General features: G+C 36.9%; 3 protein-coding genes across 6 annotated transcripts; 1 reads left to right on the top strand and 2 right to left on the bottom strand.

The window, feature by feature from the left end:
• Positions 1–13,550: 13,550 nt before the first annotated feature.
• Positions 13,551–22,269, bottom strand: rab40b (RAB40B, member RAS oncogene family). Its single transcript, XM_079476294.1, has 6 exons — positions 21,667–22,269; positions 17,963–18,023; positions 17,304–17,364; positions 16,672–16,749; positions 16,019–16,241; positions 13,551–15,034 (listed from the first exon to the last, which is right to left on the bottom strand). Exons 1-6 carry the CDS (start codon positions 21,830–21,832, stop codon positions 14,763–14,765), a joined length of 861 nt encoding a protein of 286 aa, XP_079332420.1. The 5' UTR covers positions 21,833–22,269; the 3' UTR covers positions 13,551–14,762.
• Positions 22,270–23,205: 936 nt separating this feature from the next.
• cox11 (cytochrome c oxidase assembly homolog 11 (yeast)) lies at positions 23,206–25,715 on the bottom strand. 4 transcript variants are annotated; one of them, XM_079477317.1, is made up of 6 exons: positions 25,620–25,715; positions 25,164–25,252; positions 24,890–25,070; positions 24,648–24,803; positions 24,328–24,453; positions 23,363–24,169 (listed from the first exon to the last, which is right to left on the bottom strand). In XM_079477317.1, the coding sequence occupies exons 2-6, from the start codon at positions 25,202–25,204 to the stop codon at positions 23,987–23,989; spliced, it is 687 nt and encodes a 228-aa protein (XP_079333443.1). In that variant the 5' UTR covers positions 25,205–25,252; positions 25,620–25,715; the 3' UTR covers positions 23,363–23,986. The 4 variants fall into 4 exon arrangements, with proteins under 4 accessions (XP_079333441.1, XP_079333443.1, XP_079333442.1 ...); XM_079477316.1 differs by having other exon boundaries at positions 24,890–25,085; positions 25,620–25,696; XM_079477318.1 differs by having other exon boundaries at positions 25,154–25,252; positions 25,620–25,695.
• Positions 25,716–26,404: 689 nt separating this feature from the next.
• On the top strand, positions 26,405–47,604 carry stxbp4 (syntaxin binding protein 4). The gene is made up of 20 exons (XM_079477059.1): positions 26,405–26,646; positions 28,322–28,395; positions 28,518–28,613; positions 28,699–28,768; positions 28,872–28,946; positions 30,934–31,025; positions 31,253–31,379; positions 31,670–31,802; positions 31,886–31,992; positions 32,220–32,442; positions 33,269–33,347; positions 35,058–35,155; positions 35,889–35,985; positions 36,101–36,213; positions 36,301–36,390; positions 36,547–36,612; positions 40,792–40,962; positions 42,031–42,147; positions 42,517–42,566; positions 45,833–47,604. The coding sequence occupies exons 1-20, from the start codon at positions 26,591–26,593 to the stop codon at positions 45,981–45,983; spliced, it is 2,085 nt and encodes a 694-aa protein (XP_079333185.1). The 5' UTR covers positions 26,405–26,590; the 3' UTR covers positions 45,984–47,604.
• The last annotated feature ends 5,122 nt before the right edge of the window (positions 47,605–52,726 follow it).

Raw genomic sequence — 52,726 nt, 5'->3', positions numbered from 1 at the left:
TTTCTCATGTAACAGATAAAACCAAAAGTTCAATGTAAAGTAATCCCGTGTTTACAACATTCACATGGTCCGAATGTCTATTTCTGTCACTCATAATCTCGGATTGGATTGCATGTATTCTGGTGCGCGTCTGTGTGACACAACAGGCCATTAGCAGACTCGGCGGGAGATATACATCGAATACAGGGATTCACAGCAAACTAAGCTCTAGACACTTCACAGGGGCCGGCCCCTGATCTTCTAACCCACAGATGGTCTGGGTCATTGACAAACTCAGCTTTTTGGTGCTCATTTTATGTTTTATTTCACACCACAAGTCACTGCTTTCTCGCAGGTTCTCAGATCCACACAGACGATCTTTAGTCGAACCCATTCTCTGGCATTGACATAATTTTCTGTCATTTTTGACACAGCGTTTCACGGAAAAGTTTTCTGTCAAATGTGAGAAGACCTGAGTCCAGCATTTTTTTCCAGCATTCCATGTTTCACTGTTATACATACATACTGTTATAAATACAATATAATTATCTTTCATATTCCAATCTGAGTAATTTTCATATGTTATATGTTAGGTAACATACACACATATGATAAGACAACAAATGAAGATAGATTTTTTTTGTTTTACAGCAGAGGTGTTTTTTATTTGATATACAGTATTTTATGTTTATATATTCGTACATTTTCTTAAAGTTTCGTTAAAAATTTAAAAAAAGCTTTATGACAAATGCTGGCATGCTTAAAGGGACAGTTCACCCAAAAATGAAAATTTAACCAAACAGTTCTAGTAGACAAAATTACAATGGTAGTCAAAAGAGCCCCAGAACTGTTGCTTTGCTACAATCTGCAAAATATCTCTTTTTGTGTTAAACAGAACAAAGAAATGTATAAATAATTTTACCTACTATGGCAGTCAATGCTGGCCAAGGACTGTTTGGTTACAGGCATTCTTCCAAATATCTTTCTCTGTGTTTATCAGAACAAAGACATTTGTCAATACGAAAAAAATACAGATTTGGAACAACTTGAGGTGTTGGCTGTGTTTTGTGTTAGCCGACAGACCTTTACCAACAGGCTCCCACCCCACCTCCAGCTTTCCTGTAGCTCAGTGGTTAGACCATGGTGCTAGCAACGCCAAGGTCATTCGTTCGACCACAGGGATTGCACATACTCAAATACAGATGTATAGTGTCATCCAATGTAAGTCGCTTTGGATAAAAGCGTCTGCCAAATGCATAAATGTAAGTATGTTACGGTCTCTACAAATAAATCAGGCTCAAAGGACGCAGCAAAGACTTGCTTTTCAACGGCAATCTAAATCAGAATCTGATGAGATGCACTTGAATTAGAATCTTAAAGGTTAGGCCCATCCATCCATGCCAGCAGTTTACAACTGTGACACCACAGCCTATTAAACTATCACAGCTAGCTGCTGGACCATGCTCTGTAATTACTACCAATGATAAATGTAACGCTCACATTGCGATTGCTTATCATGTTCCATAAAACGCTCCCATGAATACATCTGGCCACTGACAGACCTAATTGGTATGTTGCAGGTATAAACACCACGCATGAGGATCTTCTGTATTGTTTCGCCACTGACTTCTTCATTAGTAGCACTCCTAAGCAAATGTGGGATCGCGCGTACTTTCTGCTCTAGTGGAAGACAGATGGTGAGGTAAGAAAGTAGATATGCATTCCCATCGCAAAAGTGACAAAACATAACACTTGCCAGGAGAAACCACAGACACTCTGAGAGTTAAAGCCGTCATGCTCACGGTTTTCATTCTTTCTTTATCTCCCTCTCAAGATGGGTTTCGTTTTTTTAATCCTCATTAAAAGGAAAACCGTTCAAACTCCAGTCAATTCTGGCAAAGCATCAATGAACATATTTGTATGCTCGTAACTCAGTGAAATCCGCACACTTCACGAAGCTGTTGGGTTAACATAGCAACAGATACAAGTTTCAAGGGAACACAACAGAGGGGGATAAAGAGGGAGAGAGAAAGTTATAAAAGAAAAAGCTTTCATGTAAAAAATACACGTTTCTTAGGTGTTTGTGGCCCGGTGGACTCTTGTAAGACACTTCTTACCCCCTCACTAACATTTCATGTTTACACTAACAAATATTACATAGTTCATACATACAATCACATGAGAATTTGTCATTTGTGTATATGCATGTATGATATTTTGATAACACTTTACAATAATGTTCCATTTGTTATCTGCATGAACAAACAATCCACAATACTTTTACAGCATTTATAAATCTTTCACTTTCAGTTTTATCTTATACAATTAATGCATACTGGCCTAACATTAGTCAACATTGATTAATAAAGGTTCATGATATTTACACATGCTGTCTATCAAGATAATCAAATTAACACACATTTAATACTTTTGAAGCCAAAATACAATCGGCAGAAGTAAAAAGCAAACATGAGGCTATAAGCAGACTACTTGTGGTCGCTCAATATCAACGCCACCACCACCAAGCTTCCGACAACTCTTTCAAACTTTATTACAACCTTGTTGCCTGATAAGTAATTACTCCGTGAATCAATCCCCATTCACGTTTTTACAGATTATGTTGCCTTATTTGTAAAACCGGCGTTTTTTAAGACAATAAAGCTTTTAAATATCACAAGCGATTAAAACGTGAAAATATTTAGAGGTTTTGTCACAGATCTTATTTCAGGCAATTGACCAAAAGTCCATTGACAAAACGTATTGTATTGAACTTCTTATTTGTAATCACTCTTTCTTTGGATTATTATGATTATATAATGATTATATATATTATGTAATGATTTCAATATTTTAAGAATTTTTCAAATTTGTTTAGTTCCATTTTTTGTGTATTTGTTTCCACTACACATGACATTCTGAACAGCAATGAGACACCTGCAGCTTTGCTTTGATGACAGCAAATGGAGCACACACACAGTCTAGTGGAGCCGCTGCTTGCTAATATATTCACTCTATATTCAGTCTGTTAGATCTGCTGTTGATGTGGATCTTCACATGTGTTTTTCAAGTCCTCAGATCTCTTTTAAACAAGACACTTTGATAGATGTTTAACCATAGATCACATGGACAATCACATCACAGCTAGTGCATGCGTTCTTATTAAACTTAAACAAAACACCAAAGGAAAGAAAATTGAATGCAGTTCATCAATGTCTGATGAATAACAAGATCCATACAATTCGTCTCCGTTACTTGAATTAATCGAAATATATATGAAAAATATACTGTATATTACTAATGATGGTTATTAAAATGGTCTGTCTGGCTGAATGACACTTGCCTGTACTCACAGCATTACAAATAAACACGAATCATCACAAAATTTAATCTGCACCTTCCATGTAGATAATCGCAGATAGAAATATTTTCTAAGTGAAACACCAGCTGTGGGTGCCAGCTGTTCATGCGGTGTCTGATGGGTGAAGCTGATTAAAGCACAATGGCTTTTAATACATTTTGCATCTGTAACTACAACCTTCACATCAGCCATTCAGTTCGGGGCTGAAACCAAAATGTAATTTTAATTACGCTTACATGATTTAATGACAACGAAACTTAAAAATAAAACTCTCTCAAGAGGATTTATGAAATTTTAAAATTAACATAATCATATTTGCAAACTTTAAATGCGTCAAAACTATTTTGAAGTCAAAATAAAAAATATATAAATCTTACTTTTTCAATGTTTTTTTTAATGTGAAGCATTGCATAAAATGATGTTAAAAGTATTCAGGTAGTAAAGAAAAATGTAATCTGCACAAAATTAGTATCAAAATATTGCCTTCTTCTATACAAGGCTTAAAATGGTTTTAGATTGGGAGGAAAATAAAAACAACAATCAAGGATCTTACAATGTGCCTGGAATTTCTTACACAGCAGCCAGATGGTGGAAAAAGCGAGAGAGCTGATGTGTTATATTAGCATGAATTAACATCTTGTGTGTTCTAAGTTAAAATGCCACCACAAATAAAAGTGTTAGCGAGCTTTAAGGCTGAATTAAATTTACGTTTGGAGTTACACTATCGCTGCTATTTACAGCAACAATCCCTATCACTTTCTTACATGAGTGACATTAATTCACGCATAGCTAATCTGCAGAAATCTTTCTGTAATGTGGCACATGAGCTGCCTGGGATGGTATTGGTCTTCAATCTCGTAGGATAGGAGTGGGATCATGGTAAGTCTCACTTTAAAGCTTGAGGTCACAAAGGTTATGACACAATCCCTCCCTTCCAGATGTTACTGGATGTTTTAACCACCGTGTGAGCAACCGAATGCTGGCTGACAATATATCCATTGAACCATAGGAACCAACTTTGTCCTAAAGATGAGTATAAAATACACACACAAATAAAATTATTATTTATATATGGTAGGACTTGATCTTGGAAGACTTGGAGAAACATTTGAGTTAATATTTAAATCTTTGACTGTACCTGTGTGTACCTGTAGGCTTTTTTCCTCAATTCGACTTCATTTAATATCAGTCTAGGAGAAATAATTCAGATATTAAGAAGGATCTTAAGAAGGATTAAAGATCTCATATCTCTTTGATTAATAGAAAGCTTAGAAATGGCATAAATACATTAAAAGTGCATCATATTATTTGTTAAAAGCATAGACTTATTTCCACTACAGACATAGCGTAACTCTTAAACACACATAACGCGCCCAGATCCATTCGGTATTCCATAACTGTGTACCTTAAAACATTTTTAAGAGCGATCCAAGGTGAGAGGGCTGTGCAATGTCATGGTCAGATGCCACATTACTGACTCTCAATAAATGTACATTACATGCTATCACATCACATCACCTCTTCTCTCCATTATCTACTCTTAAGAAAACCAAGAGCCCTAAAGAATCAATCTATAGTCTATACAATATAGAGTCCCATAAGATTACAACATAATGTAATCGACTCACATTATAGAAATATAGAACAGCATCTCAAGCATAACAGTTCCCGCATTTGTAACCTGTGTGGCGGTGCAGACGGAATCAGACGTTAATTGTGATGTATTAGTCACAGTCCAAACAGTTGTGATTGGACATTTACTGATGATCTTTTTGGAAATAATCAGAGTCTTATGTCTCATGAATGCTAAAAGGGTCTGTCAGAAATAAATCACCATAACATGTTAAATCTGTGTGTTGTGCTCTCATTATCTCTAACGCAGGAATACAAACCAATACATACACAGCATTACATCACATGTATGTAGACTGACTCTCTTCACTTAATCTATTTTGGGTAAATAAATATAATGAAACGAGATAGAAAGGCACATGTCCAACATATATATAACAATATTTTATAGCACAATGTCATTTGTATGTGGACATAAATCATGAGGAAAAACAAACAGACAATTTGCAACAGACAGAAACTCAAATCCTCCCCTGTGACCTTGTGCAATATTCGGTCTACAATGTGTGGATATCAATTGCAGGATCTGACCATCAACTCAATGGGTTTCATTTTTCTTTGCCACCTTTACAATCATGTACAGATTAGACCAAAAAGTTATCACCTTTACACTATAAACTGTTGCATTATATCTCTCTTGCCATAAATAACTCCCCCGGATTTTCCCTTTCACCCATTTGCAATCGTATGGAAACACCACCGGTGTCTCAGTAAGACCGAGACAGACAGTGAACTGATAAATGCACGCCACTGACATTCCCAATGACAAAAAGTCCCAGTGCAGGTATGTGTCTGGACCGCATATGTCAGAAAGCATTAAGAACCTTCGAAACGCTGTTTGCCACGAGAGAGAGTGGTGCTCCACCTGTTAACCACGGTGGCTTTAGACCTATAGGCATATTTCCCCTGTCACAGACTAAACCTACAGACAGAATTACGCTCTCTGTGGACACGTGTCCCTGAAACGTAGCGCAAAGGTCCAGCATTTTTCTACAGAGTGGCTGTACATTTCCCCAGAGTTAACAATCAACACAGACAGATTCAATGAAATGGAGTTTCCTTACCTGTGCCGTCTGAATGCATCCGAGCCAGACCCCAAGCTGTACATTCTTGTGCTGCGTGTCTCCGTCTTCTCTCCTTCCCTCCTTTTGGCCTCTTCTATCTTTCGCACCGTCTCTCTCACCTTCTCGCGACACTTGTGCGAGTCTACTTGTGTGGCAGCTGAAGACCCCGCTGTGTTGATGGCATTTCTCTCTCTCTTCCTGGCAAAGAGGGTCAAACTGAAGATGGTGTCAGTGACAGTAAAAAAAGCTATAGGGGAATTGGTGAGAAACAGAGAGACAAGTGTCCAAAAAAAGAGGACGAAGCAGCTGTTAGCAGCTCGAGACGGTGATGAGAGGCAGCTGGAGAGTCGCAGTTGTGATCTCTGACTGAGGAAAGGTGCGAGAGCAGGTGGGGAGCTGCGCTCAAGAGCGTGCGGTGACTCCCTTGCGCGTCTGTGCGTGTGAATGTGTAAAGATGTGTCTTACTCTATAAACCTTGTATCTCACGTGGATCTTGTTTACCTGTGCGGTAAAGTAAAATATTTGTAATGTAGTTCCCTTACAGAAAACCTGAAGCAAAGTTTCTTTTTTAATCAAGTCTGGGTTTCTGAGCTGAAAAAACAGATGCTGTTTATGTGAGAGTTCTGGGGTGGACTAACCCTCCACCCTCAATCAGACCGCTCATCCATAGCCTCCGCCCGCTCCGTCACAACCAACCCAGTTCTCCAACCTTGGGGAATAATCATGATGGAATGATGATGCTGAGAAGAGAGTACAGCTGATTAAAATAGATTCACATGAAAGACTGGAGCTGACCTTTGGATTTGTTGGTGGGGTATGAATTGAGGAAGAAGTCCATACAGATGCTTTTCAATTAGTTGCAATTCATTTCCTTCGCTTGTTTTCTTCCGAATTGCTTAATATCCGCAGGTGCCACTCCAGCGAAATCCGAAAAGTTTGAGTTGAGCTGTGGACTGAGATGATCATGAAAGCAATCCAAAACAAATACCCAAATCAAAATTCAGAAATGATGTTTGTCCAGTTTGTAGAGCAGATGCGCACCTCATCTGTTCGATGTGATCTGCCTTCTGCTCTCCAGACCACAGAACAAGCTCCTGATACCTAATCATGATGCTGTACAGATTTACCCTGCCTCCACCCCCCTCCTCGTTTACTCGTGCTTTTATTCTCTCTCTTTCTCTCCCTCTCTCCATCCTGATCCCCTTCTCACTGCATTTATCCAATCGTTTATTTCTTCTTTGGAAACTGTTGGTTCTCTCTACCTCCTATGATTTTCTGCCTGTCCTTCCCATATTGTTTTTATTTGGTACATCTGCAATTTAAACCCAGTCTTTTCATTTCAAGTCTTTCCGCCTCATGTCATTCTTATAGAGATGAGCAGGTCTGACTTACAAGATGCTTTAAGCCGTCTGTTGATTCTTTCTCTGTCTCTGTCTCAGTGTTTTTCTTTTTTTGTCTCTCTCTCTCTCTCTCTGCTGTCTCTGACACTTGTAGTCATCCCTCAACATACTTCAACCTTGTCTGTCCTTCAGGTCTGAGGTTGATCCGAATGCAGTTTTGTTCTCTTTAGCTGGAGGGTTATTACCAAATCTCTCCACGTTCTCAACACAAACAAAAACAGACCTTCATTTTCATTCGAGGTTAATGATATTTTCTATCCCCTAACCTCTCCCCTAAGCTTACCCTTCACACAAACCTGTTGACATTTTTAGATTTAAGGTAAAAATGTAATTCGGCTAATATTGGAATCATTTTGCTAGTGAGAGCCACCAAAATGCCAAGGAAAAGTTTGAATGGAATGGTTTATTATGTTCATCAGGATTTTTTTTCCAATTATAGTCAAACATGTACACACACACACACACCTTTTCTACTGCCATGGTGATGACATTACATTAACTTCTATTTACGATCCAAAGCTAGCACACAACAAGCACCAAATAGGAGTGAAACGTTAGGTTCTACAAGATAATATATGGATTTTATCAAATGTTATTCGACAGTTCATATTTTTGTGACTTGTGACGGCAATTCATATTTGATAAGCAATACAGAAAGCTTAAAACGTTAATGTCGTTTTAATTTAAAAGATAAAAAGGATGAAAGTGATGTTCATTTTATGATTAATTTCAGTAGCAAATTGAAAAAGTGTTGTACAGCTGACAATGCAAATTAAACTTTCACCTGCGAGAAAGATATTTGATGTGACATCACTAGTGTAGCTCTTACTACAGTGACCAGAATAAAAAACATCCAGTTGGTTTTGTCGAAAATGACAGCATTGAATTCCAGAAGCCTAGTGTTTCAGTTAAAGCAGACTCAAACAATTCAGGAATGAAATGCCCATTGACTTCCAGGTTGACTGTTGACATCTAAATATAAATCTTTTGCACAAGGTGAGCACGTGAAAAACTAAAAATATACTTCACTATTAAAAAACCCAAAGCTGATATTTTAGCTCTCCCTGTCTCAGTTCATCTTCAGTCTTCTCAAAAGTAGCTCTTTAAATTGTCTCAATCACTTTGTGCACATGGCAGCTTTTAAGAAACTAAAAATATCATGGTGCTATTTTAGAAGAGGCCAGGTGAAAAGACAAACTGACAGCAAGAGAAGCGGATGTGAGTCTGCTTTAAACATGCTCAAGCTAAACTGTGCACAAATTTGACACGTCGGATTTGCTTACAACACATGAGCTCTTCGAAACCTAGTGAACTGTCTATATAGGCAGTATTCTAACCTCAGGACAGCTTACTGTGTTTTGAAAAATGCAAGGGTGTTTTAGGGGGATTTAAATGTAAAAAAGGTTAACCTTCTGCATAATGTAATATGACAACGTACTGTAGAACAACTGCGAAAGCTAAAAATTGAAAAATTACTTATACATTCCCATGATTCATATGTGTTAAACAAACAGATTCTTCACCATAAAGTACCAGAATTTTTGAGTGCCGCTCTCCAACCATGCTTCTGAATGCCTCTTGCTAGAAAGAGAATGCACATCATTTTTAGTCTGTTACAGCATCAACCAAATCTGAAAGAGGAAAGATGTTAATGGAAGGTTAATTCCACCACAATTAAACAACTAAAAAAGATGTTTACCGAATGCTGTCGGCATCCAAACCTCTTATTTAGGAACGCATTATGCCTTTATGATTAAAAGCAGTGAGATGTACTTAGAGAGGCACTGTGTGTAATAGAATTAATCTGTGCTTCTGCTTGAATGTCAATATTATTAATCTTATTGTGGAAGTCAAGGTGCTGCACTTTCTCTTATCCGAGTCTTTAGTTCCAAGCAATTTAGTGAGCTATAAATGTGAAATAAAATAAAATTCATCATCACAGCACCTACATTTGTCAAATAATTGCTTGATATTCATGGTGAAATGGGTTATTGAGTTTCAAAATGTGACTTGTATGCACATCTATAGCGTGTGTAGTGACTCTTGTTCAGCTATAAAACTTTCTCAAATGTGTGAACTGGAAAACACAGTAGCTTAGGGTTCCCAAGATGCAGCTGGTTGGCCCTGGGGGAAAATGGTGTGTGGTCAATTGTCCCTGATGGCTCAGGTGGAAGCTACCTGTCCATCAGGTGTCTTAGCTTCAGCAGGTTACATGCCAAATGCAGAATTCTGCCAGCCTCACGCTGCATCAGATGGACTGCAAAAGCAGAAAATAGCAACACTGAATAAATATATAAATATTGCTTTGTAAATAAATAAATCCAGTCTGTTGTCTTTCATCTATGAAATGTGACATTCAGGGTTTAAGAAAATGCACATGGCTATTTTTAGATAAGCTTTAGCAAGAGAACCCAGAAAATAAGAAAAGGTGCATTGGGGTTAACTTTGTTGTTAAATCTCCCCTGAGAGGCTGCTGGAAAAATCTCTTGATTCTGACTGTAACTTAGCTTCAAACCCTTAACATCTCAAAGCGATTTACAAACAGTAACATATCAGACGATAGCTAAAGTTGAGTTTGGAAACGACAACCCAGTCACATGACACAACTTTCAGTGACAAGACACAGTAAAATATTCACAGAATGTCTATACACACTTGTTCATCACCACTCACAAATAATAATAAGCTGAACATAAAGAAACATTACACTGATTAGGATTGAGATAAAGTGCAAAAATACTCTTTACTCACCCTTATGTTGTTCCAATCCCACATGAAATTCATCCATGAAACACCAAGGGAGACAGACAGCCGAATGCTGTCAAGTTCCTAAAGCACCAGACCTCTTTATGACTCAGGAACTATTTTCCATGACTTTCTCAAATCTTGAGGTGGTAGCTGCTAACAGTTGTAACATTTATGAAAAAAATCGAAATTTTCAGAGGTGTTGAAACACAAGTTACACTACACCTAAAGTAACGTCATATCTAAAAATGTTACCATAAAACACATTTGTATACATTAAATGCTATTCTAAAAAAGATTGAGTTGAGAGTTGGTGCATATTAACATTACTTTTGGACGGTTAGTCATGTCATTAAATATTATTTAACAAACATAAACAGTTAAACATATGTTATACGGGTATTTGTGGCACAAATTTCCATAACTTTTCTATGGTTTTTCATGAACGAAACCCTGCAGCTAATTCTCAGTGGAATCATCTTGCTGCCATCTATAGCAGACCAGGACCGGAAAAAAGACCATAGAGAAAAAGAACAACTGAGTGATTTAAACCGACCTTTGCTTCATTCATTTGCGAATGCGTAAAGGGCTTAAAGCTTCATTACTATCCAGAGAGATTCTTCGCTGTAGCGGTGAAAGAGGGACACGAAACTTCTTGACAGTCACTCCACACACCTCAGACACCAGAACTCCTTAAGCTTTTAAAACCTATGATTAGGATCATTTTTCTCCTTGCTAATCCCTTATCCGACTCTCATTAGTAGATATTAGAATATTATGAACTTTTAAGTACAATCTAGATTTGCACATGTGATATATAAGCTTATGTACACGTAGGTTTGTGAGAAAAGGCTTTTGAAAGTGAAAGTGCTTTTCTGTCTTCATCCCTTCATTTAAGTACACAAACCAAAACATTTCATTTCAGTTCAGGGTTCAACCTTTATCAATTACTCTGGAGACCAAACGCAGACATTGTATGAACTGAGATCGTGTTGTGAATGAATATGAACAGGTCACATGGGAGATAAGGGAAATCAAGCAAAATCAACCACTGCAAAGGAGAAACATTTCCCTAAGGAGAAGGAAGAACAAATGTATTTTTTGTCCTTTTAAATATTTCAGAGTCACGAGTGTTCGGTGCTCTTTAGATACACACCCACTACCTGGTGATCTAGTTTCCAAAAATAGAACCTTAACATGGTTTGACAACTCCATTAAAACGCAGGTGAATTAATTCCGAGTGAATTATTAACATCTGTAACATAGTTGATATTCTCACTTTAATAAGGACAGTGATTTTCAAAAGGATTGCAACGACAGAGGCACAGACAACTGGACTAACTTAATGATCATACAGTCTGAAGTATCTCTTTGTGCTGGCCAGATGGCTGTCTGCGAGGTGGAATGAGCTTGGACTCCATATGCGCAGTCACACCTGTGGACTATCTGTCTGTTTTGTTTTTTTTGCTCTTAGTCAGAGAGCAGTCTAAGACAAAGTATCCAAATACTGTGGCTCAGTGCGGCACATCTTATCTGATCATTAGGACAACATAGCCTGGGGTGAAGGACTCACTATGCAAATTCATTTGATATAATCACCACAAGAATAGATGTAGTATTTATCAAAGCCTCAAATGTATGTTTTTGACATGAACCATGTTGAAGCACCATTTAATATACATAGAGAGACTCGCAATGAATATTTCATTAGTGTGCAAACAGTATCTGTGAAAAATAACACATTTTTGGAAGACACGGCTTACAACGTTAAAAATTGCCCTTTTAAGCTTTCATGTCAGTTACATGATAAGCAGGAAACAAGTAACAACTTGTAAAATAAACGTAATATCGTATGGTTGCGATCCAAACATCACAAATCTGCTTTAAAGGTTTAATGTGTAAGATTACGGGGAAATGCAACATAAAATACTGAACTATGTCTTCAGAGGTGTATAAAGACCTTACATAATGAACCATTATGATTTTATTTCCTTAGTATACACAGCGGGTCCCCTTAGTAGATAGAATGTTGTTTCTACAGTAGCCTTTAATGGACAAACTGCTTTACAGAGCGCGTTTCACAAATATGTTATCTCGTGCGGCAAAGAAGCAAAAACGTGACAACATCTTTGTCCCGTGTCAGCCACCATAGTGCTTCGAAAGGGAGGGGTGAGCGGTGAACTAAGCCATTGGTTGCTATTTGCAACCTCACTGCTAGATGCGGCTACAATCTACACACAGGACCTTTAAAAGGGTTACAGGAAATGAAATAGATACGCTGCATACAAAAAAAACACGAAGAACCACAAAAAAATGTCACTGTCGGACTGAAACACAGTGTTGAATTATTCAATAAAATGCTGTTTTTGATCTCCTGTAAAGTGCCGGTTTTGGAGATACAAGCTTTCAGTCAGACAGCGGGAATATGCTTTAACTTCATTCAATCAAAGTGTTTTTGTACAAATTAACAAATTTGGTCATGGCACAAAAGCTGTTAAAAACCAATGCCTTATACAACGTAGCCTACTATATGTGTGTGTTTGAAAAGGGTCCCTGCATACTGTCCTTGCTTCTGGTTCAGATACAACAGCACACATCTCAGCCACAACAATTTAATGTCATTTCATTCATCTTTGACAACTGACCCTGTTTTAGCTTATTACAATGATGCAGGACACAAGTTAAGGCCAACTGACCAGTCCACAGGGAACTTCCTGTTGTTCATGCATCAAAAAACCTTTATAACTGCATGACAGGTCCACTAATCCAATGTGTCGCTATACAAGAGCATATGCATGTGTAGATGACTGCTCTCGACCTTCCATAGTAGTACGGTCCAGCCATTTGTCTTAAAGTGACAGGGTTATTCACCCCATGCCCTGAAGAATGGTATGTACTTATTATTTTCAAGTATAATGTCATATGTCCAAAAACCAGGCTGTCCATCGCCTCACAACCTTTTGTTTCATATTATACGCCAATCTTTTTTCAAATTAATTTATGGCTTCTATGTGAAAATGACCGACATCATTTTAGAAGGCTATGAACAAAATATGGGATAATAGAATTGGATATACGGTGTAAAAACCAATAGACATGTTCACGGATTAGTTTATTAGATATTGTTGCGATAAAGCAGAATCCAAAGCAAACGTTCAACTGAAGATATGGGGAGTGCGCCCTCTGCAGGTTGTTTATATACATGCGCTGTTGAACCTGTCTTTGGTTTGGACTGGTTACCATGGTAAATATCTTTTTCTACCCATCATGTGCTTTTATGGCATGGAAATGAACTGTAGTAATTCAACTGATTCAGCAATTTACTATAGTAATTCGCTTTAATTGATTAATATTCAACAGAAACGAATTATTCGGTCAAACCATGTACACTTCGACGTTTATTGGACAAATAGCCTACGTGTGAAATACACACGCTATTCAGTGTAGCAACAAGACATATTATACATTCAACGCCAAACACTCGTGATAAATTATATTTCCAACCTTGCGTTAAATCTGCAAAGTTTGGATTTTAAATTCATGTCATGGCGGCACACTTGAGGACGCCGCAAGTACGCGCCATTCGCGCAAGAATATCAGAAAGCGAGGTTTCTGTTCATCCGCCTTAAACAATAGTGCCATGCAAAGGTATATTTTAGACAATATGTGAATAGATTTAATATGATTTTTTAATTTTGTTATAATATGTCTGCATGGTGGATGTGTTTCCATTCCCTCACCAAAGAACTTGTGCTGATTCTCGATTAAATGCTAAATTACACGACCCAGTTGGATCCCTAGCTATTCAAGACCGCCTTAAAAAGACCAACACTGCCCTCAAGCGGACATAAATAGCTGCACTAGCTGATGGACAGTACAAACCGACCACGTGGTTTCATCATTGAGCTTTATTTTAAAACCTGACATGAAATTGTGTTTGCTTGCTGTTATCAGAAAGATTAGTGTTGTTTTTAATGTGACAAATGAAGCCACGTTTTAATCGCCTGTGTCTTTGGTGTGTTTCCCTTAAACTTACAATATTGGCAACAAACAAATTATGTACAAAGAGGAGTGTGTGACAACCTTGAAGTTACCTCGAAAGCCCTGAAAAGTGTCTGAAGAACAGTATTAAAGGAAATGAAGCTGGTATTATCATCAGTAAGGTCCATTTTGAAAGTGAAGTGATCCTAAAACAGGAAAGCCACTCTGTTCCTGTTGGCTTGATCCAGGTTCAGTAGCAAAAGAGTTCTCCACAAGAAAATCCAGTACCGTCAAGTTTCAATACATTTACGAGACATAATAACTTGTACATATATTTAAACAATGCAGAGCATTATAAAGGCTTGGCAACACAGATCCTCGTTTTTACATCTGTCTTTTAGCAACCTCTGGATAATACGTCCAGGACCACATGTTTAAACAAACCGACATAGTAAACACATCACTTGATAAATTCAAAGATCGATCATAAAACCACAATTCTCTGGATTGTTATTTATTGTTTTTCGGCGGTTTTTCGACTCTAGCTCCTTGTTTAAACTGCATTTTAAGTGTGTGTATTATAAGTACAGAAATTGCATTGAACTATGAAATCTTGCAGCTTGTTTGTGCACAGTTCTGGGACGGGCTCAGTGGTGGATAGATGAGTTTGGATTTTTTGCTTCCGTTCCTCTTTTTAGCACTGCTGGCTATGACCGAGTAGGAACGGCCATGCATCATCCTGGCGTTGAGACCGTTGGCCATGGAGAAGGACTTTAGGTGGCATTTTAAGGCAACAGGAAGGGGAAGTTTGTCCACGAGGTGCACCGGAGTGCAGGACACGATAGAGCGACAGCACAGGTCCTGCAGACTCAACACTGCACAAAAAAGATAAAACAGTCAGAGCACAACTTGGAGTCTCCAAGCAGTATTTTGTTATTAGGGAAGCAGTCATCCAACGCAACAACTTGTTTTATCATCTAACTTGTCCTTTACATATCTACAGTCAAAACAAGCACATAATGCCTTCCTATAAATGCCATATTGTAACCTAGCAAATGTTTTCCTCTCTCTCAACCTTCCTCCTACAAGCACTTTTCCAACATAAAGCAAATTTATGTTTATAGAAAGCTGAAATAAGTTGTGGGCGGTAGTCCATTACGTTGATATTTGAACACAGGGTGTCTCCGCTTTTTAACAGTATTAAGTCTTAAAGCTTTGCATACTTCAGGGCTCCAAGCATTCTTTGGGTCTATACATAATTGCAGCATTGGTCTGAGGAAAGAAAAACGTTCAATAGCCGTTCCATATGCGGTTATTTTACTGAAGGACTACTTGAATCTATGACAGTGTTCTCTTATGCATAATCTAATGTCAAAAGGCCTTCATGGTGAAGCTTGTGTGATTCTCTGAGAGAACATTTCCAACCTCAGCAACAGAGTGAGTCATGAGGAGATGTTGTTGTGTAGTGGAGCAGGACTATAATAGTATTGCGGCACGTGGAGCCCTAGAAATTTTAAAGAATTTTAATTCCTAATAGCGTTTTAATTTGTTATTTCTATAAGAAAATCCCCCCAAAAGAGCTGTCATCTGATTGCTATTATCATGTAAGGTTACATATGCCTGATCATACAAAATTGACATATTTGCATGTGTGAACGATTCACACATCCGATTAAAGTCTGTTTTGGCTGCTGGATATAGATTTTTTTTAAATCATTATAAAAAATAAATTTCCAGCTGTATAAATTAATAAACATATATTTACTACAATTTCTATCTTATTGAAAATGTTACTTATTTCTAGATCTACACATTTTTAAATCTAATATTTCCGCGTTTTTTAATGACTGTTTTGGTACCTTTGTTGGGTCTCCAAAGTCGCTCCATACCGTGCCTCATGAGCACAATCCGAGCCAACTCAGTGAAGGACTCTGTAATGTTGAAGTTACAGAGAGGGCTGACTTCGAAGAATGTGATGCCCAGTCGCTCTGCAAAAGCCTGGGCATGCTCGGTGGTCACCTGACGCTTATAGGCCAAGTGAAGCCTGTTCCCCACAAGGATCTTGGGTACACCTGGTGCATGCTGGGTACAAAGCAGTGCAGTATGTCAGTGGTTATTAAAGAGTTCTTTTTACCATGACTGATTTCCAGATTTGTTTTATACTTGTACAACTGCTAATATCATAAACCATTTTTAGAAAGCTGTTTGCACAGCCAGTAAATGCTGTGCACATCCTCAGCCCCTGCTATCAGTTGCAAAACACTCTATTATAATCACAGATTTCATGAATGACAAATCTGATGTTACCGTTTATTTGAGGAGCTGAATGAAAAACAGCGTTTTCTGATCTATGTTGACTCACATCTATCTAAGCAAAAAACATTTAATTTGACTGATTGAACCAGACTAAACTTGGTTTTTATATTTGAATAAGTCATATTCAAAGTTCAGATCTGCCAAAGATTGCACAGTTTAATATTTAAAGTGTCCAGCTCCCTTGATCTGATTTTACCTCATCAATCTCTTTAATCCATCTATCGATGCCATCAAAGGACCACCGGTTTGTGATGTCATATACAAGGATAACACCCTGTGAAAGAAAACAGGTTAGTTTAATATTTCGGTGCGCATTATACCAAAATCTGCTTTAAATCTTAGAGTTAATATTGTTCCTATAGTTCTAACTTGTAGAGCTTTGGATACCAATACCCAAGGTTGTAGGTTTAATTCTGGATAATTTGGATAAAAATTTCTGCCAAACAAATAAGTATAAGAAGAAAACAATCAAAATTGCTAAAATTGTAACAAGCTAATGGTAAAAAACAATGATAATCAATTATCAATAAAACAGTAGTCTAAAAATTGGTTGTAAAGAGCACAGTTTTCGTCTGACTGTGATGGTTGTAAGGATATCAGTGTTTTCCAGAACAAGGAAACATCATATAACAGCACCAGCCCAGCATTCCACACTTTCAACAGGAACTGCTGATCTCTGGGTGGAGTGTTTAAAAACTCTCTCTGGGAACTCTGGGATTTAGAGAAATTCAAAAGCCCATTTCCTAAAGTGCCTTTGCCGTTGATATTATGGACATTATAACATAATCTGATTTACAAAAATTGACTATTTCACAGTTTGTATTATACCTGTGCCCCTCTGGAATACGAGCGGAATATAGTGCAGAATCTGCCTTGTCCTGAGGTGTCCCTGCAAAAAAAAAGAATACAGAGAGTCCGCATCACAAAGATCACATTCAGCTTCTGCTCCTCAAAACATCTGTAGCTATTGTCTGTCCTTGTGCCTGGTGACATGAGGAGCTCTCTGTGGATGGTGCCAGGGCACCAGACTTTGAGTAGGAGCAGTGAAATGAATCATTCAGCATCCAAGGCTGAGCGCAGCACCACGACGTGCCAGTCATGTTGCGACAGGCAGGATTGTAGTATCGCAAACGCCATCTGAAATGCTTTGTGCGTCCATAACAAACTGATAATTGAATCCAGACTCCAGCAAAGCTCAGTTCTCTAAAAATGCAGCTCAATTTATAAACAACTCCTGGAGTTCACTTGGCTGAATATTTCATTGGGGTTTTGTTGTGGACCGCTGTAATTAACATAGCCAGACGTTTGGCATGTTTACTTCATATTTTGCAAACCAACAGAGGCTCATAGATATCTGCGTACACAGGCATGATGGAATGGAAAGGTTGATGTGTAGTGGCTCTTAATACTTGTTTTAACAACCTAGAAAACAATCAATGCAAGTGCGGTAAATATAGTTTCCAGTAAAATGATGTAATGCTACTCGCCAAAGCTGGAGCTTGACTCTGCGTCCATCAAGCAATATTGTAGTTGTCTTGTAGTCAATTCCTACAAGTGAGGAAGAGATAATGAAATGATTTAAGCATCCTTCAGATCACTCTTTCTTCAATGTAAACTGTTTGAAAGAGCCAACAGGCAACACAAACCCAGAGAAGGTCATATGTTCATTGGTTACCATAGGAATGTCTTTACATATTTTCTGTAAAAATATGAGGGGTACAAAATTCACAGTCATGATTTTAGGATTTTGTGGGTGCTGGTTATGGCATTGGTAGTTTCCACGAGTCTCATTATATTTTGGACCCTATATAAGTCTCATATCATTAAATAAAGACAACAATATTTGCACCGAATTTTCATCCACTATGGGCACATCATAACACACTCCTTCCCTACAAGACACTCGATTCACCTGAATACATTTCTTTTTTCTGATGAACACAGAGAAAGATATTTGGACTGTGGTCTACTGTTGTAGAAAAAATTACAATGGTTGGTGGAAAGTGCCCCAGAATGGTTTGCTTTCCTACATTCTTCAAAATATCTTCTTGATATCTTCTTGCAGGAAATGTATAAAGCATTTTTTTCCTACTATGGTGATTATCAATGTTGGCCAAGAACTGTTTGGCTACAAGCATTTTTCCAAATATCTTTCTCGGTGTTCATCAGCACAAATACATTGATACTGATTTGGGACAACTCTGGGGTAAGTAAATGAAGACAGAATTTTCATTCACAAGACAGCAAACTGTTCCTTTAAGTAAAATCTGTATCATGACACTTGGGGATGTCTGAGCTGAAATATGAAAGATATAGCATCACCTCTGAGGGGGTTCCGGATTCCAGACACATTCATATCACTCTTTTCTGCTAGGAATCTTAACAGCCCATCACACATTCCACAGTGATGAGACTGAAATCTACCACTGAGGAAAATATACATGGAACAACTGGAGATTCCATTTAGGTGGATTTAAAGCATCATCGCTGTCACAAAAGAATGAAACCATATTAACCACAATCCAATTTTATATGTGTCAGCTCACGGTATGCACCAACTGTTTGTTGAAAGTTTAACCTTCATGTTACTGGTTTGGTACTTCATATAGTTATACTGGGATGGGCAGGTGAACTCATAAAATTGCTGTTATTTTAAAACATATATTATTGGGGTCAAATGAAGGCTCAAGGCTGAACAGAGGATGACATTTAAATGCTTCATTTAATTAGATGTTTCTTTGTATTGTAGTACAAAAACATAAACCCTTTATAAACGTCATATTGAATAAGATTACTTTGTGTCACATTTTCATTGTTTGATGATTCAATGCTGTGCATTATATTTAGACATAAATTGTGTAATTCCAGCTCTCCGGTGGTATTTTTTCTTTTTATAAACATGTCTGTCTGTAGGATGCAGTCTTCCTGTTTGTGTGGGCACTCTGATTCATCCTGACAGATTTTTTCACACTAACTCTTTCTGTCTCACTGCACAATTACCCTACACCTCTCCTCACCTCCCTCACAACAACCAGCAGAGAGACATTGACCTTTCTGACAGGATGACACATATAGAAACAAGAGGAGAACAGTTTTGATGTTCAAAATCTGGAGTTTAGGGAGAAAGTCATGATATTCTATCATAATCATGCAACCTGAAGACTCACATGAAGGTCATGTGGGACCTAAGTCAGGGTGGACGCCATTTGTAATATGGTGTAAATGAAATCAAATGATGTCTGTAAGAGATAGAACTACAGCCTATAGTGTTCATTCGGTTGCTGAAACATTGTGAACACATCCAAAAAATGTGTTGCACAAATCAGACGTGATTTAAGAACCTAAGACAGGGTCCAACCCATTAAATACACTTCAATCCATTACAGCTTGTGTACATTCATGCAAAATTAAACACATCGTCTACCTTTATTAAACTCCAGAGGAGTTACATAAGCTACACATTTCACATGTTATTTATAAGACGGTAAAATAAATGTTTCAGTGGCAGAAAACTGTCTCTGATTTCTCAAGTGGCATGACCACTGTGAAGAACAGCTGTATGTCGTCACAGTTCCTTTAAGAACAAACATTATAGTCAACACTGTCCTCTCGCCATTCCAACAAACAAGCGACTTGAGGTTCACACAAGTGTTTAGATAAACATCAGAATGTTCCATCCGTTTATCGTCGGCAAACCTTGGCTGCATGCTCGTTCCCTTCAGCAGTACTGTTTCTTAGTCCCTGGGAGCAGGCGAAGAGTTACATAAGATCTTTGGCCACTAGTAATAATATCTATAAACAGAAATTCCAGCAGAGTCTTCTGCTGGCAAGATTGTAAGAGCTCTCCCAGTGTAATCAGAATGGAGTTTTTCGACCATATACATTTGCACTTATAAGGAATTGCTTGGTGAGTTGCTCCCAAGGTTACAATTCAAAATAAACTAAGCATTAGCATCCTGGCAGGGCTGTTTAGTGCCCCTCCTGGGCCAATATTTTTGCTGGTGAGTATTTAAATTAATGTAGTATGAAGTCACTTTTATAGGCCCGCAGTGGGGAATTAACTATCGATGCTGTCGGTGTTTACAACTTTTGTACACAAATGCCAGTAAGCAATGCCATAAAAAGATACCATCTAAAAATCACGCTGAAGGAATTCAAACACTACTTAAAGTCTATAGATTTTTTTATGTGTGTGCGCGCCTATAACCTGTTGCCCCTTTTCTAAAAGTAGATGGCATGTCTTTCTCAGCAGCTTGGATCGATGGGTACACAAGTGTGAAAGCCACCCAGATCTTAGACAGTGTCTGAACATAAATTTAAAGACAATCAGTTTACTTGCTTGTAATATCCAATATCAATACGAACAACTTAATTGGACCAGTCTAATCTAAGCTTCTTAAATGGCCATTAAACCTTGGATTTTGGCCTTCAATATAAAACACCACATTTGGTAAACTTGGTTTGCCCTGGAGCATGTTGAAGAAATCCCAATTTGGATTTAATGGACTTGTGATAGGCTATAATGCTGGAAATTTGCTTTATGCAAGAACTAAAATAAATGATAAACTAAGGCAATTTCACACTGTCATCTGGTTGCTGAATTAATAAATGATACAAACATTTATTGATAACACATAAACAAGTGTTTTTTTATATTTGATCAAAAACTTGCATGTGTTACCTAAACAATGCTGTTGATTTTGCATATAGATGAAAGAAAATATGTTGGTTTGGTCTAGCTGTCAAATCCCAGAGGGGTTTCACTACAGCAGATCTGTCTCCTGGGCAGTGTTACTTTTTCCAAAACAGGGAGTCGACTGTAGTTAACACCACTGAGCAGTAAATGAAAGCTAAAGAAATTGTAATCTTAGTGTTGCATCAATGTGATATAATTTGTGGGTTTTTGCATTTACAAAAATGTACATTACTCGTAAAGGAAACACACAAAATAAAAACAGAACAGCACAAACACGATCCTTATCAGAGAACAACATTTCTGGAAGCAAAACAATGGAAACACAATAGGAAAATGTAAACATGCTTGCCAGTTTAATCCTTTTTTAATCATTTTAGCAAGCGACGATGTCATATAATACAAATGTAACATAATCTATATATCAATTTAAATGTAATATTCTAAAATGCACAGACTAACAAACTTTTGGCTCTTATTTGTACTAGAATAACTTACCCATATTATATCCATAGGGTGATTCACTGGACCCATTCTGTAGACTGGCCAGTATTTCCCCTTTCCCCACATCACTGTCTCCGACCAGCAGAAATTTCAGAAGGAAATCATACGCTTTTGTTGGACTGCTCCTGTGGTTCATGTTCACATCAGCCCGATGACCCATTCTGGTACATCATGTAATGGACTTGGTGTTACAGATCTCAGACCACCAGTACCGCAAACAATACATTTGATTTAAAAAGAAATGTTTGTTCTTCATAAAGCTTCCCTGCGTTTAAAATCTCACGGCCAGCACATCACTAAAGCTGTCGTATTGTTCAGAGATCCTGGTTGTGGATCCGCTGGTGCTGTTGCGTCACGTTATGAGATAAATAAAGACAGTATGATAACATAAGCCGGGCAACTTCCTAAATGTAGCTCTTAATATTTGCGAAACGTCAAAACAAGCATCTGTCTTCTTAAAACTCCTGTCACTGCGTGCACTATCGAGGTTTTGTCAATCTTCCCCGTTCGCGCAAACATGATCCATTGAGCCATTCTTCCACGATCACTCCTTTCTATCAGCCTCAATGTTCGTCCTCGAACTTCTCTGATTGGCCCGTCGATGGAGTTGCTAGGGTAGCTCTAATAATTCACTGGACGTTAGTCGTGTCCGTCAAAACGAGTCAACGCCCATTTCGAGTTCTAGAGGGTGTAGCCAATCCCGTGTTTTCATCGCATATGCCCTGATGTCAGATCAGCGCCCGTATTCTCGTCTATTTTGCATTTGTGGCGCGGGCGGTGGTTCGGCTGATCCTGCGTCAGCTTTCCCGCGCGCTTCAAACGCGTGCTCGGGTTTGTTGTTGGCCGGGGCACGAAGAATGACGTAGTGTTAAAATGACATAATAATATCGCGGAGGCAGAAAAACATTGCTTCCCTAGATTGTTTAACAAGAATGTTAACTGCATTCTATCTTTGTTTGATGATTCGGGCAATATTCTAAATTATGATTTTATTAATCTCCATAACTTCCCATCAAATGAATTTAGGTCTTTGATAAAAGCTATCACAGCAGGTTTAGTTCAATTAGTCAGTAATCACCTTAAATTTGGTTAAGGTCATAGAGATTATCCTGCACTATGTTAAGGAGGTACATTTCAAATTACTTCATAAAATGTATCCTGTCAATTTGTCTATTTCCATATATTCGGACATTAATGAAAATTGCCACACATTTATTTTATGATTGTTGTGATTTAACAATTCATGAGTGACTTAAGCATATAGGCCTATGTGTTCAGCCCTATACATTTAACCCATAAATTCACTCTTTAAAATATTATTTTTTTCTATAAAATGCCCCCAAATTCGTCCTCTTGAGAATGTTATTTTTTTAATTTACCAAATTCTGGCAAAATGGCTTGAATTCCCTTTATATTTTCCAATTTGTTTTGCTGAAATTAAGACAGCATTTCATTCACAAGATTGTATAACATTTTTGAGTCACTATGATGATTTATTTACAGATGCTATTTGTTTCTGTGCTTTTCTTTTTTCATTTATATTATAGTTTTATACTTTGTGTACGTACACCTGTCAGAGCGTGTGTCACTCCTGCCCATTATACGTATTTATTTGATCAGATATTGTGAGAGAATATCAAAATATTCATATAAAAGTCATAAATCAAATAATTTTTTTGCTGTTTTTATTCTCAAATGTTTTACTAATTTGAACTGCTAAAACATGTCAGAACAAGGCTATTGCGCAACGTTGCTTGTGAAGCAAAATAACACACGCCGTGTTCGAGACGAATTTAGGATATCTGAGACTTTAAAGCATTGCGATAATGTACTTGTTTACTGCCAAAAATTTACCTGTCTCCCCTTTCCCAAAGTAAATAAATGTAAAGGTATGCCCATCTAGTCTTGAAAAGCAAACAAGGCAATGCTAACTTTACGGATACTATGTGTTTATTGCTTATAGTCTCCATAGTTTGTTAATACTGTTACATTAAACTAATCACAACTAGTTGAACTAAACTATTGTTAAACTAATCACAATATCCTATACAACTATTTCAAATATTTTACATGATGTTCAATAACACTATTAAGAACTTTCCTCATATGGCTAAAAATAAATAAGAATTTACATTTTTATTATGCCCACAAATCACACAGACTTCAGTTGACCTATTATCAATTCAGGCCGTACAATTATTTTAAGTTCTATCTGACATCAGATATACATAAAGGATATTCACACAAAATGTAATTTTAGATTTAGAATATCATTTTGATTAAAAGTCTTTGAATACTGCAGCATATTGTTTATTTAACTGTAACCAGGAATGGGTAATCTTTGTCCTTCCTTGGCTTCAAAAAATGTGTATGAGAGCGTTATAGTGTCAACTCGAGCCATTCTGGGGTCTTCATCAAACTCTGGGTCAATATAAAAGAAAACAGGCATGTCTACCTCCTCATGTGGGTTTAACCTCTGCTCCTCAAAACAGAAACACTGAGAAAGGAAAACAGAACCATCATTAGTGCATTACAAAGAAAAAAGAAAGTCAGATATTTTTGTTAAGATTTATTTATTTTGATTTAGTCTGCTATAAATTATAGTATCGGAAGTGTTAATTTAAAAAATAAGAGTTTGCAGTTCACTTTGTTTACCTGTATCTTATTGAAGTATTGTCCAGCATCAAAAGGCACTACATTGTAAGTTGAAATTCCTATAACAGGTTTGTCTGTGGGATTCTTTGCCCTGTAGAAGGCCAGCGCAGTTTCCCCTGGGACAAGCTGGGAAAACAATAACCAATGAAGTCACATTGTACACTATCTATTCCTCAGTGGCATTATCAACCATTATTTAAACATTCAAAACTTTTAGTTTTTCCAGGTTAAAATACATTTTCATTCCCAATTATTTTATGCAGCCTTATCAGACTTTGGGACCACACAATTTATAAATAAACAATAATATAAAACCTTACATAAATTTCTGACTGCTGTGGACGGAAGTTCCATTGCATGCTGGCATGTGTGTCTGCATTGAAAGTCACTTTAATAACACGGTCCCTGATTGGCCTCATTGTCTCCACTTGCTCAGTGTCGTGTCCTGCTGTAGCTGCACCTCCCAACCCTGCTGCCTGAGGAGAGGAACATGTTACTGTAATTACTCAAATCTACTCTCAAAATCAGCTTCGAGTTGTCAAATCATTTGTGTAATACTGACTTGACAGTACAGTCTGTAGAGTGGAACAGCAGCATACGACATGCCAATCATCCCGACCCCGGTGGCCGCAATGTATGTGAGGATAGTCTTGTTCCTTTTCTTCCAGCCATCTTCCTGGCTCTGTTTTCTCCTGTGAGTTTTAGCTCCTCGTGACGGATTGAGGAATCGCTGGGGGATCTTCCTGAGGAAAAGATGACTGCTGGATGTTGCTAATCCTCTGATGCTGCAGCAATCAATGAAAAAGCGACTGCTAGAAAGTGCTACCTGTACATACTTTGCACTGCACCCACGAAGGAGGTAGGGTAATAGCATCATCCCAATTTAGTTACAAAAGAAATCCCCCAGAAGACAGACGTGCTTCACCTAAAATACAAACAAAAGACATTTAAATATAGTTGCTCCATTTCACATATTTCATGATAGCAAGTGATGGATCCAACCACACAAAGCGTAGTGCACTACAGAACAAACTGACAGCATTAAGAATAGACTTGTAAAACATCTTATAGCATAAGCATTATTTGACTTGCTAAATTATTAAGATTGTTTGTGTAATATATTGTGCTACTCTGATAAAGCTTCATCATAAAAGTGTGTAACAATGCTAACATGCACAACACATCTTCACATCGTTTATTAAGAGTTTGATTGTTGTGAACATACAAGATAAATCCGTCACTAAAGTTCTCATTAGTATAGCAAGGTAATTTAATATATTTTAAAAGCTTACTTGACTCAATGCATGCGGTTATGTACATGTAAACCCTTCAATAGAACGTTACAAAACACGGTGCAACAGATCGATGTTCCCCTCTAGATACATGCCTCCGATAATATAGTTCCGGTGTGTTTTGAAAAAGGGACCTACCTTAAGCAATCTTAACTACACCGCAATAATTTTCGGAAAGGAGTAAATGAAAGAATCATATTTATAACCAGATAAATGTGTAGAAAAATTAAGAATTTGATGCGCATTTTGAGATATAAACAACCAAAGAGTCTTGAAAAACCTCGAATCTCTGTAGTGTCTCCTCTTTTGTGGGAGCGCCTCCTTCTGCCCACTTGTGTAACGACAGTGTGCAATATGGTCTTTTTCTTCACATTTAATGTTGATATTCACGGATTTTTATGGATTAACGTTTTAAAAACAAAGAATTTTTACGAAATGTGGTTTACTTTGAGGTGGTTTTCGTAAATGTGTACAACTAGGTTATGTCACTTTAATATGGAAATGACAGTTTAAGACACTATTTATGGATTTCATTGTGTTTCTGTAATGTTTGTATTGTTGCGTAATGCGTATGTACTAAGTAACTTACTGTTAAGTGTATTTTTAAATTCATTTTAATACTATGTTATTTAATTTTTTGACAAGACTGTGACTAATTTGTGACGGATGTCCCTGTGTCCGAGTCATGCAGTCACACTTTATCCACATCAATTCCTTCCATCATCGGCTTTCCTGTCCCCTGACTTACATCACCAACAATAACAGTGACAGTGAAGTGAGAGGTGAGGCAAACCACGTGACCGCGGGGTATCAGGACAGATTAGCGAATAGGTACGAGTATGTCTGTTACTGTCTGGGCAAATTGCTGTCTCTCGGTCATCGAGGCTGACCGTGTTTGAACCAGCGGTCCCCCTTCTGCCCAGTGACCAGATTGACTTTATAATACATCTTCAGTCGCTCGTGGACCAGTGATGGCTCTGCTCCCAGTGGAGGCAGAACACTTTGACGGGCTGTCGCTCCTCTACTGGTAGGAAATTACATTATCTTGTTATCTGGATGAGGTATTTTGGATTACGCAAATAACTAACTCATGTTACTTTATGTTTATTTGGGTTCTGTTAGTTTTTTTAGTAAGTTTTGATTGGTGTCAAAATGTTACTGCTTGTTTATCTCACATGCTTTCCATGTTTCTGCTAACTAAAGAAAAGAAAAGTTTCTCCTTCCATGTTTTATACATACAAAATGTCAGTATTCTGTAAAATCATTTGTGTAGCTCCATTATAATGATATAGATCGTTGCATTCAAAGATGACGTATAGTTTTAAACATCTAGCAGAGAATAAATAAACTAAAATCCTTTAGTTTGGAACTTATTTATCATCATCGTCATGGAAACCGACCAGCAGGAAGTGTAAAGTGAGGTCAAGACAAATAGGAAGCACCCTGCGGGGATGCCTGCGTGGGTCTGTTATATTCCGTTAGTGCATAACATGGTTTGTGCGAGGTAAGAGAGATTAGGCAGAATTAAGTGATCAGTTTAATGCTGGATCTTCTGTAACACATGTTTGAGCTTTCTTCGGTCGTGGCTTTAAACATAATGGGTGATCAGATACTTACAATAGTCATGATTCTTTATAATAACTCTGTGTGAGACAAGTGTATAAAGCTTTCAACGTAGACCATTTACTGCAGTCTGCCTGAAGAAGTAAATAGCAAATCATTACGCTGCACGTTTTTGATTAGTCGACACAACAAAGGGATTATAGTGTAATGTTAACAGTTAAATTGGAAGCAAACATAGGTCACTAACGGGGTCAAAGACGTGAGAGTTTGTCCTTGACTTTCTGTATCGTTCAGTCTGACCAGCACGATGAACTTGAAGAAACTTGCACAATAATTACCCTAAACCGTAAATGGCTCGTATTTGTATTTTGACCTGGCATGTTTTTGAAACAAATACAAAATGTGCGAAGAATAAATATAGCATGTTATATTAACTTGCACAGGCCTTTACAAGGCTGACATTAAAGTTTATTGCAAAATATAAACAAATATTATATAGAAGATACACGGGGAAAAAAAGGATTAAATGAAAAAAGCAAAATTTGTGGTGATATCTGTGATATAAAAAGCCACAAGAAGCTTCATTGACATCAGTCAATGTCCTAGTTAGAGACAAACATTGTATTATGTTTCTATTATGGGGATTAAAAACAACAGAGATCAGTTTGTCATTTAACAAATTAAATACATGCATGCATTTCTATGAAGGCTTTACTGATTCCTTACAGTACATGGTTGAGTTTTTTATTATAAATCCAAGCACTATAAACTACTTCCTGCATACACACTTCAATTTGAATTATTTTATTATTTTTATTCTGCAAGGTTATGAATGGATGTTCCTATTATTATTTAGTTTACCGTCGTGAAAAATAAAATCTTCATTGCCACTTTACTCTACAGATATTTCCAGGTTGTATGAATAATTTAAAGCTACAATAAATATAGAGTGTGGAGTTCCATTAATCATAAATATCATTATATTGTAAATCTTGCATCAACCTTATTCATAAGTCCCGACCACCTGGTCTTTATTTAAAAAAAAAGAGCTTGGAGCAGATTTATAAATAACTTCCATTGTGACTATTATCATTTAAATGTGAATATCTGTGATATGTGAGGAAATATCTGATTTTCAGGACGATAATGGGGCCACATGGCATCAATCGTGCTGTTGAGAGACTAGAGTTCACAGACTGCAAGAACGGACTTGGTGAGAACCAGCGCAAAATGCTGAAATGTATTATATGAATCAAAAACTGATGTATGCTGCATTCTTTTAATTATTTACAGCCCTCTGAATGAATGATAAAAAACTTAATCTCAATTTAATAGGGGTGAAGATTATTGGGGGCTACAGGGAACAGAGTGGTGAAGAGTTTGGTATTTTCATTAAACGGGTTTTACCAGGTGGCGTGGCGGCACAGGACGGTATGTTCTCTTCTTTTTTAAATCCCAAATTAAATTATCTTTGTACAATCCGGGAACTATGGACATTGCCTCTTTTTTCTTTCAGGGCGTCTTAAAGCAGGGGACCTTATTTTAGATGTCAACAACATGAATTTAGGGGGTGTCACAACTGATCGGTAATGAATTCCAGATTGTTCATAAAACCTGAGGTGTATAAGAGATTCTATGATAAATAAATAAAAGGTGAAATAACTCCCTGTCTGTTTCTCAATTTTTTAGGGCGGTGGATATTCTTCGCATGGCGTCTTCTTCAAATCATATGTCTTTACTTATCGTTCGTGATGATTCTTCAAGGTAACTATTTTTACAAACTGGGGTTTTTAAAGGTGTAGGTATGAATAATTTAAATTCTACCCCAACAGATTTATATTATCTATAAGATAAAATATTCTATATATCTACAGTAGTATTTCCAAGTAATTCACAGGGGTTTGTTTTGTCTTTCTCAGTTTCAATTATATAGAGACAAGCTATATCCCTCGGCTTGCCAATATTTGCACATTGTATACTCAATCCTACAGCAGACCGTATTTTAAATGTAAAAATAGGCTTAATACATTAAGTGCATTATAGTCTTTAGTGGTTAATGGGAAGTTTGGCACTTGTTGTAGTTTGTTGACAATTCATTTTTTTAGTCCAGAGAGATTTTCTATAATTCGTGTACAGTGTCCCGATACAATACAGAACTCCAAAATGTTTTTGGAAGATTCATGCAGCTTTGTCAAAATTGGAAGTCATTGTCATGAAGTAATTAATTTTTTTAATTTATTTAAACAAAGTACTATTTGTTTGCATAATCTAGGGAAGAATCTAAAATCTAATTGTTTAATCCATAACAGTTTATTTGAATAAAACCTGGTAATTTAGATGTCACAGCATGAAGCAAACCTGACAAAGCAGGGTCTTTTTGCAATGTGAGAGTCATAATCTTCCTGACAGTCTTAGTTTAAAAGGATATGTCATTTTGCTGGTGTCAGTGACTTCCTGACGCGCCCTTTTGTACTCGCGGCTAGACGACTGTTGACGTATTGGGGCCACAAGTCTGTATCCTTACTTGATCCAGCTGAGGTTTTAAGCTATTGTAAAAGGATTACCATCATTATTAATTGCGAATCATCCAATTCAAACAACATGCTTCAGATTCTGAGAACATCGTGTCACGAAAGATTAACGGGTAAATCACATTTCTGGTTTGACTCTTAACATGGATACTTGGGCAATTTATCTCTGATTACTCTCCTAATCTATTTAAGTGCTTCTAATCCACTTTGAGGATAATTAGGAAGTTGTATTTAATAGAAATTTTCCTATTACATGACCAGGGCAAAGACTGTCTTCCAAGAATATTTTACTATGGTTTTTGCTTATGATTTTGTTTTAAAGATGAGGGAACACGTGCAGTTTCTCATCTCATATTAAATTTGAGTACCTATTCAGTAGTATAGAGTACAGAGTATTTAGTTTAATCATTTTTATAAAAGACAAGCACAGCTGCATGATTATTTCCGGAAAAAGACAAGCGCCTGGAGGTGGTTATTGCCAACAAAACACAGACATGTGACTTAGTTTGACTTACCGCGTGTGGTTCATGTCCGGCGTTATATCCACCGTTTATATAACATTCATCAATGAAATGCAGTGAGCAAACAAACACAGCTAAACATCTGTCAGGTGGCATTGATGGGTGTGCACTTTCTAAGGTGTGTCTGGTTGATGCAGGGGCGTGCTCTTTCCCCCGTGCAAGGGCGTGCTCTTTCGCTAAAGAATTGTCTAATAAGGGACTAAGAACGGGAATCCATGTTCAAAAAAATCTTTTCGAAAGCTGTACGAACGCTGGCAGAGTGAATCGAGCACAGATATACTACATCGTACATTCAACTCTATTTTGACAAGTTCACCATGTAAAAGGATATTTCACTCAAAAATGTTGTTCAGATGAACACGGAGAAAGATATTTGGAATGAATGCTTATAACCAGACAGATTTTGCCCCCATTTACTACCATATTAGAAAAGAAATACAATGGTAGACAAAAGTGCCCCAGAACTGTTTGCTGTCCTTCATTCTTCAAAATGACTTCTTTTGTGTTCGAAAACAAAATAGTAAAGTAATTTTACCTACTATGGGAGTCAATGGGGTGCAAGATCTGATTGGTTATAAGCATTTCTTCCAAATATCTTTCTATTTATACAGAACTGGAATAACTCGAAAGTGAACAAAGTATGACAGAATTTTTGAACCCATATCTTATTGGTTTTGTTTACTTTATCTTACACTACAGGAGAGAATTCGCTGTACTAATGGAAAAATATGGTTCGAGCAGCAGTACTAGTTCTGGATCAGACAGGACGTCTCCCACTTCTGTTTCCACAGGTATTTTCCATTACGTCCATCCTTAAACTGTATTTCAGACAGGAATGAGTAATGCCTTATACTTACAGGAGGTTTCAGCGTTCGAACAAAAACTCTATTCTTTACACCATTGTTTCCTACTTGTTGTGCAGATGTGAAAGAGATTGATGTTCTGGAAACCATGTAGCATGTGATAGAGGAGCAGACATTTTGATTGTGGCATTGACATGACAATCTCTTGTTTTAAGGTAAGATGACTGACACGGCCTCCTCCTCTTCATCTTCAAGATCATCCAGTCCTCTGCTTCTCAGCCCTAAAGATCTAAATCCAGTGTACAACACCGCCTGCATCTCCTCTCCAACGCCAGTCTGCACGTGAGATCTAAACGGCAATGCAGAGATTACATTCAGAGAGATTCTTTATAGTTAAATTGATCACATAGATCTTTTTTTTACTTTTATCAGAACCCCACAGGTTTCACACACTGATGCTATTAGTAGTCAGTGTTATGTTTAAGCCTGAGGCAACCTGATTTAAAAGTCTGAATGAAAGTGAAATCCCACAAAGATTGATGTATTGTCATTGAAAAAAAATAATCACTTCAGTGGACATTGTTTGTGCTGTTGATCCAAGCCCTTAAGTTTACGCCTCTCCTCCCCACCAGACACTGCATGATTCAGTTGATATGTGTTGCCAAGGGGACAGGATTAGGCTTGGTCATCAGGGGCGGAGCTAACCGTGCAGAGGGGCCAATGGTGTTCATTCAGGAAATAATGCAAGGAGGCGACTGCCAAAAAGTATTCGTGAATTTGCATTGTTGCTGTTATTTAAATTATATTTCTTTAAAAATGTTAGTTAAAGGTTTTTTTTCTGATTCTAGGATGGGAGACTTAAGCCAGGAGACCAGCTTATATCCATCAATAAAGAATCACTCATTGGAGTAACACATGAAGAAGCCAAAAGCATACTCACTCGTACAAAACTCAGGTTAAAACTTGATACATGTTTGAGCACAACCTAAAGGAACGGTTCACCCCAAAATTAATAATATACTCAGCATCAAGTTGTTCCAAATCTGTATACATTTCTTTGTTCTGATGAGTAAATAAAGACTTGAACATTTTTTATTGGGTGAACTGTCCCTTTAATGAAAATTCGTGTAGTTTACTGTAGGACTAATGAAAACAGAAAAATGTCACTTTTTGACCCTACAGACATGACCCTACAGTAGAGATAACATTTATCAGACGAAGGTCTTCTTCAGGCTCCAGCAGTGGACCCCACAGTCCCATCTCACTTCAGCCCGCTTCCAGTACTGTTCCTCAGCTCAGGCCCGCTGGATTGGGGGGAGCGACTCTGCCTGGAGGCTTCGTTCCCAAGATAGCCAATACACCCAACTCTGGAAGTGAAACACTGCCTTCTGTAGAGCTTGCTAAGGTAGGACGTAAGAAACTTCGGCTTGAGTAATTCAACATGTGACGGTAATGGGAGTGTTTCCTATGGGAGATAATTCATGAGAATCTCACATGTATAAATATACAATATTCAGTATTTACTTTTAAGTAAACTTATTGTCTAATACGATGATTTTACATCAGACAAAAATGCACAAAGTTAATTATTAAATTTACCCTTTAAAATTGATTGAGTCAAATTAAAATGTTATGCATTATGTTGACAGTATATTACGTCTCATGCCAGGAATTTATCTTTATGTACAGTAGTGGCCAAAAGTGATCTCTAGCTTTGAAAAGATGTCTTTAATACATCTTTGATAAACAGTATTTTCTCAGATATATAAAAAATGTTGTATGCTTCTGGCAGATGGAAACTGATGCAGCTTTGGGAAGAATTTACCCAAAATGACTACAAAATATTATAAGGGACCAAGAAAATATTAATAACTACAGATCCATTGATATCGGCCGATTGTTTACAAACAGCCGATGATCAGGGCCGATATATCTTGTCAATCAAAAGAGGAGAGGAAAATATAATAAATGTGTGTCCTGTATAAAGAAAACGTAAAGAAAAATCACCAGTTAGATGTTCAATATTAACAGTCATTATATGAATTAATAACATTCAGAAAGTTAAGAAATATAAATATATCGGTAATATCGGCACCGGCAGATATCACTCTGAAGGGGGCATTAAAAGCAAATATAATTAAAATATGCCGTCTGCACATCACATTTCGTCACAGGGTTGTGAACAGGGTTGTTGATGCTTTATTCAAGGAATGTCCTGCTTTCCTCCTCAGGTACAAACCACTATAGGAAGGCCTGAGCTAACCCCCGTGTCCTCGCCCGAGAGTGCCTGTACCACAGTGGCCGACTCTGGTACGGCAAATTATTATTAAACTGACCCTAAATACTCACATTGATGTTTTTCAGATTAGGTCAGTGCATTCTCAAACATGAATGTTTTGTGTTCTCATACCCCTGGCATCAGAATGGCATTTGAATGTCTTTTAAAATAGGAAGATAACAAATGTTTTGGCACAACCTGGATTAGTCTAAAAGTTTAGAAGTTTAGAGAGTCGTGCGCTGATGAAATACTGGGGTGTCTGTAGGATAATCCAGTTGACATGCTTCTGCTCTCTCTTCGTTCTGAAAATAGATAAAAACTTAACTCCAGGTGAACGCAAGGGTAGTGAACTCTGTTCGGGACAGTGTTTCATTTCATGGAAAGGCACCTCTGATAAAGCCTTCTTTAGTAGATTTGAAACAGATTGAAATGCCAGCTGTGCCGAAAGGCAATCATGAAAATTTGTTTCCAAATGTTTTGAGTTTGTGGTCAGACGGACCTGTGATGTCATAAACTGCCAGATGGATCTCAGATGAAGTGAGCATAACAAAGGTGAGGTGTTTAATATTGGATCAGGAATAACCTATGCGGAAACGGCTGGGGGAACAGCACATACAGTTTTGAAGTGGTAACAAGTTTGATACGAGCCTTACACGAATAGACATTCTCTTAATATGTGGGAGTCTTGGGGCCAGTTGCATAAACGTAGCTGCTAAATTAAGACTGTGTCTGAACAACTATTCTCACAGACTTACTTTTCATATTTCATTTCATATTTCAATCCTTTTTCTGTAACTGACTTGAAGAAGTTATGACCAGTCTTGAAGAAAAACGTCTAAGCTAGGCAACCAGCCCTTGGTTTCTCACAAAGTTGATTTACTATATACTACTTTTACATCTTTGGAGGGTTTTCTAGCCACTGTTGTCTTTGGCTTTCTTACTCTGGAATCTGTTTTCATTCTTTGGAATTGTAATATGTCAAATTCCTGAATATGTAAAATATCATGTATTTATAAAAAGCGATAAAAACAAAAAAAGCAACTATCGTAGCTGTCCTTTTGAAACCTCATACCTTCATACATTGTTTTGTCATATATCATTATTATTAGTCACCCTTTATGTTTGTCACTTGAATTTTGCAAATATCTTACCAATATACAGTAAAGTATTGCAACGTGCCTGTCAACTTTCACAGCTCAGTATTTAAAGGGATAAGTTCACCCAAAAATGTCTTGTCATAATTTACTCACCCTCTTGTCATTTCAAAATGACTGAATGATGACAGAATTAAAATTTTTGGGTGAACTATTCCTTTAATAATAAAAAACTATTTGGATATCTTAGGTTTCAGAAGGACATCAACGAAAAGCAATTAAGGTCAGAGCACACACCTGCAGTGTAAACTGAGTTACACGCTGCAGTTATTCATCATAAGATTATTCAACAGTGTGACACTATTTTGAGAAGAGCTTTGTGCTTTCTCCACTTCACTCACTCAGATCTGAGTTTGGTTTTTGGAGAAAACAGCCTTTTGCAAATGATTTTAACTCTTTTTTACTTATGTGCAACATCTGTGAAGAAATCTGGTGAAATTATGTTTTTACAATTACTTATTTGTTATACGGTTATACAAACATAATTATAGAGTTATGTAAGTACCTTACAGAACAGTCAGATGTTTTGCAAAAAATTAACAGCTGTTTTGCTGAGACTCATTAAGTCTTTCTTTTTTCTTTGCCCAGATGTATGTGTAACTGCTGTCTGTAAGCCCAGCAATACCTTCAGACCATCAGAACCTCCGTCTTCCAGCATCCAGCTCAAGCCTGAGAAAATAAAGCAGGTCTCCCTGATCATTTAGTTATTTTTACATTTGGGATTTTTGTAACTCATTTTAAGTTGCTTTCATCTTTAACTATTGTTTTCTTTGGGAATCAAACAAATGACTTTTGCATTATGCTAAATAGATCTGATCAGCCACAATTCAGATTTTGCCTAATTTGGATTCAGAATTTCGACCTTGAAATGGACAAAAAGTTTAACATTTTGAGGAAAATGTAAGGAAGGAATGATTATCGTTCCGCTGTATCTGGGTCACCAATCAAATAATGAAATTGATATCATTGAAATTAAATGATGTTGCTGTAGGTTAATCATGGATCATCATGTTTTGTTCAAGCTTGTGGAGTCCATGTCAGCCCGAGAAGAGGGACGTACTTAATACTGAATTGTTAGAGCATTGCGTTTAGCGACGCAAAAGTCATGGTTTCAATCCCCAGGTTACACTACTGATAAAAATATGTGGACGCATATCCAAATTTGCTATGAATAAAGGTACCTGCCAAAGGCGGAAAATGAAAATGTAAATAGTCTAAAGTAAAAAAAAATGTTTTATTGGTTAGATCTTTGCAAAACCCAGTTACAAACAGAATTAATTATGGAGATAGACAGCAGTGAATCTAAATTTTAAGAGATTTGCAGACATGTATAGTAAAATATAGAAGCATTGCAGTACGTTTGTGTGAGGGAGAAGTATAGCCGAAGCCCTGACCATGTAATGCATGTTCTGTCCACAGTCACTGGAGGCCCTGGGATTAAAACCTACAGCGTGTCAGGTCCAGACTCTAAGAGAAAGACTTCATTTGAGCCCAGAAGGGACAGTGGCCTATGGAGGTGAGAATCATTTCATAGACGAATAAGAGTGTTACATTAGTGTTACACAAGTACAATACATTTTGTATTATTAATTCTTTTTAGTTTACGTTTTAAAAGTATTTTTTTCTGTAAGATTTTGAGAGAGTGACAAAGGAACTCTTCAAACTACCGCCAAAGTGTAACTCAGAGCAAAAAGTTGCGAGATTGACATCAGACGATCTCATTGATTCTCCATCAAACCCTAAGGTAAATATTTGTACTTGCAAACACTATGTGTGCACTGCCACACAATCAAAATAACAACTAAATTTTTTTATTAATGTCACTTTTTAGCCATCATTATCAGACTCGGATGATCTAGAGGACATGGAGAGATTAAGAAAAGATCACATTGAGGCCTTGACTGAGATCAAGCGACTACAGGTAACCCCTCTGCAACAACCACAACACTGTCACATGCTGGAATGTGTGACTTTCATTCATGTGTCATTGCCTGCGGCTCTCAATAATCCTATTTGTGAGAGTGAGTCAGTGTGCTAACTCCAATGCTGGTTCATGTGAAGATATCTGTTCTCACAGGATAAGCTGGTTGAATCCCAGAGCCTTAATCGAAAAATGCAGCAGGAACTAACAGAAGTTAAACACGTGAGCAACTCTTTCTTACATCTTTTCACGTCACGTCACGTCACATCACATTATTTTTGTCTTTTTCTCAGTGTTTGTCACTGTGCAGTGTTAGATACGACACAGGGGGGTGCTCTTGGCACACACTTATGTGCTCTTAGGTTAGATTCAGGTGTTTTGTAGTTAGTTTGATGCTGAACATGATTTTTTCTTTACTGCAAAAAAAAGGTCAAAAGATGTCGTACTATGAGTAATATGCAAAATCTATTTTCATCATCTACGTGCAATGTGCTCACCTCAGGAAGATTAAACACCCACGTTAGAGCTCGATGTAGGAGGTGAAGTATGTAGAATGCTATGGGATGGGAGTCGGTGTTTGGAAATAGTTCTGTTCGATAACTTATGAAGACATGGGCTCCCACCAGCCCTTTGGGTTCTGTCTCACAGCCTCAGAAGATTTGTTATATAAACCCAAAGAGCTTTAGCATTCTATTCAAGATTCTTTGGAGGTTCATGGTTTTATTAGGCTGTTGAAAAGGTAGCAGAGCATTACAGTATAAATTTGAGACATCTTTCTGCTGTGTTGCAAATTTGGTCAGATTGAGTGCACCTACTCATTGCATCATCCCTTGAGCTTAGATATACCTGAAAATGCAATATCCCAATATCTTTCTACATTCTGACGGGACACTTTCAGTTTATATATATAAGAGAATATCATAGATATATCATAGATACAGATATACATAGAATATGGAAATAACATCATGGCCACAATCACTTCAGCAACCACATAAATTGTTGCACTGGCAAACATCAAATTGTCTGCTCAGAACACTATTGTTTATGTATATTTGTATCTTAAGTGCTTTTGTCCATACAGTTCATTAAATCAGCGATTGGTGTCACTGGTTGTACTTCTCCTCTCACACAAATATTCAGCACCAATTTCACTTACAGTTGACCTTGTGAGATGATCTAAATAAAGTATTGCAGTGCTACTTTTTATCAAAGAGACACTCAAACATGTTTAGTCAGCCGTCTGAGCCCCTTTGGCGTTTTCATCGGTGACGGGGTCAATGTAACTTCTGTCTCTCCTTCCCAGAATGCTTTGCTCTAGCGTGTTGAGTCGCAGCTGCTCCCTCCTGGAGCACTATAAAGGGCTCCGTTGCTTATCCAGTTCATGACATACAAGCGCTAGTACATGGTCAGCGCTCCCCCTCGTGTGAAGCCCGTACTGTATGTATCTTTGAAGTTCAGTTCTGAATTGAATTCTTTCTGCTATCCTCACCCCCACCCACACGCTACCGTCTATGTCTGCCATTAGAGCTACAGGTAGGCTGATGGGCTTTTCAACATTGAAGCAGCAGGCTTTTAAGCCTTCTCTCCTGTGAGAACTGAGGCTATATCATGTCCACGCTGTACATTACAGTACATCACCGGGTACATTACAGTAAAACGTGTGCGGGGGCAGTCATGACTGTTGTGAGGTGTGACTGTCCGTGTGGCTCCTGGGATGAGAACTCTTTGTCTTAGCCTTGCGTCTACATTGTGTGCCGGGGGTTAATGTGGAGAGTCTTATTTTAAATGGATTTAAATATTGTGAATAAATTATTTTGAGCTAATGCATCCACCGTCTCTCCGTGAGACCGTAGAGCCCAATACTAGCTACTGTACTATTAAAAAATACATAATGCACACAATACATAATACAAGTACTGTACTTAATAAAATAAATAAATATTTGTGTTATGGAATTTTAACAAATCATGTGTTTTATTACATTTTATGATTTTGTTAAATAAAGGGACAACGCAAGGTTAAATTAAAAGTAACACAAAGTAAGCGTGTTGTTTTTCACGCAATATTTTTTGGAGTGTACTAGTAAATCTTATTGATTAGATGTTAGTCACTGAGCACACAAGACTTTTGGACGTTTTAAGAATAATTCTGGAGGATTAATAAAAATGTTATTGTTGCCAGGCGGAACATCGTTGAGATCTCTTCTAGTCACAGATCTCTAAGGCTACAGTGGTGTTTTTTTCAGGAGAAACATACGATTGTTTTGCTTAAAGGTTGCTCTTTCATTGCTCGGGAGATTTTAATGAGGTTTTAGTTGTTACGTTTTAAGTATTAAATTAGTCTCGGATGCCTCAGACTATTTTTTTTAAATACATTAGGAGTACGGAGCTTAGTGTTGTAGTCAAGACCAAGTGTTTTTATCTATTCCATAGCATATTCCAGCTGTTGTCTGATTTGTCTAGATTAGTTTGGGATCTGCCAAAACAAAAACTTGTATTTGATATTGTGTCTACAATTTTAAGTGAAATTCCTGCAGTTGTGGTCTTGACTGGTCTTGAAATAAAATCCCAAGACAAGACCTAGACCATCAAAAATAAGACCAAGAGTCCTACACCACGAATAAAGCTTTAAAATGAATGTGGCGTTTATACTTAAAATATCTGTATTTTGATAATTTGATGAGAAATATTTGAGTTTATATTCTTCAATAATATTGACTTTTGATCACAGACTTGGCAAATCAGAGTTCAGTTTCTTAAGATCTTGCCTGTAGCTGAAAATGGAGACATTTGCAAGATTATTTAATATTTGCATACTTTCCATCCTAAATAGTATTTGAAATTAAAAGTATGTCACAAATTATGGTATGTTGTGGTATTCTTAAAGTACCTGGATGGTTTACTATGTTCATGAAAATGTAAAGTGTAGATCCCTGGACACTCAAACGGCTGATATTACACACAGAACAGAATTTAGTAACACTACTGCATTAATAAAATTATAGAAGTGATACTTCACTAAATTAACCAATTAAATAATACATTAAACATCACAAATCAAATAAAAAAAACTTAAGTCCAAGAAGACGCGCCCGCACCCAAAGATAGCTTCTGGTCCGTGTTTGGTTATAATACTACAATTTATTTATTAGAAATGTCATTTCTGTTATTATCTTACTGTATATTCATTTTATTAAATCCATTTAAACTACTCAACAGTTATAGATTCTCCGGGGAGGTCTACCAAATGTTAAGTTTGGGCCACAAAGCGTTTGTTTAGGTTTGTTGCCGCTCAAACAGTCTATAGAAAACAGGTGACTTACGGTTCGTGTTAGTATGTACCATGTGCATACTGTTTTGCTAGTACACACTTAAAAGTATACACTTTTCCTTGAAGAGTTTCATTTAATCTCATCATGATCATAAGATATTTCAGAGATCTCATCTGTGGTTTTACTTTCTTATATAATGCAAGTAGTGCAAGGCTGAATCAAGTCTCGAAGTGTGTCTTTAAATACCAGCTACATTCACATTGCATTCACTGTGAGCAATGGAGGATCTTTATAATGAAAGTCACATAGTCGTCCTTTTGCATAGACGTTAAATTGACATTAGTGCCATGTTACATGATTCCGATATAATAGAGTACATGTGCGATCTATCAATCCTATTAAGTCTTTATTCAGTACTCCCTTTATATGTCATTCCTGGTTTTTTAAAAAGAGTGACATCTTATAGTAATCATAGTGAAGTGTGTTTTTCAAGCTTTAATAGAACCGCTGTATAAAAGTCAATCAAATCAGCCACTCTTTATTTCTAAGGCATTTACGGTGATGTACCACGCTTTGCACGCATTTGTAAAACCTGACAGCCTGCTTTCCATAAAATTTCTCTCAAGCAAATACAGCGCAACCCTGCCTTACGTGTCACCTGTGCGTTAATGAGACCTACTGTATCACCCCATGCAGCTTTATTATTACACCGACCCCATTACCTTTCTTTTGTGTATGACTGCTATTGACTGACAGGGATCCAGTAGTGCTGTTTTCAATAATGCCAAATTTTCCAATACATCTTTCACTCTCTGCATCATGTAAAAACCCCCTTTTTTTCTGGACCCACATCATGCCTGACAACACCTGTTCTGTCATCTCTATAGCTGACACGTATGCGGCGAAACGCGCATGTTCCCGTCATGTACTCCAGTTCTCTTGAAGCAAATGCCAAAGAGAGATAATAACAAGCAGTGCTTTGTCATGCTAAGTGTAGGGGGTCACGGTGGGGGGAGACTAGTAGGCATTTCTTCAAGTTTGCAGTCTTAGGGGGAGAGCCCACGAGCGTTGTACTGATCTACTGTACTCTCAGCATCTCATCTCTAAGTGGAACTCCACTGTTGCAGGATGCAAAATCCGCAATGGATGAGAGCCGATCACTACGGACCCGGATCCATCTGGCAGATGCTGCTCAAAAACAGGCCCGGGGTATGGAGATGGACTATGAAGAGGTTATCCACCTCTTGGAGGCTGAGATTGCTGAATTGAAGTGCCAGAGAGCGGGGCAACCTGGACAGGTATTGCATTTTGAGAATTTTAGTTTCACATTCCTGATCCATCTGGTTGCACAGATCCAGACCAGGTTTTTGTTCTCATGTGTACTGCAAAAAGTAGGTCAGTGTTTGCTTTGTATTATTCAGTAACTGGGCTGATGTGCTGTGAAGGCTTTAACATGATCTTGCAGAGTGACGTGGGCTGATGAGGTTATTTTTGAAATCTCTAGCAAACTTGAGTGTCAACACGAAGCAATTGATTTTCACATAGGTCATTTGACATTAATTCATTTGATTACTTTTTTGTAGGGATTGCTATGAAAAACTGGTTATTGCACATGATTTTCATTTTAGTACATTTTCTTTTAAATCCTGATGTATATAATATGTTTGAATTTTTCAAATACTTTTTTCATATAGTTAAAAGTAGCTAGTATCAAAGTTTCATACATTTGGTCCAATACATCTCTGTATTACACGTCTTATAAAGCCATACAAGTGTGCCATTAAAGAGACAAAAATAAAAATTATTTATTTATACATTTTTCATCCTCATGTCGTTCAAAACCTGTACAGTTTATGACCCTTTTTTCTGTAGAACACAAAAAAAGAAGATATTTTGATAAATGTCTCAGTGGTTTTGTGTTTATACAGTGGAAGTCGATGGGGGTCAATGTTGTTTGGTTACCAATGTTTTTCAAAATTCTTTTGTGTTTTGCAGAAGAAAGAAAGTCATACAGGTTTGGTAGGAAATGAGGGTAAATAAACAAAAACATTTTCATTTCGTGAACTATCGCTTCAAGTCACTTGGTCACAAACACATGGGAACCAAGGGCTTTTGGTTGCCTTCAACATGCTGGTTTAAACGTTTATATGACCTGTTAGGCCTACATTGCTGTTCTGTTCAGAGCTGTCATATGTCGTCAGGTTTACAGTCCCATTTACTGCAACTTTACTTTTAAGATAAAGTTGTTTTTAAGAAAAAATATATTTATTTTATGATTGTACATATGGGAGGAGAAGAATGCATTTTATGATGCTGTTTCTCTGTCTGGAAATCCTGGAGGAACTTAAGATGAACTCTTTATACAGGAGGAGCTACAAGACCTGAAAAAGAGAAGCGCCTTTCTTGAATGTCACCTAAGGAAGAGCGAAACTACAAAGAAGGGTTTCGAGGTCTCTACTGGGAAACTTCTACAGTTTGTGGAGGTGATACATGAATCACTTATAAAACATAACCAAATATTAAAAGATCAACCACTTGTTATTATTACATTACATCCACGACAAATTATTATTATATTATATCCAATTGTAATGTATTATTTAAATGGTCATTGGTTCCTAAAGTGCATGTCTCTCTTAAGGGCAAATTAAGCAATGTTTTGAGTCAGTGTTTACACATTTTGAGGATATTGACCTAATGGATTCCTGTATTTTTGTGCCTTGCCCACTATGATTGGATAAAGTGTTAAAGTTGAATAATTAAACACTTCACAGTTTTTTGCGCAATATTAAATCTTTAATACTAACTTATTTCAATCTGATTTAAACGTATACACTCTCAAAACCCCACAGCTTGTCCAAGACGTTCTCTCTGAAAACCAAAGCTGTCCAAAAGGCAACAGGTAAGAGAATAAATCACGTACATTATTCAGTCTTGTCCTAAAGGAGAAGTTCACCCAAATATGTCAAACCTGTTTGACTTCTCCAGTACACAAAAGAAGATATTCTGAAGAATGTTGGTAACCGAACATTTTCCGAAACATCCCGAAACCGAAACATCTATTGTGGTGGGACACAAAACCAATGCTCTTTGGGTGGACACAAAACCAATGCAAGTCAATGGGGACCAATGGTTTTCGCTTACCAACATTCGTCAAAATAACTTCTTTTGTGTAATGAGGAATAAAGAAAGTCATACAGATTTAGAATGTCAAGAGGGTGAGTAAATTGGCATCCAGATGGATGCTACACACTGGTGGTGGTTGAGGAGAGACCCCCCTCATATGTTGGTAAAGTGCTTTGGGTGTTCAGCAATACACAATAAAGCACTATATAACTGCCTCACTCATTCATAAATGATGACTAGATTTTTGTTTTTAGAAGCTAATAAATCGAATGAAGCCTCTAGTTTGGTTTGAAATCCACCTGATTCAACTTTGAGCTGTTTGTGTTTAGACTTTCCTGTGAGCCACTATAGCTAATGACAAGTGTGCTGTTTTGACTGGCATGTTAATATTTATTATGGAAGCCAATTGTACAAGCCTAATGTGTGCTGTTAGAGGTTGCCATAATAGCTGGTACAAATGCAAAAATGTCTACAAAACACTTGCTTTGACCATAATACATGCACCAGAGATTAATCTGAACGTCGCGCACCCTATGATCTGCATCCATTATTCATTATGTTAGCCTACTGGATGTCCTTTCTCCTGGACAATTGACCTACTTGACTACAATAACTAATAATGGCCACTTCATCCTCCCACTGTGTAATACATCGTGTGTGTGAAAAGCTCATCAGAGCTGTTTTAAAAACATTTTGAGCTTGCTCCCGCAGCGACACACTTCCATTGTTTTCCACCGGTCAGCTTATCATATGGAAGTCTTAACACAAAAAGTAAGTACGTCGCGTGGTTTACTTCCACGTTCAAAAATAAGGTGGATAGGTCCGACAGCATTTAGTAAGTAAGTATAGTAAAGCCTGATTAAGGAACAGTTACACTTTTCCTTTACATAATCATTTAACTTTGTCTTCGATAGGAGGTTGTGTATTCATGTGTATATTGTAACTTGTGTGGAATAAAAGTGCCTTCTATTCTATTAAAAGAGATCCTCACATTTGTCTCAGAAGGTAGGAATAGATCGTGACAGGAAGGTCAGTATATCACCTGTCTGTGGCAGTGATGTTGATTAGGCCCAATCAACATGGACTCCTGCAGATTCGGATAGCAGAGCACATCTGGAGGGCCTGTTTTTCCCCTAATGATCATCTCCACCGAATGAAAAAGCTGTTGTGTCTTCGTCTATTAGGGCCAGAAAATATTACACATGTCCAGATGAATCAAATTGAAGGCTGTCATCAATTTGCAACCTGGAGTGTGTATGATTTTTCTTTATGCAAGAGGGTGGATGGTGTTAAAATGACCTATGGAGGGAGCTTTTTAAGCTTTTTCTGAAATACAGCAGACCAAAAGTAGATCATTTATCGAATGCTAAAACATTGGATTTAGAATATTAAACATGTTCAGTATGTTTAAGGATCTACACACATACAGTACTTCGGTATTTATATATATATATATATATTATTATTATTTTTTGCTGTGTGTAGACTGTTTCAGTGGCAACAACATAAACGTTATGTTGGCCCACTTCATTTCCGGCAGACCTCTGCAAAAAATAAATGACTGTTTAGTAGTTTTAATTTATTTGACTACAATTAATATACTATAACATATGAATATAAGTTAATATTAATATAAATTAAAACAAAATAACTTTGTTATATTATAACCGAATACAGCCTGGATGTTAGCTTCAAGCACGTGCATCTGATGAAACCGTCTATATGGTTGGTATATGTTCTGAATTGCTTTATGCACAATAATGAAGGTTGTTTAGATGACACTATTAAAATAGTTGTTTAGTGTCAGAGGTTCTTACTGTGGATATTTTGTTTAATATTTAAAGGGATAGTTCACCCAAAGAAGGGTTTTTGTGGTGTTTTCTGTAGAAGAAAGAAGTCATACAGGCTTGGAACGAAATTATGATGGATTCTCAAAAAGTTTTGAGTGAACACTTTAACATCTTTTTCCTGGGGGTTTTTGCAAATCCATGACAGCAAAAAATGTATGTACAAACCCATCCGTTATTCTGTCATAAATTTGGATTTTTGGGCTGGTAGTCATATTTTAATTACCGGTGATAGACGGATGTGTGATAATGTAAAACGTCATAACACCAGCAGATAAGTTGGAGCACCGGTAAAGGAATATGACATCCTACATTATGTTCTGCTTCTTATTATATGCTTATTTATTCGCTAGTAATTACTAAAGTCTTTTCAAACTAGATGGTAGAATAGTTTCAATATGTTTCAAGTGCATGTGATAATTTAATCAGTCTGGACTAATTCATACCCTAGCAGTTTCCTTCCAATGACCCAAAAGCGTGGTCGTTTTATAATGTGTTTTCGTAACACCTGTCCATCCGTGTCAGTGGGTCTGAAGCCCCTTTCTCAAAAGTCCAGCCTTTATTAGGAGGTCATGCTGCGCTCTTCTTTTATTCCAACTTGGCCTGTATGCTTTGTTCATTTTTGGTTAAAGCGAGCACACTTTTCTATGGCACTTTTATTGTAAGTCCACAGAAAATCACACAAGACTGACACAGTTTTCAATCGAGTTGTTAGAAACTAAAAATGTATGTTAATATATTAATACATGTTTCTCTCTGGAATACTCGAATACCTCCAAGGTCAGCTATTCATCAATAATGGTCTTAAAAACAGAGATGATTCTGAACTGAACTGCTGTTATGTTTAATGTTTATTTTGGTGTCTTGTTCCACATGCTTACAAAATATGAGTCAAAATATTTGTGCATTACATTACCCCTAAAATATATACCGATATATACCGTATTGATATAGGCTACTAATACCTTTGAAATCAGTAGTTTTACCTATGAAATGAAACTTCTGTCATTGTTTACTCATTGTTTACTCACAGCTGTTAAATGCTGTTAACCAAAAGCGGTCGGTCCCTATTGACTTCCATTGTATGGACACAAACAAATGCAAATGAATGGTTGTGAACGGTTTTCTGGTGTAAATGATAAAATCATTTTCATAGAAACATTTTAAAGAAAACAATTTGGTCTTTTGTTTTCAGTTCTGCCAGCAATCCAAAGTCAACCACGCTGTCTCAGACACTGGCTTCTCAGGGAGGGAAGAAACCAACCTGGACAGCCTCTGCGCTTGCAATGGAAGCTAAAGAATTAAGTCATGCTGTCAGAGCCATTCTAGAGTTGGACTGTAAGTGATGCCCGCAGCTTTCTGCTTCTCCATGAAAATCTTTAATTGCCATCGTCTCCCTCAAACGGCCATCAATATTTTCACCCTGTGACAATTTTCTGTGAAATAATCAGAGAACTATATGTTGTTGCACGACGGTCACATTTATCATGTGTATATTATCTCATAATCCGTTGAAAGGATATTATTTACATTGTTTGTTTGTTTTCCAAGCAAAGTGACTCGTAATTGAATAAAAGGTGAAATCCTCACGACCTGCGGCGTGAATTATAGTTTCAGTATGATTAGTATGATTCACAATGCTAATATGTATGAGCCAACATGTTTTATATATATATTGACATGAAACTGATTCATATGTTTTCATGTAATATAATCTTATGTAGGTGAACTGCTGTGTATTCTCGACAGTTATTTTAAATAATTTTCAAGCTAATTATAAATACGTTTTAAGATATGAAAGTAAACACGAAGCTGAGACGAAGCTAGATGACACATTTAGCATTTAAATATTATACCTCATTAATCCTACATCTGCTCCAAGAATTTTTGTCAACAAAAAACATTAACATTGCCCAAAACAAAGCAGATCATTTCTTTTTTCTGACATGATCTTTGACTATGGTTTAGATTAATTTAGCAATTGCATTAACTTCTCACCCCATTTAGCTCTATAAATATTTAAGCAATGCATGATCTTGCAATAATGCATGAAGTAGGTCATTAAATGCTTTATTATTGTATGACGCTTTTAACTAACATCATAGCACTATTTTGTCAAGCATATTGCTAAAATGTACAGAGCCTTTTCCAAAGTCATATTTTTATAATGGTAAAACCTTCCTGCTTTCCCCAGTGATCTACTTTTAAGTTCCATTTAATAATTTGTGAGCTTGCATGTCCAGGTTTTCAATTTTATTTTCCTGCTCGATTACGTGTGCTGTAAACCTTTGACGTGTTAACATATGGTAGAATATAAGAGAAACAACTACAATCTTGAAATCAAACCCATTTAGATACACTTAGTAAAAAGAATTAGGTCAATCCAATAAGGAAACACAATACACGGTACATTTGCCGTTAACACAAGCCTTTTAGGTCCGACTCACCTCGCGGCAGCGATCGTTGCCTGGATACAAAGCTACTGGAAAGCAACTACAGTCTGGTTCTTTATGAAAATTGTATATCATGTCACAGACTACGCGCTGATATTCGCATTCAGAAAATGAACCCGGGTGGGACATGATATGGGTTTCTTAATTGTTAGATATCAGTTAGGATTTTCCACACATCATGTCTAAATGTTTAGACGGTCCAAAACAAACTTGACTATGAAAACACATTCTTGATCAAATTTATAAAAATAAGAGAACTGTAAACAATTATTCATGGCCATAGTTAATATGGCCTGAAATTTACTCGTGAAATGTAGGCTGCGTCCGAAAGCTCTAAAATACTGCATTTTTTTAAATACAGGTTGAAGTTCATATGAGAAACACTTTCATTATTCTCTTACATATGTGTGCACAAATGTAATCGATTATTAAATTGAAATGTTAAGTAGTTGTGTTTCCTGCCTATCTAGCAATGTTTGTTTTTAAATTATATAAAATTAGTGTTTGTCTTTTCAAAAGTTCCGTCGCGTTTCATGAAGTTCATTGAGTTGGCTCGTGCAATTTTGGTTAAACGTCTTCAAAACTTGTCGCGTGATTTCTGGTAAGGATACATAGGGAGCATCGATGCTCCCTGGTTTTTGGTGCATTATGTGATTTCTTTTAGGTAACGAACGTTTCAGTCCACTGGAAGGCCCTTAAAATGGCTTACTCCCTGCAGTGCCCAGACTACTGAACACACAGCCCAAGATGGATAGTTATAACAGGAAGAAAGCACAAGAATTTAAAAAAGAGAATGACCCACATTGATAAACTATTTTCAATAAACACTGCAATATTTCATTTCCATTTCATGTAATTTTTTATTTCACTGGGACTTTAATTTCTTGCTAATGTTACAAAATATATTTAGATTGCGGTTTGCTTAAAATAATGAGTATACACAACAAGTAATTTTTAGTAAAGTCTTGATTTCAGTTATTAGTCAATTTGACAATTTTTTTTATTTGGATCCAGTTGCATAAACATAGCATGGGAATAGGGTTAGAGTTACTCAAAAATGTAAGCAATGCCTTAAGAATTTTAGGTAATGCTGCTTAAAATTTCATTTAGAACTGGCTTAAATAATTGGTCACAAAAATGATGCACTAATAATATTTTTAAGTAACTTCAGCGTAACATTTTGTGAGTGTTTTAACAACTTTCTTACAGTACTTTTATTCAATTTGAACAGAATATTTCACGTAAAATCACTGTAAAAAATCTTTTGTAAAATGTCAATTGAAAGCTATAAACATGTTCTTTATACATACTTTAAAAAACAGTTTTAATCCTGAAGGATCCATGAAGGTCCAGCCCATCTCCACAAAAAGGATGATGAAAGTAACACCAATAATAAAGTGTTGATCTTTCGGAGGTACTAGTTAGTGGAAAAAATACATAATAAAGTAAGAAAATAACGTCACACTCAATTTTATTTTTTACTTCTATTCTTTATTTAGAAAATAAAATTTAGGTCAAAGAATTTACAGTAATTATAAAGTCAGATGTAAGAATGCAGAATCTTTCTATATTTATGTTTTTTTGTATAATTTTCTCTTGAATCTCAGGTCACATACTGATATTTTTTTATATATTTAGGACATGCATGAAACAGACGGCTGTGCTGCAACCATGTCAAACTACAGTCTAAATTTATTTTATTCTTTAAATACATTAACTCACTTTTAACAATGAATTACAATAAATCTTTTGTACTCAATTTGACTTTTTTCAACAATTTTTACCTTTGTCTAAACACATTAAAATGTTCCTTAGCATTTGCATATTTTAATTTGAGTAAAATAAAATGTCACTTTTAGATTTTAGAACCTTGCCCTGTCTGTAAGTTACTTTAAAAACAATTCTGTTTCTAATTGCATGCATTTAAAAGCCTTTATCGCAGACACACACACCCAAATCACCAAGTGATGCTCAGAAATAGGAGAGTGACGGACAGATGGAAGGATGAGAGGGGTGGATGTGAAAGGATCAGTGTAGCTGAGGGAGCAAAAGATGGGTTAAAGCGAGAGCCTAAGGCACCGAGAAACGTGTTCCTCGCAGTCGCCTGCATGTGACCTCTTTGTGAGTGATGCTCACGTTTCGGCCGAATGCTCTCTGGGGATGGAAGAAGAGATTTGCACATGCCAATTTATTGCTTTCCACATGATGGATATTCTTTAAGCCATGTGATGGGCTTTGTATTGCTTTGTGCCTCATCAATAAGCCTGCCATATGCTTTCAAACAGAATATGAGTGGATGATATTCAAACAGGCCATGTTGTAAAATCCTTATATATTATCTGTGAACAATATACCAACGTTTTTTTTCTAAGTTTTCAGAATATTTTATTATTATTATTTTTTCAACCTGGAAGTGTTGATCTTGTGAAATCTTTGGCTTGTAAAACTTTAGGGCTCTTAGAAAACAAAGAGCTGATTGAATTACAGTACCGCTTCTTAAGGCTTGAGCTGTCTGCACTTTTCATGAATCGGGTGAAGAATAAGGCATGATTTTATAATAATTATTTTCAATAAATTGCAGTAATTCCTTAGCATTCAAAGGTGTGTTTGCAGATCTGGCTTTGCTTACCAGTCTTTTCACCTTGCTGTCCAATGGGTTGTATGAGGTCACATCTCAGAAGAATTGCTTTAAAGATGACAACCATCTGCAACAGTAAAGTTAAAGCAATTTTAATGACAAGTTGCAAACCAGTGACATCGAAATGAACTTTTTTGTAATCCAAAACTTGCAGATTTTTACATGGCCCGTAGGGTAAACACTGACTTTATTGTAAATGCCCATAGGCACTACTGTATATGCATCACAGGGGATTTGTTTGTGGAAATGTGAGACGACATAAATTATTATTTTGCCTCTCCGGTCAAAATGTTGATTTTGTGTGAAATATAGAGAGTTTTGTATCTGAATACTCTGTATTTTCATTTCATCGTAAAGGACATTTTTACAATATGTGGGAAGTCCTTTATAAAGTGTGTTGTGTGAGAGGTGTTTTCTTGCTGCACAGAAGGAGTGTCAAGATCAAGTTCTGTTTATAGACAGAATCAGTTTGCATTTTGTGCATACAAAATGTTTGCATTGTTTGCATACACAACGTTGCGACCCAAGCTAAATTATGAAATGGCCTCTTCTAAACTGTCCTCTCTCATGGTTATCAGTGGAAAATAAATAAATAACAATATTTTTTATTTCACATGGACTTTAAAGAGAGCACATGATGGCACAATTTTAGAGTACGTTTACGTGAAAAGTGGAAAAGTTGTCCCTTGGCGTTTTAAAAAGTTTCACGTACACACAACAGTGTTATCAAAACGATCTGCATTTACATGGAACTGGTAAAACGAGTAAAAATGCTGTATGCATGCCAGGCCAGTGGATGGTGCTGTTGCGCTTTCAAGAAATCCTACGTACCTGCGCACATACGCATTCCCTGTTTTAGTGGCTGTGTGCACCAAGGCGTTTCTGGAACTGTTTTTTCAATTGTTTTCAATGGAAACGCAGCGAATTTTAGCTAGCGTTTTTCCAACTCTTTTGAAAAATGCTCAACTTGGGGCAAAACGCTGCGTCTGCAGCGGCCGCTTCCAGCCGAGCTCCTTGTGTTTTCAGTCACGTCACAGCACCTCGTGGACACTAGGGCTTAAGCTTTAATCACTTATCACACATTATGTCAACGTGTATGTGCGTTTATAGTTTGCGCCTTCAGCGTTGACACGAAAACGATAATGCCGCCCATTTTTAAAAGTTAGCCTTTTTCAGTCCCGTGTAAATGAACAGCTAAAACGCATTAAAAGTTTTCTGTTTTAGTTGAAAACGGTCTCGTGTAAAAGACCTCTAAAAAGATCACCATTGCCATTGATATTCCATAGTGTCTGACGAGAATTATATAACCTATTCACCGCTATAGATACAAAAACAAAATATCTCCTCCATCACAATGCACCTTTATTTGCATAACTATAACAGGCTATATTTGAAAATGCATCCATCAGTCTTTGGTGAGATACCCCACCCTTGAGTTCTGCACCAGAGCCCAGTACCTGCACGCTCAAAGTTTCTGCATGTGTCTTTAAAAACATTGCCATTTTGGCGATATCATTTACGCATATGTGATATTTATTTTTCCTAAATGGACTTGTTACTCAAACCACGTCATGGACGCACCCTGTAATGAGTTCTCTGGGTCTGTCAGAAGCAGGAATAAATTACCAAACCACAAACTCTCCGGAGTCCAGCACTTCGCCAAAGGCAAGAGACAAAGACAATGTCTGCACTGTCCACTTTCCACAGAACTGTGAGTCAAACAATACCCAAATTACAGCAACTCAAATGAAGCTCCTGTTTGCTCATGAAAAATCTACATTCATTAGATAAGTTTGATTTTTCAGTGCATTTGATATAAATGTTGTAAAGTATGTGAAACTCTCAAACCAAAAACTTCAAAAGTTTTGGAACTGGCTGAGGTCGAAGTGATGCTTCAAAAATTCACATTGGTTTGAGTTTTTATTGTTTTTTTTACAATTTAGGAATTTCCTTCTAAATGATATGCTGTTCTCTGTCTATTCTTTACCTTCCCAACACAATAGCCAGGCCCAGCCTCTTTTCCGACTTAATTTGAATAAATCAAACATTATTGAGTGTTTAAAGTCAAAGGACACGCTCTCTTTTGGTAAAGCTGGAATAAACTTTGACATTTGTTAGATTTGACCTATGTTTTCTCTACTTTGATCTTATTGCTGAAAGCATGGTTTTGGATTTAAACATGCAGTATTTGCTGAAATAAATGTGTTTACATTTGTTTGCTGTTGTATTTGGGGAACCTTTCCATCATCCTTACATATACTGATGCATTTTCTATCCTTAGTTCAATGTATTGCTGTTTTGCAAGGTAGTCGTGAAAATGCTCTACCCTAAGCCAAATTGTGTAAAAAGAACGTACGCATTTGCTCCTTTTTGCTTTCTGCCTATACTAAAAAGCCTCACTGACAATAGCTAATTAATTTAAATGTGTAAATACACTTGTTGTGGTTGTAATGAATTCAACCAATAAAACCCAAGTTTGGGCTTTTGAAAAGGTATTAGATATGTCTGTCTATTTTAGGATGAGTACACTTCACACACTCTTAACACCCAAAGGTAAGAGCCATTGATTTTTTTCTCTCCATAGCAGGTGATGTTATATACAGTATGTAAATATAGTTGCTTTCAGGAGTTTCAAATCACTGCCGTGTTTTTATGCTTTTCCGCACTTACACTATATACAAGGATGTTCTCTTGTTTCTCAAAGCCTCAGAAATGAAAAAAGTATACCTTCCAGAACCATTTATTAGCACAAAGCAGCCTATATTAAAATAATGTATGTATGTATTTTTATTATTCTAAATTGTTATTTCTTATTTTATATTGTTATATATGATTTTATATTGTTATTTCTATTCATTTATTTATGGTTTTTATTGAATTAATATTTTATAATCACTGATGTTTTTTCAGAAATGAATGACTATAAGTATTCTGAAGCTGACCGCATGCATTGCTTTCAGAAGATTGCGATAAATCGCGTCATTCTGCTGAATGATCA

Source organism: Barbatula barbatula (genome assembly GCF_947034865.1).
Source record: "Barbatula barbatula genome assembly, chromosome: 16".
Taxonomy (NCBI): Eukaryota; Metazoa; Chordata; class Actinopteri; order Cypriniformes; family Nemacheilidae; genus Barbatula; species Barbatula barbatula.
The sequence above is the reverse complement of the archived record's forward strand: the minus strand, read 5'-3'. Positions and strand labels throughout refer to the sequence as shown.

Bases quoted from the DNA above. Each gene is read 5' to 3' on its own strand.
- rab40b (XM_079476294.1), bottom strand. From the start codon at position 21,832: ATGGGTCATCGGGCTGATGTGAACATGAACCACAGGAGCAGTCCAACA. The intron at 16,242-16,671 runs GTAAAATCAGAT...CTTTGTACCCAG, and splicing joins GGATTAAAGAGATTGATGAG to CATGCACCAGGTGTACCCAA. The intron at 15,035-16,018 runs GTACCAAAACAG...TTTTTTGTGCAG, and splicing joins ACTTTGGAGACCCAACAAAG to TGTTGAGTCTGCAGGACCTG.
- stxbp4 (XM_079477059.1), top strand. From the start codon at position 26,591: ATGGCTCTGCTCCCAGTGGAGGCAGAACACTTTGACGGGCTGTCGCTC. The intron at 28,614-28,698 runs GTATGTTCTCTT...TTTTTCTTTCAG, and splicing joins TGGCGTGGCGGCACAGGACG to GGCGTCTTAAAGCAGGGGAC. The intron at 40,963-42,030 runs GTATTGCATTTT...CTCTTTATACAG, and splicing joins GAGCGGGGCAACCTGGACAG to GAGGAGCTACAAGACCTGAA.
- cox11 (XM_079477315.1), bottom strand. From the start codon at position 25,204: ATGATGCTATTACCCTACCTCCTTCGTGGGTGCAGTGCAAAGTATGTA. The intron at 24,804-24,889 runs GTCAGTATTACA...TCCTCTCCTCAG, and splicing joins TCTACAGACTGTACTGTCAA to GCAGCAGGGTTGGGAGGTGC. The intron at 24,454-24,647 runs GTAAGGTTTTAT...TTGTTTTCCCAG, and splicing joins CACAGCAGTCAGAAATTTAT to CTTGTCCCAGGGGAAACTGC.